This window comes from Mixophyes fleayi, chromosome 10 (genome assembly GCF_038048845.1).
Source record: "Mixophyes fleayi isolate aMixFle1 chromosome 10, aMixFle1.hap1, whole genome shotgun sequence".
Lineage (NCBI taxonomy): Eukaryota > Metazoa > Chordata > Amphibia > Anura > Limnodynastidae > Mixophyes > Mixophyes fleayi.
In genome coordinates this window covers 33,954,381-34,026,469 of record NC_134411.1, presented here as the reverse complement: position 1 = coordinate 34,026,469, position 72,089 = coordinate 33,954,381, and the positions used below count along the sequence as shown (strand labels likewise).

Genomic DNA, 72,089 nt, shown 5'->3' with positions numbered 1-72,089 from the left:
TATGTATGCCTAGATAAGATAGGGAGTCTTTAACCCACACAAAAGGAAATTTCTTTTGTAAGCTTGAAAGGGAAGATTGTGGTATATTAATGGGAAGGGCTTCAGATTTTGTAACATTCAATTTATAGTATGATGCTTCGCTAAACCTGTCTAGGATGTGCTTCAAAGTTATCAATGAGGTCTCCGGGCTGGTTACAAACAGTAGGACATCATCAGCAAATAGGCATACCTTCTGTCTATGTGGATGGATGTCAATACCTGGGAAGTTATCTGCCTGCCGGATTGTGAGGGCCAGGGGTTCTATAGCCAAGACGTACATTAAAGGGGAAAGAGGGCACCCCTGCCTCGTGCCATTAGTGATGGGGAATGAGGATGATAGGAAGCCGTTACTGAAGATTTTAGCGGAGGGGTCTTGATAAAGGGCTAATATGGAGTGAAGAACTCTTCCCTGTATACCAAACTTACACAAGACCTCCTTCATGTACTTCCAGTGAAGTCTGTCAAAGGCCTTTTCTGCGTCTAAAGAGAGCAAAATGACTTCCTCCGAGGATCCAGAGAGGAGGTCCACGACATTTAATATGCGTCGAGTGTTATCCGAGGCCTGGCGGCCTACTACAAAGCCTACCTGGTCCGGGTGTATCAGTTGTGGTAAGAGGGGATTCAGGCGATCGGCGAGCAATCTAGCGTAAATTTTCAGGTCTGTGTTAAGCAATGCTATTGGTCTATAATTCTTACAGTCTGAGTGGTCCTTGCCCGGTTTTGGTATAGTAATAATCTGTGCTTCCAACATCTCTGTTGGAAAGCCCCCACCCTCCGAAACACTATTATACAGGTTAGTAAGGAGAGGGGAAACTTCGGTCCCGAAGGCACTATAGAATGCATTAATGAAACCATCCGGGCCGGGAGCCTTATCTTTTGGAAGGGATTTAATGATTCTCTCAACTTCTCCCTGGGTCCACGGGAGATTAAGCAATTGTAAGCTATCGGCGTCTAACAAGGGAAGGTCTAAGTGTTGGAGGAATGCGGAAATGGAGGCCTCAGATGGTTTAAAAACATTATCATCGTCCTGGAGGTTATAAAGTTTAGAGTAGAATTTGGCAAACTGGTTAGCTATGGCCGCTGGGTTATATATCTTGTTGCCTCTAGGACCGTGCAATACTTTAACACGATTTCTAGCTTGCTTGCCTCTTAATTTTCGGGCTAGGAGACGACTGGCCCTATTACCCATTGTGTAGAATTTTTGCCTCAACTTGAGTAAGGAGGATTTCATGCGAGTAATGAAAATATTATTCAGCTGTTTCCTCACCTCATTTATTTCTTTTTGTAAGGTTTTAGATGGGCGTGTTTGGTTTTGGAGCTCTAATCTCGCTAGGTCAGACTCAAGTGTTCGTTGGCGTAGGAGGTATTGCCTCTTTAAACGGGCCCCAATTTGAATAGCAGCACCTCTAACTACTGCCTTCAGGGCACACCAATGTGTTGAAAGGGAAGTGTCAGCTGGGTCGTTTAACTGAATGTATTGTGACAATGACTCCGAGAGAGCAGTCCTAGCCTCCAGTGAAGTGAATAGGTAGGCCGGCATACGCCAAGGTCTTGGAGGAGCTCTGGCAATACATAGGCTCCAGGACCATTCCATCGGGGCATGATCAGACCACGTAATAGGGAGGATATTGATGGAGTCAGTATGCTGGAGTGTCCACTTATCCGACAAAATCATGTCTATTCTAGAGTAGGTGTTGTGGGCCATTGAGTGAAAGGTATATTCTCGAGCACCCGGACACTGCGCCCGCCAAACATCGTAAAGGTCATATTCCGCTAGTAGCTTACGGAAAGCAGTAGAGGGGCCAAGGGTAGGGTCAGGACCGGATGACCTCTGGGGCCTGGATTTATCAACCTTCGGGTCCAAAGTCAGATTAAAGTCTCCCAATAACACCAAGTGGCCCTTTCGGACTTTTTGTACCTCCTCACACAAGGCCTTCAAGAAGGGGATTTGACGGGAGTTTGGCGCATATAATGAAACTATAGTTATTGGCTTGTCCTCTAGGAGGCCTGTCAGGATGATGTACCTCCCCGACTTATCTTCTAGTTTTGAATGGAGTTGGAAGTGTACACGGGCGCTAAAAAGGACAGCAACTCCATTTCTTTTAAAAGGGCCATTTGCAAAGTAACCTAACGGATATCTCGAGTCCCTCAACTGCGGTGGGGCATGGGAGGAGAAATGGGTTTCTTGGAGGGCCACAACATCTGCTTTTTGTTTATGGAATGTGGTGAGCGCTAGGCGCCGTTTGTTAGGGGAGTTAAGACCTTTAGTGTTTAAGGTATAGAACTTAACCATATTCTAAAGGGTCATGGTGATACGATAGAGAGAGCGAGAGTAAGTATTGCGCTAGAAATTTAGTTCTGGAGTGACTGGGAGGAAGAAGGGGAGGATTAAAAGGGAGGGAAAAAGGGGAACAAGGGAAATAGTGGGATGGACTGACCCGAGGAACTGGGTCAGAGTATTTGCCACATGGGTAAGAGTGTGGCAAATTGTTTAACATGTGGGGGGTAGTTGGAGCACATTCCCACCCGCGGAACACCCAAATATATAAAACAACAACCAATAACAAACAAAAAACAACTTAAGAATAAAGAACAGCAAGAGGAATTATACATAGCATTGTAGCATTACGACAGCCTCAAAGATAGGTTTAGCACAAACTCTATGGGGTACAACCACCTCAGGGCCCCCATGGAAGCAGTCCACTGCTGACCCATCCCCCCCGCGAGAGGACCAGCCTCCCGCGAGCGGGCGGGCCACTACCAGGGGTAACTGACCCTGGGCACAGAACTAAGCTTCTACCTCCACGGGCACCCCGGCAGCCACACCCTAGACTCACGAAACTCGAGAAAGCATATCTATGTTAAACGGAATTGCTGATATTACTTATAGTTATACTTATCAAATCAGGATTAGGTCCCATGAGGTTTCAACATAGAAGATAGGAATACAACTCAGTCTCTGGAAACTTGGGACCATTCAGCCTGTGGAGGGGGCCTGGCTGCAGAAGATCCAGACGGTGTGGGGATACGCCACTCCTTCAGCAGCTTGATGCCTGCCTCCACGGAGGAGATGACATAAGTAGAGTCTTCGTAGCGAACCAGCAATTTCACGGGGAAGCCCCATCTGTAGGTGATGTTGTTGGCCCTCAGGGCAGACGTGATTGATTGTAGACTTCGTCTTTGGTTGATGGTGGTAAGTGAGAGGTCCTGGAAAAGCTGAAGATCTCCGAGGGATGCCTCGTTGCTCGGATCCCGACCCGCTCTAAGGATCGCCTCTTTGACATGGTAGAAGTGGACCCTGAGCAAAGTGTCTCTTGGGACATTCCCTGGAGCAGTGCGTGGACGCGGGAGACGGTGTATACGATCTATCAAAAAGTCATTAGCGTCCAATGATGGAAGAAGTCTGCTGAATAGGGAAACAGCATAGCTCTGAAGATCAGGATTTGCAATAGATTCCGGTATGCCCCTTATCTTAATGTTATTTCTGCGAGAGCGATCCTCCAGATCTGCGACCTTTTCTCTCAGAGACAGGACTTCGCTTTGTAGAGAGTTATGCGAAGAGCTAAGAGCGTTGTGTGAGGAATAGAGGTCGTTATGCGAGGAGACCAGTTCTCCCATCTTCGTCTCCAGATGGTCTGTTCGATCTCCTAGTTCTGACACATCAGTTTTCAGACCACCGATCGCTGCTTTAACCTCAGAGGTCAGGTCCGCCCTTAGTGCAGTCAGCATCTGATGTAAGGCACGAACTGTTAGAGGTGCGTCTTGAGCTGTATCAAGGCCCTGGTCAGGCAGCGAAGCGCCCAGGGCGGAGGCTGGCGGCTCTGGTGTCTGTCGTGACGGAGACGAGCCTTTTGGTGTAGAAGGCGAGGTCGTTGTTGATTTCGGTTTTGGTTGGAATTTGATCGGAGGAGCCAAAGCAGTAGTAGTAGGTTTAAGCTTTTTAGGAGGCATGATTGCCTAGGAGCAGCTTCAGGACCTCAAGATCTGTAGATAGATTTTGCGTAGATAGAATTTCAAAAGGGTACTCCGCGGGTGGGAAGGCGCTGTAACACTTCAAAATGCTTCCATTGGACTGCACAACCCTGACAGGGTCACAGGGGGGGACATCTCTTAGCAAGGAAACTTCACTAGCCGGCTTGAGTTGTGCTCTGTCTGCAACCAGAGGGGGGAGATGGACTTAAGTGGCTGTCCTATTGCCTCAGGCTTTGCCAGGCACTCCTTGGTGGTGTAGGAGAGAAGGGGGTGGGGAGACAGTTATCTGGTGAGTGCTTTAGCCCTCTGCAGCCGCTGGCCGGAAGTACACCCCTCCGCCGACCGGAAGTTAGGGTCCCGGAGCTCTGGAGAGCTGACAGTGGCCCCCAGGGTTGGGGAAGGCTCCCCGAGTCTGCCGCAGCCCGCCCCCACTCACCGCTTAATAACTCTGGCCAAGTTGGACAGGAACAGCCTGTCTCCGCTGCCGCTGCCGATACCGGAAGTGCGGAGGCACGGGCACTTCCGGTTTTCGCGGGTCCTCGATCTGGAGGCTCTGGTGGCTCAGGTAAGTGTAGGGGGGTGCCAGGCGGCTGGGGAGGGACTCCAGATGCAGGCAACAGCTCGTGCAGGATCCAGCCAGGCGGTGATGATCGCGCCAATCCCCGCTCGCCGCGCTGGGCAGCGGGAGTCAGATAGGGGAGATTCTGTGATGGCAGTTGGGCTCCAGTGAGCCTCTGGGGTTCGGTGGTACTGCCCAGTGTATTTTTGGGGGCCCAAAACTGCTGCAAAGCCAGCGGATTGTGAGGCCAAGGGAGAGCTCTGGAAGTTCCTGTCCTTCCAGTATGGCAGCCAAGCCACACCCCTCTAATCTTATTTGTTTTGTTACATTTATTCATATTGTTTTTATTTTTGTAAAGGTTTTACCCACAAAAATATATAACTATTTTTTAACTATTTTTATATTGTATTCACTTTAGTTATTTTTTAGTGATTGTCAGTATTTTGTTATTAAATTTTATTTTTTAATAATCGAGTATATATGTTTATGTAATCAATGAACTAGAAATATGCTTTAAATAGTTTCAGTTTGGGTTATGTACAGCAGATATATTTTTGTCTACAGTTAACTTGATCTCTTTTTAACAAACTCGATTGAAAGAGGTATAATTGACTATTAGTCTATTAGTTTTTAGCAAGCTTCAAATAAAAATAATATAAAGTATCTATCAAACATGTTAATAAAAATGATTATATACACACTCATTTTGTAAACAGATAAATTCATTTTATTAGCCATCAACTTCTAATTGAATTCTTAATGCCTGCCTTGTTCTCTTCTGTATTTATTAATCGATTATTAACCACTATTGGGAAATAATAAGGCTTATAAATATGTATGTTCCCACATGCCACTGAAGAAACACGTGGTGTTAAATGTGTTTGGTTTGTGGATACCGTTTGTAACGCAGGTGGCATGCAAGGAGGACCAGTTTTTGGTCATTGCTATCAGGTTACCGTCCTCCGTTCATCACACTCCATATTGGCTGTTATATGCTGTAATTTTAATATAAAATTGTAAGTGATTCAGCCAGGAAGGTACAGGATAAAGAGTGCTGGTTCACAAAGACAAGCTCAATAATCTTCCATTGTACTGTACACAGGAAGCTGATTATATAGGCCTGAACCTCTGGTAATAATAATTTTCAGGTGCTGGCAACTCATTACAAGCAGCCGTGCATTAGGCCATTCTTTGGTACAGGTCTGTACAAATGAAGTGGTAATGAAAATGATGCAGTAGGTTGTTAACTGAGCCTGTGGCTCATTGTACAGAGTACTGCCGCACCATGTTATCAATTATTTTAAATGGTGGCCCCTACGTGCTAACAGTGACGCTTTCAGGGCATAGGAGACTTATAGACAGAGAGCAGAGTAAGTCATGGACTAAACAATGACGGGACCTGACAATTAGTAAATATATCATTTTATATTAACTGCACAGTTAGATGGTTCTTTAAACATAAGATTTTTGTATGATATGTGCAACACAACTAATATACATGCATACATACGAGGTATGTCTATTAAATAACGAGACTGTGATTCCACCTAGTAAACAAAGCAATAAGAAACGGTTATAACTGCATACGTAGTAACCTTGAACATGTCTGAACCTGCATGACAAGCTGCAACACTCTATGACGGTCAGTTGATTGTGAGTCTCCATTTAGTTTGGTTGTGTTTTCTGTAGAGTGCCGAAAAAATGCTAAGGTTAAAAGTTGAACAACGTGTCAATTTGAAATTTTTAGTAAAATTGCACAAAACACCAGCAGAATGTCACAGATCCAAACCTGTTTCATAAAGTAATCACCTGGATCTTCCAGTACGATCCTGAAACCAAAAGACAGTCAATGCACTGGAAAACACCGTCATCACCAAGAATGAAAAAAGCTTGTCAAAGCAACTCAAAGGTCAAAGCAATGCTCATTGTTTTTTTCGATATCAAGGGTGTAATTTTGGAAGAATGGGTTTTAGAAGGCACAATAGTTAATCAGCATTATTATAAGGAAGTTTTGCAAAAGCTGAGAGAAAGAGTCAGAAAGAAACGGCTGCAACTGTGGAAAAATGGTTTCTTTCTTCACCAGGACAATGCGCTGCTCACACAGCACTTTCTGTGAAGCAGTTTTTGACCGACAAACACATTACTACACTTGAGCATCCTCCATATTCGCCCGATTTAGCACCTTGCGATTTTTATCTTTTCCCAAAAGTTAAATCAGTGCTTAAAGGGACACATTTTGAGTCAGATGATGCTGTAAAGAAGAAAACGGCAGATATGTTGAAACAAGTTACAGAAATTGATTTGCTCCATGACTTCCATCAGTGGAAAACAAGACTACAGCGATGTATTAGTGCAAATGGGGAGTATATTGAACGAGACAAACATTACATTTGTAATACCAATAAATAAAGGTGAGTTGTTTAATCAGTCTCGTTATTTAATAGATATACCTCGTATATATGTATAAAATTTGGTGTGTCGCACATATCGTACAAGAGCCCTGGGGTTAAAGAATCTATTACAATCCACTGCACAGTCGATTCCTTGTTTAGGCTGTGTGGAAGTTTTGCAGAAGGGGGGTGGATAGTTCAGATGTACAGTATGACTTTACTCCCAAGGTATTTTGTATGAGAGAAGGAAGTGTGCGTTTCACCTGACCTCCCCCCTCCAAAAATAGACTTGAGTTGAATAATCTGATGGACTGATGAGGGTTTATGATACAGGGTAGGATACTGTTGATTCTGCAGTTCCGGACTTGGTGCCGGTGTCCTTGGTATTATACACTTGTAATGGTTTAGACACACATACACTTATTGTATAAGCTACAGGATTGCAATGCCCCCTCATCTGAGAGAGACAAGTTGATACCTTTGAAGTGTACCTTGTGCCTACACACAGTGATACAAATGTAACAGGGATTGATGAACGGGAGCTACATAGTTGGCAACATTCTAAAATAGTTTCGGCAGTAATAAGACCTGAAACTGACTCTATGTTGCTACAAAATGACGAGCAGGTTTGTTGTGTGGAAGTTATTGTTTGGGTGGGTGGGTGGGTGGGTGGAGAGGAGGAATAATCCCCTCAACCCAAGCACTAATAGTGTATTTCAGTCACGTGTTTGGATAGCAAGCTCTTTGGTTAACCCTGTGCTTCCTCCCTGCCTTATCATGTGCCTGGCTTGGATAAGATTGCATGGAAACCCTCCTGGCAATATTTGGATAGTCATTTGTTTTGCCTGCTGGACTCGGAGACATTGCCATGGAAACACACGTTTTATCAGTTTGTGTTTTCAGACTTATTTTCCTGGCTGGGAATTCGCAAGAACAAACCTTAACCCACTCTGAGAGTCTGGGAATAAATAAATACATGACTCAGAGTAGAGCTTGGGGCCAAATTCATAATCCAAATCCCCCCACCACCTCCTCTTACAGTGTCACCTCCTGTATTACCGTCTATAGCGATAACCTGTAGTATATTCCTAATAGAACCTGGGAACAGTGTTTAAAAGCAGACATGTGTATCTCTTGATAATGTCACATCAGCCCCCCAAAAGCTTTCCGGTTATAATTCTTCTAGTATCATCATCATCACCATTTATTTATATAGCGCCACTGATTCCGCAGCACTGTACAGAGAGCTCGCTCACATCAGTCCCTGCCCCATTGGGGCTTACAGTCTAAATTCCCTGACATACACACACAGACAGACAAGGATCAATTTGTTAGCAGCCAATTAACCTACTAGTATGTTTTTGGAGTGTGGGAGGAAACCCGAACACCCGAAGGAAACCCACGCAAACAAGGGGAGAACATACAAACTCCACACAGATAAGGTCATGGTTGGGAATTGAACTTATGACTCCAGTGCTGTAAGGCAGAAGTGCTAACCACTGAGCCACCATGCTACCCATATCATGGAATGCAATCAGCTTGCATGTTGACACAAGATAACACATAGCAAGGAGGGAGACTCAATTTCTTTTAGTTGTGGGAATTAGGATAAGCATTGCACACAATAGCTCATTTTAGAAACGCTCTAATGTGTTCAAAAAGTATGTTATCCAAATTACAGCGCGCTTTAAACTTTGCTGCTCACCAATGCAAACCTGCATCTCCTACCGAGTATCAAAGGAAGGTGGGTTTCTGGTAGTTGCCCTAGTTGGTTTAATCAGGGCATAGATGGATGGTCTAGTCTTCATAATCATAAGTGAGCTCTTGTAATTGCATTCAATTGATCAAGCATCAGATGAGTGGGCAAAAGTCTACCACTAAAATTTCAGACAGGTGGAATCAAACCTGCAGCAATATTGTGATATGATGTAGGGCGAACCGTACTTTCAGCTTCTCCTTTAGTGTCAAAACAGCTGTGGTTATCAAGAAATGCATTTAGAATGTGCTGACTTCCTGCTGCCATATGTCTGTGAAAGACCAGCTCACATCCCTAGGTAGTGAACTTGAGAATTAAACAAGTCAAACTGTCAGCAGCGATATATGATATCAGGGAAAGATATTTTCACTTCATTGAAACCTCTTTCTTCTTAGCCAACAAAAATCTGAGATTGCAAAAATTTTACCAAACTTGGTTCCCAATCAGTGCACAATATTTCCTTAAAAATACTAACGATACACCTATATTGGTATTTACCTTCCTTTTGTACCCTCACTAAGTAATTAAAAGCAATTATTAGTTATAAAGTACATATCTCTGTATCTCAATAATCCTGCTTTTCACAAGATAGGATATTTTTCTGGTTTTTTTTTTCACAAAATGGCTAACAAATTAAGGTCATGTCCATTGTTTAACAGGGTAGTGGCTTGGTAGCTTGAGTCAGTCGACTAGGGGCACGATGTGTTTTTTCCCACTTTTTACATTTGGAATGTTGGCATGTCCGCAGTTAATAATGGTCATTTGAGGCCATTTGTGTTGTCCTAAGCATCGTTATGTCATAAATCACGCATGTGTTCATTCCTCTGGCCTAAAATGTTTTGAAAAAACAGAAGTTTTAAACAATTAAGTGAAATGCACTTAAAACATCGGTCATTTGACATGAACTTGGCTCAGCCCAGTAAAGTCAGTCTATGGTTTAATTAGATAACCCATTGCAGTAAAACTGTATTTAGAACCAACTGTCTCTAACCTTTTTATTCCAGATTTCTATGGAGTTTAAAATCTAGTTAAATAATTCCGAATGAAAAGTTTTCATAGCAAAACCTATGACCGTCCTGGGAAAACTGGGGTAGGCTGAAACCCTGCACTTAGCGTTTACCGGAAGACACCAAAACGTTGGTATTTACACGAAAATATAATCTTATTTAATGAGTTTTATTGAAATGATTAATCTGACATTTACATCCAATTTTCAGTTTCTTTTTTTTAATGCACTTTTCCGAAAATATAAAACAAAAAGTTAATTTACCCTACAACTTTCTAGTCACAATATAATCAACATTTAAAGATGTATTATCCTTATGACAAAGCCTGAAGACACTGCATCAATTAGATGGATAGCTCCATATTTAACTATTAAACTTGCTTTCTCTGAATGTCTTGGTGCCAAATAGTTTTTAAGAACCTTTACCCTTTTAAAAAATGTGCCTGTTTTTTATATATATACTCATGTAAAAATGGATTTGTTTTAAGGAGTTCTAGTGCTTTCCCAGGATATAAATAATACATTGCTTTGAAGAATTAGAGTTTTGAAAGGACAAAACATTAATTTAGACTGAAGTCGGGGAATCTCTCTGTATAAGAAAAAAATGATAGTCTTCTAAAATATGTTTCAGATATGCATAAGAGTTATTTAAACTATCTTTCAAAACATCCTCAAACCTAATTTTGTAAATCAATAATTTTTCTTGAAATTATTAAACTTTTCCCAGTGCTTAAATGGCAGCTGTTATAATGTAAATAACTATGGATATCCACAGTTTTTTAAATGTATAGGTAGCAACCTTTTTATTCAAAATTATATATAAAAATTATATTTTACTATCATCATATTTATGTGTGAAGTCCCAGTCCTTTTCATTAGTAAGCAACTTAAAAGCCTCAAAATCTTCAGTTCCTTTCCAATCTATATGTATGTCATCAATATAACACTTATAAATTCACATACAGGCTATCAGGATTGTCATTCTAAATATAATCTTGTTCCCAGCTGAGCAAAAACAGACTAGCATAGCTGGGGACAAAACCTGTACCCATTGCAGTGCCACATAATTGCAGATAGAATTGTTTTTCAAAAAATAAAAGAATTGGGATCCAAAGCAATTTTTATTCAGTTTAGGGTAAATATCTGTGACTTGCTAATATAAATTCCTTGCATGTTGCTAGGGGTATATCCCTGGCATTGGTAGCAAATGAGTGGTAAAAAGCATTTGCACGCACACGATCACACGCCACTCATCGTTAAATCTTGCGTGTTTTATATGATGTTAGTGAGTAATTAGTAATGTTATTGTGTAAGTAAATTACATTATTTTACATATATATACATTTAAATATATGTCTAAAACAAAATTCAACTGACTTTTAATTATCATAGGGACATCAACGATTTGTTTTTGCAGGAAGAAAGGTCTATGTGACTTATTGTATGGAAAGAGAGGATATTGATACCTTGTTTAGACCGATAAGTCAGTATCTATGGAGAATCAGCATACAGCTGTATTAAATAGATTTCTTTTCCTCTCTGTTTTTTCAGAACCTTCTGTGTAACAGGTTTCCTACTAAGAGATTCAACATATATACGTATATACATATACACCTAATTCATGACCAGATGGAAGCTCGTTTACGTATCTTGTGTGCTATAGCTCTACACATGCCAAGAAACTGACACTACGCCAATAAAAACAATTGTATGCAATTCATGTCTGAATGCCAATGACACTTATGACTTGAGAGGTAGAATGGAGGAGGGAAGGGGGCGGACGTAGGCACTGCACAGAAAGTTGGTTCCAACACAGATGCGGATGATTCGGGTCCTGTCCTTGTCCTGTGTTTGTCGTAAGTGCGCTTATTTTCAGACATATCTTTTTCACCCACCACAGGGCAGGTGTAAACGCTGACTGGTTGCAATAACTGACACGGCATCGTCTTTGATTTAAAAACTACACGTATGTGTGCCACTAGCTACCACAGAACATGTGTATGCAACTAAGATATATTATAAAAACACATTGTATGTACAGTACTCATTGAAAGCATCTTTATTTATGTAATTAATGTAAACAAAAAGTATATATATTTGAAAATGAATATTTATAGAAATGATTATACTGACAACAGTTGTTATTTTATTTTCCGATCAAATAAAAGTTTAATGCATTCTCATGTGACCCCGTATTGTACGTACACATGTGTGTATACTGCAGTTTGCTCTGTGCGACTACGTACAACAAGTAATGTTTAGGCAGAGCTACTTACACCCAGATTCAAATCAGAACGTATCTTGATATAGGCTTGGATTTTAATACGGTCATAACCACTCACAAGTTACGCGCTCTTTATAAAACGCAGCTTACGTGCAAATTGTGTTCATTCATGAATCAAACCTGATATGTTTAACTTTGATTTGACAATTGATGTAGATTTAAACCTTGAAACTGATGCAAGACTGGGAAATATATTGCTCTGGAAATTGAAGCATTTTAGGGACAAATCATGGACAGAGCAGGTGATAGAGACGTCTTTTTTTCCTCCTTTAAAGGGCAGGAATCCTTACACCGCATTATAACATTTATTGGGATGCCGGAGAATTTAGCATTATAGGGATATATCTGCACAAATAGGTCAATTGAAGGTAGGATGTCAGCTGATCACATGACACTCTCGCCCAATCCTGGGAAGTCTTCTTCGCCCAAGTTTATCAAACTATTGCCCAGATGCCCGACTGAACTACAATTAACTATGTAATACAACTGGAAGATTCCTTCTCCTGTAACCGGAAAAGACACTCTGTTTAAATGCTGACGTCATGACGCAAGCCAGATTTGAAGTATCTCCCTGTTTAAGATACATCACTGTAGGAATATTCCTGACAGAGCAGGGTAGAGTTACAGCACAGTTGAGCTGTTTGTGCTGAGCTGTCTAATTAGCTTCTCCCTTCAGCTGCTGTACTAAGTCGTGTACAGTCGTTGTGTGAGGCTGTCTGAACAACTGGCTCATTGTAGACCTATCCATATTTTGTGAATATCCTTTAGCAACAAGTCCCACTTTGTCCTGCTCACTATCTCACTAGTTCCAGCAGTAGACATCCCAGCACCTGTCTATTAGCCTATAAAAACCGCACATGCAGCCTGAGTGTGGTGTCCATGTATTCCAGGCTACTGAAGGAAGCTAATTAAGAAAAAGGGAGCAAATGTAATGTCTGCACTGGGGTGGAAGGACGGCTCGGCCAAACGTAGATTCGGCAAAACACTAAGTCAATGCGAAGGGCTAATGGCAAAACCACGACGGCACTCACAAGCCGCTTGGGCATTTTTAATTTTTGTTGATGTGCACCGATGATTACACATTTAAATGGGAACACACGGACATCACAGAGGTCAAAAACTGTTACAATAAGTGACCACAACAGGGTGCAACACACCTAATATATATGTGTGTGTGTGTGTATATATATATATATATATATATATATATATATATATATATATATATAACCCCCAAAATCTTTGTATTGCAGTATTAGTATTTACTATGTATATTATTTATTATTTAGTATAGTATTGTATAGTATTTTCAATGTCTACTCACACAGTACTTAACTGTCTTATTTGGTTTGGCCAATGCTACTTTAAATCCCAGTTAATGCAAAAAAAACCAAAACATTTTCAGATATGATCATGAAGGTAAGTAAAATGTCTTCAATATTAACTATTCTTTTTCTAAAGAAAAATAATAATAATAAAATAATAAAATACACACATATATATACATATATATGCCAACAGCTTTCCAGGCTACGCGTTTGAAAGATCCTGTAACCTCAAAGATTTTCTTTGAGAAATTGCATTCAGCACTGTGACATATATAATCTAGATATAGTTTAATTGAATACCTCTGGCACACTTGCTAATGTACTATTGTACTATGAGAAGATTATGTTACGTCGGCAGGAGAGCTCTTGTAAAACAAAGATGGATTAAAGGGAAGAAAAGCAATGGCACCTCTACTCAATGATGTGATCTGCAAGCGGATTTAATAGCACCAATACAGAAACAAAATAAAAGGCCTATAAGAATAACATGTTACACATTTATGCCTTAAAATGTACCATAGGCAAATGCAAAGGGAAACTAAGCATTTAGGGGTAGATTTTTTTTGAACCTCAGTGATATTGGGGAATGGATGTAGCTGGTGGCTGGTCGTATGTACTTGTTCTCCTGCAGCTCAAATAGTTCCTTGTGGATAAAAGTCTTAATGTATCAATGGGCGGATTCTCTGTGGTTTGACGTCATTATTTAAAAAGGCAATTTTATTAAACGCAGAAGCCCCTCGGTTTTGCCTTCAATAAATTTGACGTTTTAAATAATCTCTGCTCATTTTTTATTACGGTAAGGAATCTCTGCTCATTTTTACTCGCACCTCTATGGGGTGTAAGGAAAAATGAGCAGATATTCCTTACCATAATGGCAATGAAAAGAGTCAGTAACTGGCGGTGTGAACACATTGACACTTGACTGCAGGCAGAGAAGTGAGAGAGATTGAGTGACAGCCCCACCACGTGAGACTGTCAGCTCTGATGCCAAGTGACTGCTTACGTAACTATGTAACCTGTGCTGGAAAGTAGTATATGAGCGATGTAAGCGAAAACCTACTTATAAAGGGTACCGTCAGGGCTGGTGCCACCATTCGGCAGCTGCCTAGGGCGCCAGGCTCTGGGGGGGGCAACACGGAGGCTGAGTACCCAAACTAACAACGTCTCTGAATTACACATTGTTAGATAGGCTGTGCAGGTGGTGCGATTGCTGCGATCACCCGCCTGCTATTTCCCAATGCCGCCGGGTGTCCCTAGGTGTAATGAAAGGGGGGCTCCCACAAGGCTTCTCTGCATCCCTCCGGCGCCGGGCTCCTGCCAGCGTTATGACGCTGCCAGCGGAGTGGAGCCGAGAGGCTCCAGGAAGAAAAGAAGAAAGAAGAAGCGGAAAAGAAGAAAAGGTAATTACATTAAAACGGAGGGAGGGGGGGGGGGATGGAGCAAATAGGGGCCAGAAAATGTGGTAAAAGGGGCTACAGAAAATTGAAGGGAGAGGGAGCTACAGAAACTGCTGGGCAGGGGGACACGTGTGAAAAAAAGCTATAGGGCAGCTGGGGATATGTCAGTATGTAACAGGTAATGTCAAATTGTTATTTTTTTTGCTTTGTTCAGAAACCTAAGGTAGGTAGGCTCAAGATTTGCCTAAGACGCCGAGAAACCTTGCACCGGCCTTGGGCACCATTCATTTTAAAGGACCACCAAACCTCAAAGCTAAAACTTCCAGATATGACACTAATATGCGTAGTCCAATTTTACTCTAACACGAGCCTTCAGCATTGTTAAAAAGCTAAAGGTTAACAGAGTATTATATCCTCACTCCATTATCGAATGCTGAAGCCCCTCCCTCATCTTAAGGACGGTGCCCCAATGAGACATGATACGGCTCAAAGAGTTAAAATTTCAGGCAGTGAACCTTTGCTTTTATGTATGAATCAAGACTGCAAGTCTGTTAGTCATACTGCTGACTCAGAGAAGAACCTCATACTGTAACCCTACTGCACTTTCAACATACCCCTTCCAAAAATAGGATTAAAAACATGAAACACTTATATTTCTCAACTTCAGCTGGAAGGTGGGTCGGGAGAAATCCGGCAGGATAACATTTTTCATTTGGAATAAATATTTAAATTCAACAATGAATCTGCCTCTGTGGTTAGGAGGAACTGAGCCTTGATTCTGGGACTTGAAAAAGAGCCTGATTTTTGACATTGTTCGATATAAAGGGTATTTTCCATATATCTATAGCACAAACCTGTAAGTCTGCGTACCTCTAAGGCAGTGTGTATATCCTTATTTTTTATAATCATCTACAGATCCACTTTACTCTCCTCTCATGTGATGACGCTGGTGTACGCATGCCAAAAAATGTGTTTGCAATTAGGAGCAACTGTAGGAAAGCATTTTATGTACAGTGCGCATTGAGAACATCCTATATCTGTATTTTATGGAAAGAAAAAACTCATGACAATAATTGAATCATTTTTTGCAACATGTTACAAAAAATATTGCAACATGTATTGTACATATCCTGAAGTGTGTTGTGTCTGGCTGCCTACAGCAAGTGCCGTATACTTATACCCGTATTCAATAGGAGACGTTTCTTCAAATGCGCTTGTAGCTGTGTACGGACGTACGGGTGCTCAAATGGCTGCATTCTTTTATAAATGCAAAATATGTTTGTTTTTGGCGTTCCTTAATGAATCGGACCCCCTGCCTCTGCCCCAATTTCACTTGGTCTGGACTGTTAATAAATTGCTCCGTCTTTACTGCATATGACTGGCCGGAGTTTCTGAAGTATTGGTACTTTTTGTTCATTGTTCTGTATGGTTTCACCCTGTATAGTCTACTGTTAGTACTGTGTGCGGCGCTGCGGATACCTTGTGGCGTCTAACAAATAAATGATAATAATAATAATAATAATAATAAATTATGTGTCTGTGGAAGAGTTAAATATCCCTGTAGGGTGAATAAAAGATAATGCGGGGGTCACACGCTTGTTTAGTTGCTTGTTATTTTGTTTCCAGCTGTTGCTGGGAGTTTGGGACAGTGTGCATAGAAATTTCCAATGATCAGTTGGAGTCCTTGCAGTTATTTTATCGGGGGGGAAGGGGGGGGGAACACTTTCGTGTCTACTGGAAACTTGTCTTTTGGAAAATGAAGAGATATCTGGGAGCGAGCTCTGGACGTCTGACATTGCAACATTCTGCCAGTTATCTTTAATGGTGCAGAGAAATGATTCACGCAGTAATGTCTACCGGCCAAAGTGTCCACAGCTGCAGGTACAAAGTCAGATATAGAGAAGCAAATAGAATTTGTTAAAGGACCAATCAGTTAAAAAAATTCTCAGATTGATGAAAAGACCTTTCCACCAGATGTATTCATTTTCCTACTGCATATGGCTGAAAAACTACATTTAGGTCTCATACTGACTGATACTGAGAGTTATATAGTGGAAGGAGCAGGGTCCCCCAGCAGCACAGAGTATATCAGGAGATGAGTGATGTGTTGCAATGTTAACAGTAGTGCAGATTATTTCAGGATAAAATTGCACCGATATTCTGAAAGGCAGTAACCTGTACACTCCTATGATTCATTTAGGGAGTTCAGAGCTGCATGTGACAGGGGCAGTGACATGATGTGAGGAGGGGAATGGAGGCAGCAGGAAGCCACAGACTGAGAGTTATATAGTGGAAGGAGCAAGGTCACCCAGCAGCACAGAGTATATCAGTAGATGAGTGATGTGTTAGTGAGGACAGGGCTGCATGTGACGGGGCAGTGACATAATGTGAGGAGTGGAATGGAGGCAGCAGGACCCACAGACTGAGAGTTATATAGTGGAAGGAGCAGGGTCCCCTAGCAGCACAGAGTATATCAGGAGATGAGTGATGTGTTAGTGAGGACAGGGCTGCATGTGACAGGGACAGTGACATGATGTGAGGAGGGGAATGGAGGCAGCAGGAAGCCACAGACTGAGAGTTATATAGTGTAAGAAGCAGGGTCCCCCAGCAGCACAGAGTATATCAGGAGATGAGTGATGTGTTAGTGAGGACAGGGCTACATGTGACAGGGGCAGTGACATGATGTGAGGAGGGGAATGGAGGCAGCAGGAAGCCACAGACTGAGAGTTATATAGTGGAAGGAGCAAGGTCACCCAGCAGCACAGATTATATCAGGAGATGAGTGATGTGTTAGTGAGGACAGGGCTGCATGTGACAGGAGCAGTGACATGATGTGAGGAGGAGAATGGAGGCAGCAGGAAGCCACAGACTGAGAGTTATATAGTGTAAGAAGCAGGGTCCCCCAGCAGCACAGAGTATATCAGGAGATGAGTGATGTGTTAGTGAGGACAGGGCTGTATGGGACAGGGGCAGTGACATGATGTGAGGAAGGGAATGGAGGCAGCAGGAGTAGTGATGTATAGCTGCTGTCACATTGATGCAGGAAGCCACAGACTGAGAGTTATATAGTGGATGGAGCAGGGTCCTCAGCAGCACAGAGTAGTGATGTGTGGCTGCTAACACACTGATGTGGGAAACTTGCAAAGTTAAACACTATTCTATATGAAATGAAGTTCATGCACCACATTTTTTTTTATTAGCAAAAATATTACTTTCTAAAACTAGTCAGTAATGAAGTTAGTGCCGATTGTTTTTTTTAAGTCTATGTCATGAATGTGACCCTGTTGCACCTGTGGACCTTAGTGTTAGTTCTGTGTAGTGTTCTGTGCACGGTGTTCCTGCTATAAACAGACAGACATCTGCTGTGTAATGAGACGTGGGCTGCTGGTTAGGAGTTACCCTTGTTATTTAATAACAGGTTCTGATCCAGGATAACGCGAAGGGTTAAGCGGAGCCTCTTGGATGATGAGGTACAGCCAGTGCTCGCTGCGATGTGTAAACATGTTCTTGGCAGGATAAGAGTTGGGTTTTGAAACCGGTCTGCCCGGCACTGCTTCAGACACACACACAAATCCATCTTCTGCCTTCTGCAAATCCAATTACCAAATACAGTCAGTCAGCTGGCGCTCTTCAACAGCTACCGAGGGGACGGAGCTCGGCCTGCTGTATGCACCAACGTAACACCGGCCTTTCATCTTACAGAGGGAGGGCCTGAGTCGTTAAGGAACGTATCCGCCGGTTGTGTGCGTATTGTTTGCAAAAATCACACTGCGCATGTGCAACAGATCGCTGCGCAACAGAACGCAGCCACGTCCAAGTCAGCTTCGTGTGCAAACGACATTTACTACAGCCTACGATATCATGGGAGGGAACGGGCGGAATCACGTAGACAATGTACAGTAAAGGACGTTTCCGTACGGCCGCGGCCAATCCAAACTTGGGTGCACACAAAAGTATGCTGGTTTTCTTGCTCCAGCCAGAGATCCAGTCTAAGTCCCAAATACCAGTTATGACGGCTGAGTATGAATGTTAAACATGTGTTTGCAATCAGGAAATGTCTGTTATGTACAATGCACATTAAAAACACTGTAATAAATCTTTTATTTTTTTATGTGTAATCATAAATGACTATAATGCTGACAAGTAACATTAATTGAATATATGTTATTTTTTTCCTGTGCGTTTTTTTGAGATTTTACATTTCATGTAAGTATTATACGTTTCCTGCAGTGCCTGATCTAGTACAGCAGAGGAAACCTACACCCGTAGTCATCACTATACGTATCTATAGATCTGTTCCTTGTCAGTCAACTTTAAGAGTATGTAGAGCTTAGTTACGTGCAGTTTAAAACATACTTCCCAACTCTCCTGGAATGTCCAGGAGACTCCTGAAACTCGGGTCAGTCTCCCGGACTCCCGGGAGAGCAGGCAAGTCTCCTGCAATTCCCTGGCCAAAATAATGCGTTTCGTGGTGAATCACGTCATTTTTGCCCCACTCCCCATGACAAAACGTCATTGTTGATGCTGGGGGCGAGGCCAAAATGACGCAATTGGCCGCCCCGCCCCCTTCCGCACTCTAATCATGCCCCTCTCCCGGACTGCACTGCTTGAAAGTAGGCAAGTATGATTTAAAACAAACGCTTGCCACACAAATATCAACTTTAAATTTCAGTGTACAAATAAGCTATCAAGTATTTGTGTGCTACATGAAAAAACAGTCAGTATTTAACTTATGTGTAAAACAGAATGCTAATTTGCACCCCTTGTATTGTAACATGGTTTTGTCCAGGAGACTGAAATAAGAAGTTTCTCAAGTTAAGATCCTTCTGTTATCACCTTCTTAGCATGTTGATAACACGTTAATATAATTTTTTTTAAAAATGAGAATGAAGGATTATAAATATCTTTAAAACATTTTTTTTTCATTTTCAGTGGAACTTCCACCCTGAGTCCAGCTGGCTCGTGCATGCGCAGATTTGCAAAGAACGGCCCATGAAAGAGGTAAAGTTAACTCTTACCGCTCCAGTATTGCAGCGATACTCAGCTGCCCAGCCTACACAGATATATACTGTGTCTTAGCTTCCATTCCACGGCTGTTTTTGGCCACTGTAATAGTGATCGCCCGGTACTTCAAGAGTCTCCCAGATGTTCTAGGAGAATCGTACGGTGATAGCACAGATGATGCACCAGAAGGTATGTCAGGGTCCACCACACTACCAGCTGTGGATGTCAGGTGGCCGGGTACCACCAACACTCTTTCATAACACTTACTACACAGTCAGCACTTCTGCTGAAGGTCAAGACAATCAGAAGTAAGGGACCTTACCTGTATGCAGCCTTTATAGACCCCTCACACCTACCAAGGTGTCCACAAGCAAAGCTTGGATTTGTATTTCTCTGTTAGTGCTTCAAAGGTTCTTTTTTGTTTGTTTGTTTATTGACTTCAGCATTGTCCCTCAAAATTCTAACTTCTCCAACCCATTGACTTCAGCTTCGTCCCTCAGGATTCCACCGTATCCAACCCACTGACTTCAGCTTTGTCCCTCACGATTCTACCTTCTACAACCCATCAGCTTCAGCTTTGCTCCTCAGAATTCCATCTTTTCCAACCCATCAACTTCATCCTAGTCCCTCAAGATTCTACCTTCATACAGGTGATCCTATAATGAGGGAAGGTTCAGGGCTGTCTCAGTCACCAAGTTAAAGAAGGCAAAATGCTTATTTCCAAACCAAAATCCAAAAATTGGGTAGATCCATGTTTATCAATTCCAGTCCAGCCCTCCTACCACCTATCCTAATAACTGTCCCAGTGCTCAGATGGTGACCACAGAAATAATCTTCTGGAGGAGGGAGGTTCATGGATCCTTCTAGTTTGGGGATTCCCGTTATAAACAACAAAAAAAAGTATGAAATATTCCTGTAAAACTAAACTTTTATTTGCAACAATTAAAATAATTCCTAGATGGTTCTAAACGATATCTGTACCCAAGATCATATAAAAGTATCTCACATGTATAAAGGTAGAGGCTTAGTTGTATTAAAAATAACTAAGCACTAGATATATTGCAAACTAAGCATCCCAGTTTAGCACAAAGAAGAATGAGATAGAATAGACCCTGATGTCCAGTTTTCAAACATAACACTACAAAACACCTAGGTAAATGAGGGACACCAAGCATATTGAAAGCAAGGGCTTCCACACAGATGTGCCTCATGCCTTAATTAAGGTCATGTGTATGTGTAACAATGCTGGAATGCCCCGAGTGTTTATATTTTGGAAAGTTTGGCTGTAATAGATCTCAGTGACTTCGAAAGAGGGGTGATTATTGGGGCGAATTTGGAAAGATCTGCTGTGACCAAGACAGCTTAACTTGTTAATGTTTCACCAGCTGTCTAAGGTGACATTAGCATTGAACTTCCAAGGGAAATATTTAATTAGTAATATTCAACCGAGAGGAAGAACATGTTACAGAATCATGATATTGGTACATTAATGTATAGTGTAAAGCACAACATAACAGCAACTGCAGATCAATTGACAATTTTTAGCCTGCAGCGCGAGCAGACAATTTCATCAAACTAGATACGATGAGAACCACACAGAGCGGGATACCAATTGCAGTGCATGAATCTTCCATCACACCTGGAAATTCACATTTGTAAGTTCAGTGGTGGAAAGAACACATGGACTATAGTGGAAGAAGTGTTATGAACCCCACAATCAGCGATAACCCCAATAAAGAACCTATGGTGCGGGATATTTTTCACTATTAGCAGTCGCCTTTCCCAGAACCACAGTGTTCACTGGTACTCGGATGCCCCTTGGACTTGATCCCAGTAGAGTATAGTTGTTGAAGGTGAGGTGAGGTTGAATTAGAGAAACTCACAGCTCTGGAGCCACACGTAGAGAAAACAAGACTGACAGGACACAATAGAGAAAAGTCAATTGGCAGGCCGGGTCAGAGGGCAGAGGGCAAGGTCAATAAACAGGCAAAGAGTTCAAGGGCAGGCAGAGATCTAACAGCAAGGTCCAGTAAACGAAGCCAAGATCACACACACTATATCCAGAAGCAGAAGGTTTATTAATCTATATAGGACAAAGATACGGGAACTTTGATACCAGCTTGTCTCGCCTAACGGCAGCTCAGTGGGCAGAAACCTGCAAACCTGGTGAAAACCGGTGATTCTCTAGACTTCGCGCCTCTTTTACTGCCAGCGCTAATCCAGGTGGGCGGAAGTGAATCCACTATATCTGCTACAATTGTGACACCTACTTCCCTTAAAGTAACAAAGCACAGCTTCTAACTTTTCATAACATGCAGTGGCGCACGCAGGGGGGGTTTCTGAGTCTCTAGAAACCCCCCCTGCGCTAACTAAGTTGCCACTGTCCTATACAGCAGCCGCGGCGCTGTCAAAGAAGCGTCCGCGGCGGTGCTGTATTGTATACAGCACCGCGGCGGACGCTACTTTGACAGCGCCGCGGCTGCTGTATAGTACAGTGCTGCTATGTGGGGCACTTTGTTAGCGGAGGGGAGGGGTTTCTGGAGACCCAGAAACCCCCCCTGCATGCGCCCCTGCTTCTTAGACAGCGCCGCGGCTGCTGTATAGGACAGCGCTGGCTAAACGGAGCTGCTGCGCATGCACAGCAGCTCTCTCTCGTGTTTTTTTTTTTTGGTTTTTTTTCCGGTCGGCGGGGAGAAACCCCCCCCCCCCCCCCGACAATCCTCCGTGCGCCCCTGACATGAGTCTCAATTCAGAGGGTGAATGACTACACCGTCAAGAAGCCTGCTGAAAACGAGGCCTTGGCAAGTTATTCATTACACATGCTGAGCCCCATGTAAACCGAAAGGCAATACAGTGTACAGATATAAACCGTCAGGAGTGGCAAACACTTTTATTTTTTGCTCACACGGATTTTGCCAGTAACTTTATTTGTAAGGTCCAGGGTAGTCATGAACTGAACGTGAGCCAGTTTCTCAATTAGATAATGGACTCTGGGTATTAGATACGCATCAAACTTTCAATGCTCATTAAACTTCCCTAAAGTCATCGCAGAACCGCACCATCTCTTCTGGTTTGGGTACTAAAACGATGGGACTTGACCACTGACCGTGAAACTCCTCAGTAACTCTCAATTCAGACATTTTTGACACTTCTGTCTGTATTGCTTCTATTCTTGCTTCTGATAATCTGTAGGAATGTACCGATCCCACTATTTTAGTATCCGACTGAATCCCCAAAAATGGGTTCTGCTGAATCTAAAACCAAATCTAAATCCTGCTAAAAACGTACAAAGAGTTAAATAAATGACTATACCAGCTATAGAAATTAACTAGAGGTAAGAAATAAAGTAGGTATAGTTACATACACAGTTGTACCTAATTCTGCTGTCTGTTTGATTAAAGCTATAAGGAAGAATAACATCAACTATTAATTTCTGTAATTAAAAATAGGACCATTGTGGCAATATAAGGGTTAATGTGCCGCATTTTTGAAGGTTAGAGGGCAGCCCCAAATGTATTGGGTTGCCCATCCTTGCTGTAAGGAGATCCAGAAAACATGCAGGGCATAAGAGAGATGGTTTGAAGACCTCTCACCTAATCTGAACACACAAGAATATAAAACTGAAGATCCACAAATAGAATAAAAGGATTTATTCTTAATACCCACTTGACAGGATAGGCTTAATGCTAGTAAAAAAAATGTCAAACAAATGCATTATTACCAGAATTCGGAGCTCACTCTTGGCTTGTAAAAAGTGTTTGTGTTAAATGCATGTGTATACAATGGAGAAAGAAACCACACACAAGCGAAACGCTACTGCAATGCTACTAACCGTAGTAGTGAGTATACTTATCATACACTCATTACTAACTTTTGCTTGCCTACTTTGGGCAAGTTCTTTCCGGGAGAGGGGCATGGTGGGAGGGGGCGAGGCATGGCCAAATGCATCATTTTGGCCCCGCCTCCCATGTTGAAGATGTTGTTTTGCCAAAATGACACGATTCACCGCAAATCGCGTCACTTTGGGACGGCAGTAGCGGGATGCAGGAGATTTGCCTGCTCTCCTGGGAGTCCGTGACACTGACCCAAATTTTGGGAATCTCCCGGACATTCCGGGAGAGTTGGCAAGTATGATTTATATGCATTATAATTGTCTTAACAAGCTAGTAAATTGCAAGTGATTCATGCCAGAGGGTACAAGGCCATACTAGAAAAAAGAAGGTGAACATCCACTGTAAATGTAATCTGGTTGGACTAACATAGAGAGAAATGCTTATTATTAAGTGAGGTGTTTATACAGCATTTCCCAGCATCCTTTATGGTGCGGGGGGAGGGGGGGGGTAAATAAATCTTTCCTTTCAAGAAGAAATAAATGAACACAATGTTTGTCATGGTCATAGTTTAAACCATGTGCTGATTGTATAATCTTCACACTGACGTCACATGTCCCGCTGTTTAGAATGTTATATATACACACTTGTCATTGTGATTCAGGGGGCAAACAGCAAGTTCATTGATAGAAAAGTCATTCTAGGTAGGATTGCGCCCTCTACTGGAAAAAGTTCAGAATTGCGATCAGTTTCTGTTAATGTTTGCTAATCATCATCATCTTCATTTATTTATATAGCGCCAGCAAATTCCGTAGCGCTTTGCAATTGGGAACAAACATTAATAAAACAATACTGGGTAATACTGGGTAATACATACAGACAGAGAGGTAAGAGAACCCTGCTCGCGAGCTTACAATCTATAGGACAATGGGAGTTAGAAACACAAGGGCATGTGCTACATCATATTGCACACTGGACCAGCTAGAATGCAAAGGTAAAAGTATTTAGTGGGCTGCGTGATCAGTCACACAGCAATGTTGGTCAGAGGGTTGTTGTCTTGTGTTAGCTGTGTAGAGGGTGGTAATAAGGTAACCTAAGGAGATTAAGATGGGGGTTGAGGAATATTATAAGCTTGTCTGAAGAGGTGGGTTTTCAGAGAACGCTTGAAGGTTTGAAGACTAGAGGAAAGTCTTGTGGTGCGAAGGAGGGAATTCCACAAAGTGGGTGCAGCCCGAAAAAAGTCCTGTAACCGGGAATGGGAGGATATGATGAGAGTGGAAGGGAGACGCAGATCTTGTGCAGAACGGAGGTGTCGAGTTGGGAGATATTTTGAGACAAGTGAGGAGATGTATGTTGGTGCAATTTTGTTGACGGCCTTGTATGTTAGTAGAAGAATAGTTCATAAAATACATTATAAGTTCGTTTTATGCTATAAAGAAGTCTCATTTCGTGAGAATAAGTAACTGCTTGGGCTGAAGTAATGTGTTGGACGTAGGTGCTAGAGATGGGGGCAGGAAGGAAGTACCAAAATATTTTTGTTAAAGAACTTTTCAATTGGCTTTTGCACAGTGTTAGGAAGTCTGCTTGTATTGTTCACCGTGAGTTAAAGTGGACATTGTTGGTCTTCTATTCCCCAAATCAACTTAAGGGTGATAATTCTCTTTCACTAAACAATTGTCTGGCTTAGTATAAAAGGATATATAAGTGACATTACTGAGGATATGACATTATTGGGGAGTGGACAGTTCCCGCAAAGAGGTAGTTGACACATAGAATTAGATTTAACAGAAAGGCCGCTGTTGCTGTGTGAAGCCCCTTATCACAGAGCTAGAACCGCCACCAAGTTCCAACTGAATCAAATTTATTCTGCTAGTTATCGGACATTAGTATGTGTGCCCAACATGGCCACTCTCCCACCCCCGGCAGAAGTCCATTTAACTATAAAACAAGTAAGACATTGGTACCCTCCCGTCCCGCTGCCATTGTGCCGATTTCCTGTGACATCGATCTGCGCGGTGCTGAATAAAAATAGTATTAATATTCTTAAGAAAATGGTTATGTATTGTTAAATAGTTGCTATTTTTAAAAAAAAAAGATTTCTTGTGGCTACATTAACAATTATAAGATGCCAAAAGTATATTTAAGATGACACAAGAGTGGAGAAACCGAACCTACCCCTTCTTCAGGACACGAGAGGTGTTCCTGCTATGAGACAAGGGAGCGCCTTGGTTCAGGTGGCATCTTGTAGGGGGCAGCAATTGTGATTTAAATTAGTTTTTTTATTAAAACAAAAACATAAAATAAAAAACTCTGCAACCAGCTGGTCTCCGGCTGACCCACCCAGCTTCCTGTCACAGCCGTCGCACTCCGTAAGAGGCGAGTGGATGGGCAGAACTCCGCTCCCCTGTGCTGGATGATGACTGTGCACTGGTGAAAGCAGAAAGAGGTCTCCCTTGCCAGTACTTCTGTGAATGGAGTGTGGGAGGAAACAGGAGCACCCGGAGGAAACCCACGCAAACACGGGGAGAACATACAAACTCCTCACAGATAAGGCCATGGTTGGGAATCGAACTCATGACTCCGGTGCTGTGAGGCAGAAGTGCTAACCACTAAGCCACCGTGCTGCCCGCACGCACGGTGGCTTAGTGGTTAGCACTAAGATAACCACCTAGCACACAGTTACTCCGAGCTGGCGGATAAACCACGAGAGTGTTAATGCAGCACGAAAACAAAAGTCCTCTCCAGGATCGGAATAAGAAGAAGCTTCAGGTAATATTAATGGTGAAGGACGGTCACGGTCGCCAGGAACTGAATGCCTTAGGATTTCTACAACCACTAAGTCACGTTTCAAATCTCCACCATCCACCATTTCTCCTCGTTCCGACCACACCGCTCTACCGTTAGCTGCACAAAAACGCTGCAGTCTTATTGGCGGCTGATAACGCTTCTGCCTGACAGCAGCCGCGCCCACTTTCCGCACCAGCAGTTACAATTGTCATTCCGCTACCGTATGCATAAAGTTTTCCCCAATATCCCCAAGTTCTTTTGGAATGGGCCATTTTTTGTGTCCCCTCAATATACAGCGCTGCGTAATACATCACCGCTTTATAAACAAAGGATAATAAGTGGTATCACAGCCCCCTGTGCGACAACTGTGACAATAATATACAAGTAGCACAATTCCTTGCAAAAATCCATCCAATTGCAGCACTGAACACTAACACTGTCATCATAGTTGTTACATCAGCTAATGTTTGTGTCCTAAGAGACAACACCTGCAGAGATGGGAGAACAAAATGGAGACCAAGGGCGGAACAGACAGTCCCTAAATCTGCACAGCACTGTCGACTTAGCACCAAACTAAACAACATTACTCCGCAGGAGGTCGGGCATTGCTCGGTTGTCTAAACTAAAGCTCACATGAATCAAGTTGTCTTATCACATATATATGCTTGGCCCCATATATTCACTGAAAGACACTTGTTTGAAATTGGAATTATCCTTTAAATACATAATTGGGAGTTAATAATTACCGTAGCACCCTCAGGCCTGAATTTTGGGGCACCCTGGCTTAGCAGCTATATCTCCCGTGAACGTTTATCAAATATAATCCAAAAGTGGCATTAATAAATTTAAAATATACTGTCAAATATGTACTTATATTCGGATAGTAGTGATTCCACAGTCATAAAATAGAGCCTTATATTTGGAGAATAGTGATGTCATCATTCCTGTTTGTATAGCAGCGATACCGCTTATATAAAATACATTATATTATATTTGAGCGGTGTCCTATGATTGGTTTAGAAAGTGTTCTGTGTTGCAGTGTGTACCGGTGATGGTAAAACCCACCTAGTGTTTATCAGGTACATCTCACACAGCCAACTGGGTTTGATTGAAATTGAAACTTGTGCATTATAAAGGATTAATGTATGTCTACTGTATAATAAAAATGACATGGTGCTCTTCTGTCACGTCTCATAGCCTATATTTTACAGTACGGACTTATTATTGTCACGTTACCAGAGAGACTTCAACTGGATCCTGATAGTTCAGCCGAGATTGACGTTACTTCAGCGAGGGGCGCGGAGTCTAACAAGTGAAAGGTGTTCACCAGAGATTCCCGCAAGGGAATATGGGCTTTTGCGGCTTCCACTTGCAGGTCGCGGTCCCCTGGAGAAGTTCTCTGCGAACACAGCAGACGGAGCGTAGAATCAGGTAGAAGTAGCGCTGTCACTTGATAGCGGTGTTTAGGCGGGAGGTTTGGCAGCGTTGTCACTCGAGAGAGGAAATATAACTGGGATGTTCAGCGAAGTAGTCACTAGGGAGCTGGTTAGCAGGAAAAGATAGTGTCGCCACTTGGAAGTGCTTTACCGGAATGCTAGCAGCGTAGTCACCTGGAGGTGAGTTCCCCGGAGAGACGTAGCTTGGAAGCTTGAGGGAATAGCAAAAGCACAGGAGCTGTTTCCAATCTTAAAGTCAGGGATTGACTGAAAGAACCAGCATTGAGTTCTGGTCAGAGGAAGTAGATATAGTGCAGTTCCAATTGGACAGCCAATAGAGGGCAGTGAGAACACATAAAACAGTTAGACGGTTCTGCGCATGCGCAGAACCACTGAGCGCTGAACGGAAGACGGGGAGAGACAGCGCTGGAGAGCTGCAGCAGCGTGGAGCAGGTAAGTGAAAGAAATAGCGGGTCTTGGTGGGGATGGCCTCTGTAGTTAGTGGGTACACCCGCCGGCTCCCGGGGAGGCAGCGGGAGTCCGGCGTGTGACAATTATATTGCCCCCTTCCATTAAAAAAAGTCTAGGTCTGCCCCTTATCCCCTTTTTGCCAAATATTCTGCCAACTAAATCTTTTCGAGCCCTAGATGTAGGTGGCACAGAGGTAGTTCCGCACTGGGGCCTTGGGAATAGGTACTGAAATTATTTAAACTGGTTGGAGGGTCTCAAGTACAATCGTTATTTTTGGGCTGGTACGATTTGGGTTCGACCGGCATGGCCAAAGTTTGATGTTTGAGTTCACAGCGAAAACATAAGACATTAAAAAATAAACTAAACAATGTTGCCTGTTTGAACTTGAATAGCTACCTTCAACAATATTTTTAATGTTTTTGTAATTTGAACAGATTGCAGTACTGTGATCGAGTTCGCTGTTCACGCGTTCACCATTACAAATGCTAAACAATATAGTCATTTAAGCTGTAACCAGCCTGAACTTACTTGAAGCTTGCTTGCTTTTTTGTTACAAAACTGCTAAAATTTATACCCTTCTTAAAGGTTAGCTCCACCCAAAACTAAAAATATAAGTTTTGGTGGAGTGCAAAAAGTTGAAATAAATCTCGCACTTGTACTTCACTACAATATTAGGCAATAGGAGAGGGACATAGACACCTGTTGTACTTGTTTAAAACACGCTGAGCAAGAAATAGGAAATTCGGTTTTAGCAATGGGTCATTACTCCCATCTGGAGCCGTGACGGACCCAGAAAATAGAGTGTAGCAGGTAAGTACACATCTGGGCTATATTGTAACTGTTCAAACTCCACCAATTTTAGTTTTAGGCTTTGGTTGGAGTTTTAATACTCATTCTTAATCATAAACTGACATTATATTTGAGCTTGATAATAGTGTACATTTAAAAACCATGGACTGTTTTGGGGGAATAAATATTTCCAGGGATTAAGCTCCAAATCTGCGCCTATCCTTGAAAAATCAGTGATTCACCAAAGGTTTTGCCCCAAGAGCTTTCAATCTTGGTATGTATACAAATCAAAGAACTTGAGTTGCAGCTGTCATTGGACTAATCTGTGTAAAAGTAAAGTATAGGCAGGGGACCTGAGGTGCATTCATGGGTTCACCGTCAGTAAATTTACCAGGAGTCAGTAAAAAATTACTTTTCTGCCTGTAAGTGGAAAAAGAAATAATGCATCCCGGTGCCATCTCTTCCACAGGTAAATGACGCACCCGGCCATCCACATGATGTAAAAAAAAACATGATTCATCAGACCAGACCACCTTCTTCTATTGTTCCATGGTCCAGTTCAGGTGCTCAAGTGCCCATTGTAGGTGCTTTCGGTGGTGGACAGAGGTCAGCATGGGCACTCTGACCGGTCTGCAGCTACACAGCCCCATACACAGCAAGCAGTGATGCTCTCTGTGTTCTGACACATTTCTATCATAGCCGGCATTAACTTTTTCAAGAATTTGTGCTACAGTAGCTCTTCTGTGGGATTGGACCAGATGGGATAGCCTTCACTCCCAATGTGCATTAATGACCCTGTTGCCAGTTCACTGGTTGTCCTTCCATGGACCACTTTTGGTAGGTACTAACCACTGCATACCAGAACACCCCACAAGACCTGCCGATTTGGAGGTGCTCTGACCCAGTCATCTAACCATCACAATTTGGCCCTTGTCAACGTCGCTCAGATCCTTACGCTTGCCCATTTTCCTGCTTCCAACACATCAACTTCAAGAACTGACTGTTCACTTGCTGCCTAGTATATCCCATACCTTGACAGGTGCCATTGCAATGAGGTAATCAATGTTATTCACTTCACTTGTCAGGAAAACCATGCAAACACGGGGAGAACATACAAACTCCACACAGATAAGGCCATGGTTGGGAATTGAACCCATGACCCCAGCATACGTTTATTCTAACATGCACAAGTGGTTTATCTAAAATTTGTGAAATTCCTATTTCTAATCCCTCCAGCATGCTGATATTGTGTAGACGTTTCATATTGCATGAACCCTCAATACAGCTGAATGGCCCTCAGTAGTACTAAGTTAGGACATAGTTTTATTATAGGGATAGTTTGGGGGGTACTCCTAGCTCTGCTCATCCAGCCTCGCACACAGCGCAGCGCGGCCTGCAGTACCCAGTAGCGGCCACACGGTGGCGGCCGCAGGTCAGGGAGGGGGGAGGTTGGCTCAGTCCCTCCCGGCCGCACAATGACTGACACGGACCAAAGTTATCCCGGAATAAGGACAGCACGCATGTGCACGGACCCGGATGTGAAAGGCTTATCCCGGAGCCTTCCCAGCTGCAGCCGAGCCAGTCCAGGCGGTACCGGACCGAGCCGGGCCAGAAGGGGGCGAAGACCTAGCAGGACAGCCCCAATTAGGGTCACCCCCCCCCCCTCTGCCAGGACCCCCAGGATGAGCCGCCCCCTGAGATGTCAGTCTGGGAATCACACCCTCCTCTAACCCGTGCCAAGACCCCCCCCCCCTCTACATATATATATAATCATTATAATAAATTCCATAATATATGTAACCAGTTCTACTCCCTGCTTATTATAACCAGACCCAATAGATAGATACTGTCCAGAAGAGGTCTATTATATAGAGGCTGTGGGTTCTAGAGCTCACTGCTGTACAACTGGAATATAATGAATTATTGTTATTTTTATTGTAGTTCTAATTTATTGCAGCAGTGGAAACAAACCTATCGATTATAGATGTGTTCTATAGAAACCTATAGATTATAGATGTGTTCTATAGAAACCTATAGATTATAGATGTGTTCTATAGATTATAGATGTGTTCTATAGAAACCTATAGATTATAGATGTGTTCTAAAGAAACATAGATTATAGATGTGTTCTATAGAAACCTATAGATTATAGATGTGTTCTAAAGAAACAGATTATAGATGTGTTCTATAGAAACCTATAGATTATAGATGTGTTCTATAGAAACCTATAGATTATAGATGTGTTCTATAGAAACCTATAGATTATAGATGTGTTCTAAAGAAACCTATAGATTATACATGTGTTCTATAGAAAACTATAGATTATAGATGTGTTCTATAGAAATCTATAGATTATAGATGTGCTCTATAGAAATTATAGATGTGTCCTATAGAAACCTATTTCCAAGCCCTGCCCTGGTGGCCCACTTGCATCTTGATGAGAAATTCAATGTATTATTACCGACTTGGATATTAATATTTGAGTTGGTCATAGAGCCAAGGAGCATTTACTTTGAAGTATTGGAGCCTTAGAGAAGCCCAGAGTAATGGTCTCCAGTGTCGTGGTGCCCCCGGGTTATGTTGTTTAGGATACCCTCATTAGGACACAATCACTGTACAGACTATCTCGCTCGTCTGGTTCTCCAATCTTCTGGGTATGGATTTCCGGGGGAAAAAGTATGAACGAGGCAGCAACTGGTCGGATCCGGAGGTGGTGGAGCTTCTTCAGCTTTGGGGCAATGAGTCAGTGCAAATGGAACTGGAGAGCTGCCTGAGGAACCAGCACGTCTTTAACCGGATTGCCGATGTGTTGAGGGAGAAGGGGATCCACCGGACCGGGGACCAGTGCCGTGAGAAGATAAAGAAAATGAAGTTGGAATATCGGAGGTTGAAGGATAATAGCAAGACGTTGCGCGGTGGTAGAGCCTGGAAGTTTTATGAAGTGATGGACAGGGTGTTGACCCACCGGCCAACTCTCTCGTACGGAACCATGGGTCCTGGTGGGGTAATGGGGCAGCCTGTTTTGCAGAGTCCTATTTCGGATGGGTTCCATACTCATTTCCCTCAATACAGCCACGCTCAGCACCCAGAACTGATGGAGATCAAGTGTGAGGAGGTCCAGTCTGATGAGCAGTGCCTGACGCCCGAGCCCCCTTCTATGACCTACATACACGATTCTGGTGCGGAACAAGAGGATGAAGAGCAGACGATGATGGACAGAGGGGCCCCGGACTCTCCTATATCCAGGGTGGAGGTCACCGGTGAGGTCAGCGTGTCTCCCTCAGGTAGGACGATATTATGAAAACATTCTTAAGAACTCTTACAGGATAAGTCCACCCAAAATTAAGGAATAAGTTGAGTGAGTGTCAAAAATTCAACTGAATGAGTTCCAACCACCAATGTCCCTGATGGCTCTAATGGTCTCTCTCCTCTTATTGTTCTGGCCTATTTCAAGTAGGGCAAGGGGGTGTTGATCTCACCACCCCCCTTTCATGAACTTTTAAAGTTTCCAGGGAGAGACATCAACACCCTCTTTCAATTTCAAAATGTCTGAGCAGTACATGTACAGAGGGATATGCTGAGTGCCCCTTAGAGCCATTGGGCACCCGGTAAATCTGGTAAATGGTGCATTCAATGTAAGTATGCTTCCACTATGCCCAAAACTAAATTGTTGTTTTGGGTAGAGTTCTTCCTTAAAATATAGTAACCAATTGCCAACCTCTCTTCCTTCTGCTCTCCTACTTGAACGACAACTGCTTACCCCACCCACTACAGCATCTCTCCTACAGCGACCTCTCTCTGTTTCCTCCCACAACACAGACCTCCCACCCTCCGTCCTACTACAACACCGACCTCTCTGTCCCCCTCCCACTACACCCACCTTTCTCTACCAACCCTCCACTTTGTAACTACACAGATATCTCACTGCGGCTACGCCGATCTCTCACTGCGGCTAAACCGATTTCACTACGGCTACACTGACCTCTCCTCCCATCTCCCCCCTAATCACCCAACTTCCTCCCCACTACACCAACCTCTCTCTCTCCCCCACCTCCCCACTACAATGACCTCTTCCACCTTCCCCCCAATCACCCCACTACACCAGCCTCTCTCTCTCCCCCTCCCGCCTCCTCACTACAGTGACCTCCTCCACCCCCCCAGTGACCCCATCCCTCTTCCCACTACACCAACCTCCACTCCCCCTACTCCTACCACTCTACAGACCCCATTGCCTTAATACACAAACCTCTGATTCCTCACCGATTCTTAGTACACCGATGTCTTCTGCTATTGAGGTGAAGTTGAGTTCATCCTGCAGATGCAGAGTAGTCGGTTTCCGTTGCTGTTTCCTTGGGATGTCTGAGGGTGTCCTCTCTTCCCTGGGGTGAGTGTGAGTGGACCGGGCTGCAGGTCTTTGCATGCATCCTGTTACATAAACTCCCCAGCATGCCTTGCAGGATGCACTGGCCAACAACCGGTTAAAGGACACTTTTGGCTGACAGTAAAAGAAATGCCTTGTACATTTACTAGTGCGCAAAGTCCTGCAGTCATTAAGTTCTTAGTGGAGAGCAGCTGCCTGATTAGCAGGACCTGTGTACGACAGTCTTAGCAGACGCCATTGGACGGGTCGGTCGCGTTCTCTTCAGTGTAAACACGTCCTCTGAGAGCCATTGATTCCACCCGAGAACGGAACCAACACACAACACAGTCAGTCTTTCTAATATACAAATAGTACGGCAGAAATACGATTGTGCACATTCCTTAACTTTTACTTATTGTACATTTACAACTTAATAACTTAATTTTTTTTTTGTTTGTTTGTTTTTTTTGTAATGTATCTTGACTTGTACGGGTAAGTATAAAACTAAACAATTGTTGTCTTAGATATATGTATATTTCAAGCCTGTGTAGATCACAAGCTCTATCATGATTGCCAAGCAGTCATTTACAATTAAATGAAATAAAATTTTATAGAATTTTTTAAACCAACATTTCTATATAATTCCAATGTTCTCTACAGAACTGCCGTTCCGTATATATTATAGCGGTAGAGAACAATACTTAACTTTGAATTAACTTTTGTTTGGTACAATATTCATTAACTTTTATGCTGGTTTATATGATGCATTCTGTTAGCATTAATTTTTCCTATTATTGTTTAACTTTTCATGTTACTGCATTTTAAAGGGAATCTGTTAATACTAAATAAATATCTGTTTTGTGGCACACCAGGCTGGTTGAAGCAGCAATTCCTTTAATAGTATGTGCATCTTTCAAAAGTTATGCACAGACCGACTAATGTTTCTTACAATGGAGTGTAGTTCTTTAATGCAGCCTGAAGAGGGCACTGTTACTGTTTCAGTCCATTGAGTTTTTGAATGCCAGTAGTACTATAAACCTCAATAAAGCGGATGAAATAAGCAGAAAATTATGGGCATCATACCAAGTAATAAATGTAATCCTAAGTGGACTTCCAGCTGCTGTGGTTGAGTGGCAGGACATGCTAGGATTTGTAGTTCCACAGCACCTCGGAGACACAGGTTGTCCAATTTCCTCACATTTTTCCCAGTTTTAACATGCACAAGGTCTCACAATATGTCCTATCTTCCACCTTCCAGGCTTTAGCGAATCCAACATGGCGGGCTCCTCGGGACAGGGCGGGCGCCAGAGCTTTTGGAGGAAGAGGAGGGTACGTGAGCCGCTGGATGAGCTGATCTCCCAGATGCTGATAGCTCAGAGGGCCTCGGAAGAACGTTTCCTCCAGATGGAGGAGCGGAGGATGGAACAGGAGCAGGAAGCGGAGGACCGGAGGCTGCGCTTGGAAGAACGAAGGCTGCAGCTTGACCGTCAGCACGAGCTGCGCATGTTTACTGTTTTTGCCCAGATGTTGGGCATGATACGCCATGGGGGAGGAGAGACCGTGCCTGTGCCCTCGACCGATGCTAGTTATTCCCAAGAACGGGATGTTCTGGGGAGAGGCAGAACCAGCAAGGTGCAGGAGGCGGAGCTGGGAGAGGTGTATACCTGCAGCCAGTACAGCAGTCCGTATCTCTCCACCCGTGGGAATATACTCTGTGGCTTCCGTGGCTCCTCCGAGGAGGGGTATAGAGCTTATCATGAGGACAAGTATGATGAAGACAAGAACCCCAATGTGAGTTTGATCTTTCCTTTGTGTTATCTTTATGTCTGCTCTTCAGTGCATTATAACTGATGGCTCGTTCACACGCCCGCTCTGAGAAATTGGGTAAACTGCAGTAGACACCTTTAGCGATGGATTTCCGTGCGCTTTTCATGTCTGACGTATTTACTAACGCAACCTACTCTACTGCTAGTAAAACAATGTGAAAGTGAATTTTAATGAATGCTGTAATGGGAACGAGCCCTATGAAGCCACAGGGCCAAACTTGGTTTTAATGCAGCTTTTAGGTGTTAGCAGCAGAAAGGTGCGATAGCAGCTGATAGGTGTGAATGAGGCCTCAGTGTAACATCTGGTGTCCTGAAGGGTGGGAGTATTTCTGCTTTAAACAATCATCAGTATGTAATAATTCTAAGGAGAGGGGTATAACAATACAATATCTATATTAAAACGGGTACTGTGTTTCTAAAGAAAGACATTGTAGAGTCATTTTACGCAGCTTAATTTAACACTCCTATTTTCAGAGGTTAAATAAAGTTATAGACCTCCATCCACATGGAGGAATCAGCTGCAGCACCTTACCCATCCGCTGCAGCACCTTACCCATCCGCTGCAGCACCTTACCCATCCGCTGCAGCCACTGACCCATCCGCTGCAGCCACTGACCCATCCGCTGCAGCACCTTACCCATCCGCTGCAGCCACTGACCCTTCAGCTGCAGCACCTTTACCCATCCGCTGCAGCCACTGACCCATCCGCTGCAGCCACTGACCCATCAGCTGCAGCACCTTACCCATCCGCTGCAGCCACTGACCCTTCAGCTGCAGCACCTTTACCCATCCGCTGCAGCCACTGACCCATCCGCTGCAGCCACTGACCCATCAGCTGCAGCACCTTACCCATCCGCTGCAGCCACTGACCCTTCAGCTGCAGCACCTTACCCATCCGCTGCAGCCACTGACCCATCAGTTGCAGCCACTGACCCATCAGCTGCAGCACCTTACCCATCCGCTGCAGCACCTTACCCATCCGCTGCAGCACCTTACCCATCCGCTGCAGCCACTGACCCTTCAGCTGCAGCACCTTACCCATCCGCTGCAGCCACTGACCCTTCAGCTGCAGCCACTGACCCTTCAGCTGCAGCACCTTACCCATCCGCTGCAGCCACTGACCCTTCAGCTGCAGCCACTGACCCTTCAGCTGCAGCCACTGACCCTTCAGCTGTAGCCACTGACCCTTCAGCTGCAGCACCTTACCCATCCGCTGCAGCCACTGACCCTTCAGCTGCAGCACCTTACCCATCCGCTGCTGCCACTGACCCTTCAGCTGCAGCCACTGACCCTTCAGCTGCAGCACCTTACCCATCCGCTGCAGCCACTGACTCTTCAGCTGCAGCACCATACCCTTCCACTGCAGCCACTGACCCATCAGTTGCAGTACCTTACCCATCAGCTGCAGCCACTGACCCATCAGTTGCAGTACCTTACCCATCAGCTGCAGCCACTGACCCATCAGTTGCAGCCACTGACCCATCAGTTGCAGCACCTTATCTATCAGCTGCAGCCAACATTCGGCAGTTGCTGACATTTACAAATAAAGTTTCTTTAATCTTGTTTTCTTGTCATTTGTTCCGTCTGTGTTAATCTCCAGGGTATCGTCAACTTTGGCACCAGTGAAAACAAACTTTGCTTTGACTTGATGTCCAAGCGGGTAAGTTCTGATGATGAAATGGTTCTCTCGGAGAGTAATGTGTTTGCCATAGAGGTAGACTTATCAAGCCTTCTAAAAAGGAAAAGTGGAGGTGTTGCCCATAGCAACCAATCGGATTCTAGCTATCATTTATCTAGTACAGTCTAGAAAATGATAGTTAGAATCTGAATGGTTGCTATGGGCAACATCTCCACTGTTCCTTTTAAGAAGGGTTTGATAAATCTACCCCGGAATGTTTATGTAACACTGGGGGGCAGGTGCCAAAACATTCTAAAATAGTGACAGAATGCCGACATGTTTGTGTTTCCACAGCTGACACAGAGTGACATGAATGTCATTGAGCCCCCGCTGTTGCAGTATCCAGACTGGAAAGGACACAGCTTGTGAGTACTTCACCTCTTCTTTACTGAAGAGTTTATTGACCCTTTTAAAGAGCAAGTCAAGCTGGTATTTTACATTAATGTATATGAAATAATGTGTATTACTGAGCTGTATAATATACATTAAATTACTGAAGCTCTTAACCGAATAAGTCCTCCTCTGTGCAGCAGGCTGCTCTGTTAGGTGGGAGGTGTATATTGATAGGAGGAAGGTAAGTAGGCAGAGAGGGAGTGACAGCTTTGCAGACTTGCTGTGCAGAAATGCACTGCGTGGAGTGGTTGGTTCATACTTAGGGGCGGGGACAGCCACGTTGCAGCGGCTCAAGTGCCTGCCGAATCAGCTTTAGACTTGTATGAGAGACCATCAGGACACTAAGGATGTGGGAGGAGCTTCATCTGTGAAGTGGGCGGAGAGATAATTCTTTACTTTTTGACAGAACTGCCATGGAAAGTTTGAGCAGCGTATTTTGCCTTCATGGTTCTATTCTAAAAATATAAGTTTGAGGAACGTTATACCTACAAATACAGTGCACTGCATGCTGTGTCTCCTCTAAGGGGTCCTTACAAACTCTTCTTTCTCATTCATGTATTTGGTATTTGCCAGGGGGTTGCAGGCAAGTCTTAATACCCTGTCACCACCACACCCCTGAGCAAATAGGAGAATTAGAGTTTTGCAGATTACGGTACCTGTTAGATACACCCTGTTAGAAAGTGCCTCTAACCAACATTTTTAGCTAGGGCATGGTCGCCCCTATCAAGGTGTCTGATTTGCAATATAGACTGTGCTGGCCTTTTACATTTAATTGTTTAAGTTAAAAAACCCCCTTGAGAGGTTCTAATGTATTCCTCATCTTCTGAACGTGTCAGGGTGTATGACTATAGTGTGACAGTGTGGTTATAAAACCCAAGGGCCTGATCTTAAATTAAGAAGTTTCTTTTTTCAGTCTCCTGGACAAAACCATGTTACAATGCAAGGGGTGCAAATTAGTATTCTGTTTTGCACATAAGTTAAATACTGACTGTTTTTTCATGTAGCACACAAATACTTGATAGCTTATTTGTACACTGAAATTTAAAGTTGATATTTGTGTGCTACATGAAAAAACAGTCAGTATTTAACTTATGTGCAAAACAGAATACTAATTTGCACCCCTTGCATTGTAACATGGTTTTGTCCAGGAGACTGAAATAAGAAGTTTCTCAAGTTAAGATCCTTAATAAATCGGGCCCCGGGTCCATTCAGACGTCTTTGACGTTTTGGTTTGTACACACCCTCCTGCTGCTTTCACTCAAGACATTGCTGTATCGTTCTTGCTTCTCTGTGTTTTTCAGCCAAGTTTTTTTTTTTCTATTATCGGTTATTTATTTGCGTTCTCCTTGAAGGCAGCAAGAGCTAGTCTTTGGATATAATTGCTTCCCATCCTGGGAAGACGACAGAGCCTATTGCACAGTAATAAAAATAAATAATTGATTATATAAAAGCGTGACTGGGAAGCACAGAAGGACGATGATGCAATGTATTTGGTCAAAGTTATTGGTGAGAAGGTACAAGTCAGAACATAACTATTTGAAGGGGGACGATCCCTTTAGCTCGCCCTCGGAGCATGGAAATCGCTGCAAGCTTTTAGTTGAAGTCGTGTTTGGTCTCCTTAGTGCTAAAAGCAATGTTTCACCCTGTGCATACTGATTGGGAAAAAACAAAAACTCCTTCTTTTCTATTTCAGTTTAAGGGAAGAAGTTTCCCGTTTCCTAACGTATTACTGTAAGGCACCAGAACCTTTAAATCCAGAAAATGTAAGTAATGCATTTATTTTTCAGAGGGTATCAGGGAAGTCTTCTCTTGTGTCTTAATAGGGAGGGTCCTGTGTTGTCCTGAACCACTCACTGTTCCGGGGGTTATATACAAGAGAGCCGGGGGGTAAGTGTATTAAACTGCAATTCTAGCAAATCTCCGATATTCGACGACTTTGCCGGGCAAATTTGAAATTGCAATGTGTTTAAAAGCAAGTTTTACAATTAAACACATTGCCGTTTTAAATTTGCCTGGCAAAGTCGCAGGATATCTACGATTTGCTAGAACTGCAGATTATTCCATTTACCCCGGGTGTTACATTTTCTGTTTATCTGCTTATTTGCGTTGTGCGCTATGTAATAAACAACTGCATTCCTCCGTGCAGGGCTTAACTAGGAGGGAGTCCCATAGGCAAACCTAGGGGGGTTTCCTAGTGCCTGGAAACTTCCTGCAAGCCTGGGGCACTGTATAATTGAGGTGGCTGAACCCTGTCACCGCTTCACACGGCTCTGCTTGAAAAGGGAGAGCTGCGTGCACCTAACAGTAGTGCATGCAGCATTGCCCATGTGTATTATGGGGATAGGGAGAGTTGGAGAGCAGCCAAGTACTGTCTAAAATTATAGCCACGCCCCCATGCATGCTGGTCACGCCCACTGGCGGCGTGGTGTGGAAACCACTCTACAAATTCTGTGTTTGCCCCTGAGCCCGTAATATACTATGGTCTTTCCTGGGCCAGGTTCCAGCTCTCCTCATCTCACGGAGGAGTTTGGTGCATAGGGCACAGGGTGTAACAGGAGATATAACTGGCGCACTGATACATTGTGTGTTTTCTCAGGTGGTTATATTAAATGGCTGCGGCTCCCTGTTCTCGTCTCTGGCCGCGGTTCTGTGCGATCCTGGAGGTAAGCTGACGGCCAATAACCGTTCGTTTCATTGAGGGTCAGATTGTTTTTGTATGTTGTTTTTTTTTCATCCGGTTCGGTCTCCACATTACACTCATCTCCGCTGTTATACTGAACGCTGGATGATAGATTTGTGTCATTGTCCCGTCGCTCACAGAGCAGCTTCTCATTGTGTTTTGCATTTGCAGATGCGATTTTGATCGCCACCCCGTTCTACGGAGGAATCACACAAAGTATATTCCTGTACAGCGGCATTAAGCTGGTCTACGTGCACTTAGAGAGCAAGGTGAGGGCTGATTATGATCTGCTGGAGGGCTAGGCTTATTGTTATAAGGATCCGCTGTGTGCTGAGTGTGTAAGGTGGGACGGCACTGTGATCCGCTGTACGCTGAGTGTGTAAGGTAGGACGGCACTATGATCCGCTGTACGCTGAGTGTGTAAGGTAGGATGGCACTATGATCCGCTGTACGCTGAGTGTGTAAGGTAGGACGGCACTATGATCCACTGTACGCTGAGTGTGTAAGGTGGGATGGCACTATGATCCACTGTACGCTGAGTGTGTAAGGTAGGACGGCACTATGATCCACTGTACGCTGAGTGTGTAAGGTGGGATGGCACTATGATCCACTGTACGCTGAGTGTGTAAGGTAGGACGGCACTATGATCCGCTGTACGCTGAGTGTGTAATGTAGGACGGCACTATGATCCACTGTACGCTGAGTGTGTCAGGTGGGATGGCACTATGATCCACTGTACGCTGAGTGTGTAAGGTAGGAAGGCACTATGATCTGCAGTACTCTGAGTGTGTAAGGTGGGACGGCACTATGATCTGCAGTACGCTGAGTGTAAGGTGGGACGGCACTATGATCCACTGTACGCTGAGTGTGTCATTTGGGACGGCACTATGATACGCTGTACACCGAGTGTGTAAGGTAGGACGGCACTATGATCTGCAGTACGATGAGTGTGTAAGGTGGGATGGCACTATGATCCACTGTACGCTGAGTGTGTCAGGTAGGACGGCACTATGATTCGCTGTACGCGGAGTATGTCAGGTGGGATGGCACTATGATCCACTGTACGCTGAGTGTGTCAGGTGGGACGGCACTATGATCCACTGTACGCTGAGTGTGTCAGGTGCGACGGCACTATGATCCGCTGTACGCTGAGTGTGTGAGGTAGGACGGCACTATGATTCGCTGTACGCTGAGTGTGGCAGGTGGGACGGCACTATGATACGCTGTATGCTGAGTGTGGCAGGTGGACGGCACTATGATTCGCTGTACGCTGAGTGTGGCAGGTGGGACGGCACTATGATACGCTGTACGCTGAGTGTGGTAGGTGGGACGGCACTATGATACGCTGTACGCTGAGTGTGGCAGGTGGGACGGCGCTATGATCCGCTGTACGCTGAGTGTGGCAGGTGGACGGCACTATGATCCGCTGTACGCTGAGTGTGGCAGGTGGACGGCACTATGATCCGCTGTACGCTGAGTGTGGCAGGTGGGACGGCACTATGATACGCTGTACGCTGAGTGTGGCAGGTGGGACGGCACTATGATACGCTGTACGCTGAGTGTGGCAGGTGGGACGGCACTATGATCCGCTGTACGCTGAGTGTGGCAGGTGGGGCGGCACTATGATCCGCTGTACGCTGAGTGTGGCAGGTGGACGGCACTATGATCCACTGTACGCTGAGTGTGTAAGGTGGGACGGCACTATGATTCGCTGTACGCGGAGTATGTCAGGTGGGATGGCACTATGATCCACTGTACGCTGAGTGTGTCAGGTGGGACGGCACTATGATCCACTGTACGCTGAGTGTGTCAGGTGCGACGGCACTATGATCCACTGTACGCTGAGTGTGGCAGGTGGGACGGCACTATGATCCGCTGTACGCTGAGTGTGTGAGGTAGGACGGCACTATGATTCGCTGTACGCTGAGTGTGGCAGGTGGGACGGCACTATGATACGCTGTATGCTGAGTGTGGCAGGTGGACGGCACTATGATTCGCTGTACGCTGAGTGTGGCAGGTGGGACGGCACTATGATACGCTGTACGCTGAGTGTGGTAGGTGGGACGGCGCTATGATCCGCTGTACGCTGAGTGTGGCAGGTGGACGGCACTATGATCCGCTGTACGCTGAGTGTGGCAGGTGGACGGCACTATGATCCGCTGTACGCTGAGTGTGTGAGGTAGGACGGCACTATGATTCGCTGTACGCTGAGTGTGGCAGGTGGGACGGCACTATGATACGCTGTATGCTGAGTGTGGCAGGTGGACGGCACTATGATTCGCTGTACGCTGAGTGTGGCAGGTGGGACGGCACTATGATACGCTGTACGCTGAGTGTGGTAGGTGGGACGGCACTATGATACGCTGTACGCTGAGTGTGGCAGGTGGGACGGCGCTATGATCCGCTGTACGCTGAGTGTGGCAGGTGGACGGCACTATGATCCGCTGTACGCTGAGTGTGGCAGGTGGACGGCACTATGATCCGCTGTACGCTGAGTGTGGCAGGTGGGACGGCACTATGATACGCTGTACGCTGAGTGTGGCAGGTGGGACGGCACTATGATCCGCTGTACGCTGAGTGTGGCAGGTGGACGGCACTATGATCCGCTGTACGCTGAGTGTGGCAGGTGGGACGGCACTATGATACGCTGTACGCTGAGTGTTGTAGGTGGGACGGCGCTATGATCCGCTGTATGCTGAGTGTGGCAGGTAGGACGGCACTATGATCCGCTGTACGCTGAGTGTGGCAGGTGGGACGGCACTATGATCCACTGTGCGCTGAGTGTGTAAGGTAGGACGGCACTATGATCCACTGTGCGCTGAGTGTGTAAGGTAGGACGGCACTATGATCCACTGTGCGCTGAGTGTGGCAGGTGGGACGGCACTATGATCCACTGTGCGCTGAGTGTGACAGGTGGGACGGCACTATGATCCGCTGTACGCTGAGTGTGGCAGGTGGGGCGGCACTATGATCCGCTGTACGCTGAGTGTGGCAGGTGGGACGGCACTATGATCCACTGTGCGCTGAGTGTGGCAGGTGGGACGGCACTATGATCCGCTGTACGCTGTGTGGCAGGTGGGACGGCACTATGATACGCTGTACGCTGAGTGTGACAGGTGGGACGGCACTATGATCCGCTGTACGCTGAGTGTGACAGGTGGGACGGCACTATGATCCACTGTGCGCTGAGTGTGGCAGGTGGGACGGCACTATGATCCGCTGTACGCTGAGTGTGGCAGGTGGGGCGGCACTATGATCCACTGTGCGCTGAGTGTGGCAGGTGGGACGGCACTATGATACGCTGTACGCTGAGTGTGGCAGGTGGGGCGGCACTATGATCCGCTGTACGCTGAGTGTGGCAGGTGGGACGGCACTATGATACGCTGTATGCTGAGTGTGGCAGGTGGGACGGCACTATGATACGCTGTACGCTGAGTGTGGCAGGTGGGGCGGCACTATGATCCGCTGTACGCTGAGTGTGGCAGGTGGGACGGCACTATGATCCGCTGTACGCTGAGTGTGGCAGGTGGGGCGGCACTATGATCCGCTGTACGCTGAGTGTGGCAGGTGGGACGGCACTATGATCCGCTGTACGCTGAGTGTGGCAGGTGGGGCGGCACTATGATACGCTGTACGCTGAGTGTGGCAGGTGGGGCGGCACTATGATCTGCAGTACGCTGAGTGTGGCAGGCGGATTGCAGCGGGGATACACTGTGTGTGTAAGGAGAGGAAGATGTGATGCTAGTGAGAATTAAATGTGTCTCCTCTGTCTGGTTCTCAGATAACTCCCCCAGGAAACCGTCCTTTTCAACTAACTGTCCCGAAAATGGAGTCGGCCCTACAAACCGCCAGAGAGGAGGTGAGTCTGGTTGATGGCCCTGATACCTGTTCCCAGTGCTGTATTCTACATATCCCAGGGTACAGCGCCCTCTGCTGGTTGCATTGAAGCTAAACGCTGTCATGTGTGTTGTCTTTTCTTCCAGGGCACCAATGTGAAGGCTCTTATCCTGATAAATCCTCACAACCCCCTTGGAGACATTTACTCTGCTTCCGAAATGATGGAATTTTTGGAATTTTCCAAACGGTAAAGTGAAGTCTGTGTTATGTGTCAGATTGTCCTGTACGTGTCACATTTAAGTGTTTAGTAACTCAGTTTGTTAATATTCCTTCTAACCAGAGTGATCTGGAAACGAGAGTTCAGAGAGCGCCACCTTGTGGCTATAATAAGAATTCTGTTTTCAGCGTAAGGGGTGGAATTTCGTTTTCTAACACTTTATTTCTGTTCTATGTGTGATGATAACACGTCAGTGATTTGTTGTCTTCTTGTCTCTCAGGCACTCCCTGCACGTCATCGTGGATGAGATTTACATGCTGTCTGTCTTTGATGAATCTGCGACATTCCAGAGTGTTTTGAGCCTCGATAAGTAAGATTATGTTTTATATCACTCCCTGTAAGATAGTCTTAGTGTCTGTCACCCCTCCCACCCTCAATGTCTCACATGTCACACCCCTCGGTGTCACACCCCCTCGGTGTCACACCCCCTCGGTATCTCAGCCCCTCGGTGTCTCGCCCTCCCAGTGTCTCGCCCTCCCAGTGTCTCGCCCTCCCAGTGTCTCGCCCTCCCAGTGTCTCGCCCTCCCAGTGTCTCACCCCTCAGTGTCTCAGTCTACCATGTTCTGCCCCCTATACCCCTGTGCTGTATGCTCCATTATAGTCACATCACATTGCTCCTCTCTGTGTGTTCTTAGGCTTCCTGACCCACAGAGGACTCACATCATGTGGGGAATCAGTAAGGTGAGTAATTAGCGCATTATGTCACTCGGGAGCAGATAAATGTTGGTCTTTCAGATGTAGCTGTTGTCTGCGCTTGGTGGAGGCAGCCATCTTGTGAGCTGAGCCAGTCGACATGAGAACACCGCCTACCTATTGACAGATAACTTGTGAAATGGTTGAGGCATGAGGTGCTTTTCTGCCTCGTGTCTCAGTGAGGTCACTGGATCCCAGTGAATAGATAGGCTTCACACTCACGGATATTGGATCAACTCACAAAATGGCCGCCTCCATGGTGTCTAAGTTACAGGTTTGCTTTAATCCGTGTGTGGGAGGCACCGAGGACGTGTGTATTAGTATGTGATACAGATTGTGTGAGACTAGCGATAAGATGTTGATCTAACATGTAACATGACTGGTGACCCTGTTCTATGAGGGGGAAGAAACATGAATATAGGGAGGTGAATCCTTATTTTCCAAGCACAGTACTTGATTTTCGACACTGGGTTATGTATTCATAGCCTAGTGTGATATAAAGTCTTCACTGCATTTGGCTCCGTACTTGGAAGCTTCGGGGCCACGTTTGTGGTCACACGTGTTGGGCGCTATTCACAAGGTCCCCGGACATGAGTGTACCAGGCACCTTGTTGGGCTTACAGGGGAGATTTCAGGAAGACGATAGGTTGGGAAGGTCTGGGAGGGCGGACATCCGCTTATGGTTTATGAACATATGAAGTTATGAGGCATCCAGACATTTGTATCAATCTCTGCTAATAAGTCTCGTTCCCCAGCGAGCTCTCATTGCGTAATCCTTCTCTGTAGGATTTTGCTGTCTCGGGAATCCGCTTTGGGACGTTGTACTCTCAGAATCAGGATGTCTGCAATGGTGTCGCCTCTCTCTGTTACTTCCATGGGGTCTGTGGCCCTGTTCAATACCAACTAGCTCAGCTGCTGCGTGACAGGGGTGAGATCATGTCATACATGTAATGAGATAAAATTCCATTTATTGATTGTCACTCTATACAGTTATCCCAGTATGTACTGTTACTGTGTACGTCCTCCGGGGAGGAGCTGTGTGTACTGTGTGCGTCCCCTGAGCTGTGTGTACTGTGTGCGTCCCCTGAGCTGTGTGTACTGTGTGCGTCCCCTGAGCTGTGTGCGTCCCCTGAGCTGTGTGCGTCCCGTGTGCGTCCCCTGAGCTGTGTGTACCGTGTACGTCCCCCGGGGAGGAGCTGTGTGTACGTCCCCAGGGGAGGAGCTGTGTGTACTGTGTGCGTCCCCTGAGCTGTGTGTACTGTGTACGTCCCCCGGGGAGGAGCTGTGTGTACTGTGTACGTCCCCCGGGGAGGAGCTATGTGTACGTCCCCAGGGGAGGAGCTGTGTGTACTGTGTGCGTCCCCTGAGCTGTGTGTACTGTGTACGTCCCCCGGGGAGGAGCTGTGTGTACTGTGTACGTCCCCCGGGGAGGAGCTGTGTGTACTGTGTACGTCCCCCGGGGAGGAGCTGTGTGTACTGTGTATGTCCCCCGGGGAGGAGCTGTGTGTACTATGTACGTCCCCCGGGGAGGAGCTGTGTGTACTGTGTACGTCCCCCGGGGAGGAGCTGTGTGTACCGTGTACGTCCTCCGGGGAGGAGCTGTGTGTACGTCCCCGGGGAGGAGCTGTGTGTACGTCCCCCGGGGAGGAGCTGTGTGTACTATGTACGTCCCCGGGGAGGAGCTGTGTGTACTGTGTACGTCCCCCGGGGAGGAGCTGTGTGTACTATGTATGTCCCCCGGGGAGGAGCTGTATGTACTGTGTACGTCCCCGGGGAGGAGCTGTGTGTACTATGTACGTCCCCGGGGAGGAGCTGTGTGTACTGTGTACGTCCCCCGGGGAGGAGCTGTGTGTACTGTGTACGTCCCCGGGGAGGAGCTGTGTGTACTATGTACGTCCCCGGGGAGGAGCTGTGTGTACCGTGTACGTCCCCCGGGGAGGAGCAGTGTGTACTGTGTACGTCCCCCGGGGAGGAGCTGTGTGTACCGTGTACGTCCCCCAGGGAGGACCTGTGTGTACAGTATATAAGATATTGCAGAAGTTCAGACTTTCCCCTCTTTATTGCTTAGACTGGATTAACCAAGTTTACTTGCGGGTGAATCACGCTCGCTTGCGGGCTGCCCATGCGTACGTGGCGGGCGAGCTGCGCTCTCTGGGGGTTCCTTTTCTCAACTGCAGCGCTGGATTCTTCATTTGGATCGACTTCCGCAAGGTCAGAGGCTGAAAGCAGCAACAGTTATATATATTTCTATACAGCATATTTGTGGCTCACAGGCCAACTGTACATACAAGGATTTATCACTTTGGGTGTACATGGATTATAATGTGTAAAACTTATACAGGGAGCCAACGCGCCTAAAAATATTACTTTTCTATTGAATTAGCTGCTTTAAAAGACCCTTTGGGTTCCTGGAATTGGCTGACTGGCTCTTGAATGCTCCGTCTAAACACTGTGGATGGTGTTAGAAGTGGGATTATGCTTTGTACTGCATAGAATATAAGTAACTAGTGAAATTATAAAGGTACAGAAAAGTAAATTTGTGCAAAACCAGGACTTAATTAAGTGACATCCACACCCAATGCACATCACCGACATAGACAATCCGCTAGATAATCTCAGTATTTAATATCACATTATCACTGGATAGTGTTCATATTATCTGGCTCACTTGTATTGGCTCAGAATGAAGAAGGTTTATACTCCAGAGATATCCATGCTACGAAATTAGATGTTTTGGCAATTGGTTATAAATCTTCAGTAGCACTTTCTCATTTTATTATGGTAAAAAGTTAACAAAAAACGTTTATTTTATTTATTTAAACTGAACAAAAAAAACATTTTTTATTTTTATTACTTTCAAACAGATTAACAAACTTTTGTCTCCTGCTTTGCACAATAAAAAAAGGTAAATACATAATTTTTTTGACACACAGACGCAAAGTCTGACATTCATTAAAGAATATAACCGCCCAAAGTGTATAAAGTGGTATATGGTGGGGTTCAGTAAAGTACGTTACCCGGCGTACGCCTGTGATCGCCCATAGTGGGCACATGACGCTCTACCCCTCTAACCACTTGTGTGTTTCACACAACACAGATCGATGTCAACGTCTCCCCGCTAAACTTCCCTTTGGCATGAATTAGAGGTTGTCAGGGGAGGGGCATCAACAACCGCTGGGCCTGGCAGTGGTTAGAGTACAGGGCATGTAATGTTACAGGCATTGGGACCCTAGCTGATCTGGCAAAACGACACAAAAAAAATCAAAGCATGAGTTATTTATAACCCACTGAGCTCTTTCCGGTGCTGTACTATAAGTTTTATATAGAGTTATATTTTAATCCCATATGTTTTTTTTTATTTATGTTCTACTAAATCTGAGAATATTCTTCATTGCTTTCTAAACTGAGTATTAATTGCTGCACTTTTTTCAGAGTATTATAACATCCTATAGACACAGTTTTACCCAGGAAACCGTATCTCGCGTTGTTTATCTGTTTCATCCTCTATGTTTTATGATTATTATTTATATGTACAGTATTGTTGAAAATGTTAAGTTGAATTAAATTCATATATTTTATTTTGTCTTATCGGTTATCACCATAAATAAAAATACAATTTATGAAAATATAGATTCAAGTCAGGACGCCATAACCGCTTGTATTGTTTAGCAGAAACGTCCGCCAGTGCGGTTCGCTGCACGCGCTGTCTACCTCCGCTTACCGCGGTCAATGTTGTTTCCCGCAGTACCTGAGGGCTCCCACCTTCGAGGAGGAGATTATACTCTGGAGACATTTTCTGGATAACAAGGTGCTGCTGTCCTGCGGGAAAGCCTTTGAATGTGCCGAGCCCGGCTGGTTCAGAATTATATTCTCAGACAAGACCCATCGGTTGCAGCTAGGTAAGTCCGGTCTTATCTCATCATCATCATCATCATCTATTTATTTATATAGCACCACTAATTCCGCAGCGCTGTACAGAGAACTCACTCACATCAGTCCCTGCCCCATTGGAGCTTACAGTCTAAATTCCCTAACGCACACACACACACACACACACACACACACACACACACACACACACACACACACACACACACACACACACACACACACACACACACACACACACATACACACATACACACACATACATATACAGACCAAGAGAGACTAAGGGCAATTTAATAGTAGCCAATTAACCTACCAGTATGTTTTTGGCGTGTGGGAGGAAACCGGAGCACCCAGAGGAAACCCACGCAAACACGGGGAGAACATACAAACTCCACACAGATAAAGCCATGGTCAGGAATTGAACTCATGTTCTGTGAGGCAGAAGTGCTAACCACTAGGCCACCGTGCTGCCCAACATCTCATGTCCTATGTCTGTACCTTCCTAGCACAGCATTCAGGTGACAATGTGGAAGAAAATTATATTATTGATCCGTGTGTGAGAATTCCAGGCAGTATTATAAAGTAATGATGATGATACTTAAAGTAGATACAGTATTTAAAATGGGGTAAAAAGAAAACAGTAATAAAATAAACACTGCAGAAAGATAGAATAAGTGATGGGTATAGTGTGAAAAATGAAAACATGACAGGATCCACCCATTGGACGAATTGGATCGGCCAATAAGAGAAACTCAAGAGGGCGGAACTCGGTATTCCAGAGCTGTGGATGCAATGAGGTCAGGGAAAGGGGGAGAGGTCACTTATTTTTCCTAAATGTAATCATACCATTCACTAAAAGAAAATATACTATAAACTTTTTTTTGGGCATCTTCTATGCGCCCCTAAAAAAATACCTACGGGAGCGAGGTATGTTTTTCTAGATGATTATATTTGGAGGGGGGGTTGGCCCTTGAGAGGCTCTGTGATGACTGTATGGAGTCAGAAAGGGAGATTTGGACAGTTTGTCCCCTAAAATTACAATAAATAAAAATACAGTTTGGTATCTATTTATGCAGTAGTTATTTTCCCTTTTCCTTATGTAAGAAAGAAAATAGGCTACTAATAGAAAGACATCTCTCCAAAGAGAGCAATATCAAATTAAGAGCAGTATTGAGCCGGCCTCTGTGCGGATAACACTCCCAGCTATTGTTCTCTGCTATCAGTTGTTTCGTGCAGTGTCTGCGACTATGCAGTACACAGTACATATGTTCCCTTTCTGATAAGCCCCTGATATTTTAAGATAAATATTCATTAGTGTTTTAACTAACAATAAAATATTCAGCTTTGGTTGGAGTTTTCTATCTATACCCCAATCCCCATACTTACCTTTGGTCTGGCGTTAAGTCTCCGTGGCCTGCCGTTGTCCCTTCGTGGTTGGTGGATAAAACGCTGCCATGCGGAAGTGTGCAGGAGCGAGGGGAGCAGCAGCAGGCACGTCACGGAGATCAGGGGACTCGTCAGAGGAACTGAACGCCAGACCTCAGGTAAGTCGCCTTTGGGACACGGGTTTGACTTACCATTAGACATTTGCTTATGAAACTGTCCTCTGACAACCCATAGCTATGATTGTGTCCTCCCAGGAATGCAGCGGATCCGCAAAGTGCTGGAATTGAGGGAGAAGGAGATGCAGGTGGAGCGTAACCACGTAGAGGAAGACGGGAAAGCGGACAGCACGGATGAGGTCATCTATGTGTCCAGCCACCACGAGCCGTCCAGCTCCAACCTGGGGGATCTCATAGTCCAACTGCAGGACCAGATGCGCTCGTCGGATTGGCTGCAGCGGAACACGGCGGAGAACTTCGCCCAGCAGAACCCGGAGGTTTTCCAAGTCTACAGCAAGTATATCGGGAAGCCGTGAGCAGAACGTGGGGGGCTCCACTATATGTTCTGTACCTCCTCTGTTTCCTAAAAGCACAAGGTGTCACTCAGCAATTGTCACTCCTGTCCCTACTTTTACACTGATGTCCTGGTGGGCTGGGCCCCGCTGGAGATGAATTAATTTCCATTAACGTCGCAGAGTTCTGCCGCTGCTCAGCATTCGATATCCAAGATGGCTGCTCCCAGGCTATACACTGTGATGGGGCAACTTTTACAACACTACCATGGGAAGACTGATGACTGGAGAGTGAAGCAGGCCAGCATTGGATCAGGGCATCTGCGACGGTGCAGATTTTTTTTTTTTTAATAGGGTCATATAACTGGAATTATAACAATCAAATTAAAGTACAGACATTTTAAAGCTTCTGAAGCAGTTTATCAGGGCAGTGAATTCAGAAAATTGATTAAGCAGAATACAGCAGAGACTTTATATCATGGTAATTAATCCCCGTTGAAATGGAATCTTTGAGGTGGTCGGCGGCTCTTCCTTCCCAGGTGCATTCTGGGATTTCACTAATCATGTTCTGCACTCACTTGGTTTTATTGTTTTTACTCATTCCTGGGAAGGGGTTGTCTAGAGTTCTGGTTTTGTACAATTCTCCCCTCCCCTCCCCCCCCCCCTCCAACCTCTCTGATCTGGCTCCCCCTCCCCCATGTAGCAAATAGGTGGGTTCCCCTCCTGCTTCCTTAACCGTGGACGGGGGGAAATCTTTAACTGTACAGATGGTGACCTCGGTCCATCCAGGCCGCCTCAATAGAGCGGAGAGCCGTAGTAACTCACAGTCACTATTCATTTATTTAGTGTTTTGCTACTTTTTTAACATACGCACCCCTAGGGCACAGAGGCCTCCAAGAAAGCCCCGCAAAGCTTCTATTCTGCTCAGGTGAGGTCTGGAAGGACTGAGTCTGACTGCACCGGACTCTGCAACCTCCAAATAACGAGGGGTCCCACCGTATGGGAGGACAGGTCAGAGGAGGGGTCCCACCGTATGGGAGGACAGGTCAGAGGAGGGGTCCCACCATATGGGAGGACAGGTCCCCCAGTATGAGAGGACAGGTCAGAGGAGGGGTCCCACATTATGGGAGGACAGGTCAGAGGAGGGGTCTCACAGTATGGGGCGACAGGTTAGAGGAGGGGTCCCACAGTATGGGAGGACAGGTTAGAGGAGGGGTCTCACAGTATGAGAGGACAGGTCAGAGGAGGGGTCTCACAGTATGGGAGGACAGGTCAGAGGAGGGGTCTCACAGTATGGGGGGACAGGTCAGAGGAGGGGTCTCACAGTATGGGGGGACAGGTCAGAGGAGGGGTCCCACAGTATGGGAGGACAGGTCAGAGGAGGGGTCTCACAGTATGGGAGGACAGGTCAGAGGAGGGGTCTCACAGTATGGGGGGACAGGTCAGAGGACGGGTCCCACAGTATGAGAGGACAGGTCAGAGGAGGGGTCTCACAGTATGGGGGGACAGGTCAGAGGAGGGGTCCCACAGTATGGGAGGACAGGTCAGAGGAGGGGTCTCACAGTATGGGAGGACAGGTCAGAGGAGGGGTCTCACAGTATGGGGGGACAGGTCAGAGGACGGGTCCCACAGTATGGGGGGACAGGTCAGAGGACGGGTCCCACAGTATGGGAGGACAGGTCAGAGGAGGGGTCTCACAGTATGAGAGGACAGGTCAGAGGAGGGGAATGGCTACAAGCAGACTCTTCAGAGGCGTTATGTTACCCAACCTGGGACATATATGCCGCGTACAATACACTTCTGTATACGTCTAACATACTCGCTGGCTTTATGCATGCCAGATCTTAGGGATATCCCTGTTTGATCACAAATGTGTGTTGTTGTTTTTTAACTCTAGCTCAACAGGTTTTAAATTTCAGCACAAAAGGTCTCGTGTATAATGTACTCGTATTTTCCTTTTATTATTTATATGTTCTCTGTCTGTAAATGTTCTGTTAAACATACAGACATCACGTATGACGCAGGGAAAACCTCTCTGCAGTTTTGCACTTATTAACCTGATTGGCGGAATTGTTGACTTTGTCAATTCTAGTTTGCAGTAACAGGTGGAACAGTGAAGCAACCAACCTCCCACCCTTTACTATCTAACAATCCCTCGTTGAGCACTCCGACATTATGTCACCCCCCCCCCCCCCCTCTGCCACCATGTATTATTTTGCCAGTGCCTTAAAGTGTATAATTCCAGGGTAAATTAAATGAATGCAAGGAAAGCATACCGTGACAAAAGCTATAAAGTGGCATGGGACGAGTAGGAGAAGTGGGCGAGTGTCTTTGCCCTCTCTCGTTAAATATGTACTGTTCAATTACTGTACATGACTGAGCTGGACGTGATCCTGCGTGCTAATGCTGCACTCCCGTTAATAGCGCTGCTTGATTGACATTCTACAAAGGGGGTGTGGTCTGCATGGACCAATAGGAAGCTGCAAGCTCCATGCTTGCAACTCCGTATTGGTCCACGCGACCACAGCAGACCCCGCCCATAGTGTCACACAGCCCCAAATTTCTTACAGGGCTCTGAAACAAATGACAGCACCCCCATTTACAATGGCTGTATGAGGAGGGCAGGGGATAGGGTCTTTTTCCAGCCCATCTGGGATGCAGCTTTACGTCCTCAAAACACTACCTGTTTAGGGGTCCCACAGCAGCTGTTTTATAAAGTGTAATGACCCTTACAGGCCACCGAACCTCATATGCAAGTTTTATTATATAAAAGTACTTTACAGAACTAATGACATTCAGAAATAAGTGTAAACGTTTCAAGTGCTTTTCAGAAACCATGATAAAGCTTTTGCAACATCCCTGTTTTATTAAATCTGTTGAAGACAGTGAACCTCTTTGACACATCACATGACTGATATAAGATAACAGCAGCTTGCAGAAGCAATCATGAACGCAAGTCCTGTCAAGGTACGGAAACCTTTACATATATATTTGTGAATGTTATTATATAAGATAACATATTTTATTTTTAGCGATCCTTTATAGTCGATGTAAAATTCTCAGTGTACAGGAATCCGGTTTTTTTGTATTTTTTTCAAATATAAATCTGTACACGACAATAGTGACAGATTTCTGTGCTTCTAGCGTTTCACTTGTAGGGATTTTCTACTTTTGTGGTTTAACTGAAACGGTTCCTTCCGGAGAACGATACAAAGGTGTTTCCTGTCTAGTGACACGACCCAATTATAATACAATTTATAATACACCTACTATACATTTCTGTGCAAAATCACTTTATAATGGGTGAGTTATGATATCACAGCTCGCTGGTAATAACCTTATTATGCAGTTTTACCCCCTCACTATACAACTGTTGTGAAGACCTCCAGGTGTGTTATTTTTTGTAACTGACAGTTTTGTGTATTGTGTTTGACGTATTGAGCAGCCACGAATCACTCGGTGAATGCATTATATATAAAAGTGTTTTGCTTCACAGTGATTCAAAAGCCATCCCCTGTTTTGCTTCCTTGGTCCCTCTTTCCAACAACATTGCACTTAGTCTATAACAGGCTCTAAAATCTAAGACCTGCCTTTTGGGAGAGGTCCTTTACCAGATTGTCTCCCCCCCCCCGATTGACAACACAGCAGATTTGGTACCTAAATTCTCTTTCCCCTGTTGTTGCCGCCGGGAGAGAATCCGGTGAAACGAGTTAAGTATTCCAGAACTGCGTCAGTCCTTAATATAGGACTCTCACTGTTCTGCTATTTGCCTGGTGAGTTAAACCATTTTTTGGGGGGTAGACATATTTTTTTAACTTTTGAACACCTTTAATTTCCAGTAGTGTTTTGCTCCTGCTTAATCTCCTGTTGCTTCCTTTTAAGTCCCATTTTTATGTCTCAATCTGCAGTATAATATACGTTGTCTATATAATTGAGTTAGCGATGGCGATAGAATTATGGGGTTTACATCATCTAGACCAAAACTTGCTTTAAATTGCATTTAGAACTTTTTTTTTTTAGCACAAATGTACTTCAATCAATATCCCCCTCACTAGTTTGCCTTGTGAGACAGGTTCCTGGCGCCGTTATGTATGTATATTGTAAATACTATCACTGCTCTTTGCAACAAAGCAACTCACCTTTGAGGTTGGTCTAATGTAAAAAGTATATTTTATAAGTCGTATGCGTTGTACATGTCAGTATTACAGCACCATGAAATCCTTTACAATCTTTTAAATCCTGTATTAGCTAAGTTCTAACATCTGGCTTTTCATAAGTGACTTCTTGCTAGTCCTGTAAGTGATTGAACACAGGAAGCCTGGGATGCGTAGGAGAAAAATATATAATTCTTTCCACAGAACAAATTCTTATCCGGTATCTTCCTGAAACTCCTAAAGATGTTCAGTAATGTTACTACTTTCTGTCTCCAGTAAATGTCTATTTTAGGATCCGCTTCTGGAAATATTTAAACAAGAGATGATTGACAGGGAAGTAGTTCACTCTTAACCTTTATAGCTCTACGGGATACACCTACCACAGAGCCTGTAATCGCATTGTCTAGCGGTCCAAGCTCTTTTGCAATGTATTAAAGCACTTATTAATGAAACTTTTACAATGAAACTTAAAGTTGTTTTTTTTTATTTATGTTGCATAAAATTTCCAAAATCTGGGTGAGTAACAAAATTTTGTAACCAGGGTGAGTATAAAAAGTCCTGGTAGTGTGAACTCGTTTCTGTGGGCATCATCATAATACTGATTTAAAGGGGTTTATCTTTACGCCTTTATATCACTGGTTAATACTTGTCTCTCTGCAAAATCATTGTTTCACCTGTCTCTGTAACTTAAACATTATTATTTGAGCATAGATGCCCTGGAATATGACACATCTTCATTGGGGATACAGTACTGTCTTAAGATCGGACTTGGTTGTAAACAAAGAATCTGAAGGGATTTAAAGGTTTCAGTGAACAAAAAGTTGTCTGGGGTGGAAAACCTCCTTGGACTTCTAAGTATGGATCCAAGATGAACGGTTGTATGTAACTTGCACGTGTTTATTTTGACTGTAAAGATGTCTACACATGGTTGTAGCCTGATCTATTCATTATGAGTCCTAAAATCAGAAATAAAAAGAGGATTTGTGCACCCTGCTTGTTGTATTGGTTCATTAGAGACACTTCTCAGGCCAGGGAGCAAAAGAAGGAATCGTCTTTAGTGGCAGTAAAGTCACTTTTTCATTAATGACCTTTTCTGTTATATAAAAAAAAAGGTTTATAATCTGGTTATAGGGCATATTTACTAATAATGTTTGAGAGTATCGTTCACAACGTTCTTTCTTCACCTCTTATGATTGGGCCCTAACGTATTGTTGGGGGGATCAGGACCTCTAGTCTTGCAGCGCTCACTACTAGCGTTAGAACGCCGTGGTGGTCAGAAGCTACATCTGGCCTCCTTTGTGTTTCGTTTCACATTATTTTAGTGAAGATTAGGGCTAATGAAACATACTGACTGCACCCAGTGATATTTGGTCTTTTGGCTCAACCACTGGATAACCAGATAAGTGGCAGATTTGGCCGTACACTGTGACTTATTCAGCCACGGATCTCGTGGTTCACTGATCAGGGCAAATGAGCAGATGGCAAGAAACGTCTTTGTTTTGGTTGGCCGGGTAACAGCACACCTTGTCCTTTATCCTGTCCGTTCTGTTCCGTTCTGATTGGTTCACTTTGTGATTGGCCGTACACACTGCGACTAAGTTGTCTGACGTCTTCTGTGGGTGTGTGGCCACTCTCCAGCCTTGTGGAAATAACAACAGGGGGACTGTACGTGTAATTAATACATTTCCCAGTAATGATGACATCGCACTTCTTCATATAAACATGATTAAAAGGGACCTTTAACAAAGATGAAATTTAAATCTCCGCTGAAGGAATGTCAGTCTCTGGCTGTGTCCATGAGGTTTTTTTTCACATTACAGGTGAAGAGGCTTCTGATCTCTCAGTCTTACACATTCACCTGTCAGGTAAATGACTGGGAAGACCACCAGCAATAATGACCAAGCAGAAGCCCCCAGCCAATAGGAGTACCCAAAACTAGTCCTGTTACTCTGCATCTCCTCCCAGTGCTGCCACGTAAAGATGGTCCAGCCCACAGCGAAGAAAAGGCCTGCGAGCAAACAGAGAACGTGTGTTGTAGCTTTATAAGGAAAATCTATTCATTACAAATAGCAACTGTTCATATATTTGCTAAATTGTGCTGCACAAATGAAAACATCTTTTTATTTTTGCACAAGTTTTCGTATATTCGTCCATTGAATACTTTACGTCTCTTAAGGGGGAATTTCAGTTGGCCGCGTTACTGTAAAAAGTAGCGTATACTGTGCACTATTACCGTTATTACAGTAATAGTGCTCTTAAGTACCGTTATTACGGTAGTTTCAACGCTGGGTTAAATTTACCGTAATAACAGTAATAGAGTTTTTGCGGCGGTTCTTCGGGGGGAATTGAATTCGCTCCTTAATGTCACATTATCAGTGACTTATAATTGGCTCTGCCCCATGCAGTGTCCTTGTGTGCTTAGGTGCCAGAGTCCAGCAGGTGTTCTTTGCTCCTGTTGGCTCAATCAAGCAAAGTCCTGGAAAAAATTACATTTATTAATACATGCTAAACTAAATTTGCTTTTTAAAAAAAAGTGTTAGATAGCCCACCTACATCCAACATCTTTTTTGTATAACGCAACTGTTTTTGTTGACTACATATATCGGGCGGCGTTGGGCAATTTTCCTGGTTATGGCAGCTAATGGCCTCTTCACGCTGCGCCATTGGGCGGGACAGGGTGGCGACCGCTTTTCTGTGTTATAAAATGTGTTTCTGGGATTGCTGACCACGTCGCAATTTGTGTGGGGGGGGGGGGACAGATACTGAACTGTCTGATAGTGAAAGTGGACAGAATGAAATGCTAGAGGAAGGAGATCAAGGGTAAATGTTATTAAACCTAAGAAGGAAAAGTTCCGGTGTTGCCCATAGCAACCAATCAGATTATAGCTATCATTTATCTTGTACATTCTAGAACTTGATAGCTAGAATCTGGTTGGTTGCTATGGGCAACACCTCCACTTTTCCATTTTAGAAGGTTTGATAAATCCCTAAGAAATAAGTTAAATATATTGACATCTATTCATATCTTAAGAACATTTTTAACAAAAAGTTTATTTACAGTCAATTTACCACAATCGCTGTTTAGCCATCCCCGCTTCTCCTGGTCTGTGGTGTAAATAAATGATTTGTAGTCCTTAGTCAGCCATTTTGTTGTAGGATTTAGGGGATTACTGCACCTGTAATAGACTTTCCTTAGTGGATAACAGATTCCCTTTCGCTCACCTGTGGGTAGAAGCACGGCCACCAGTAGGCCCCCAGGACTTGGCACCGGGCTGGTATTCTGGGAATGTTGTGGTTGCCTCCAACAAAACAAGAAAACCAGGCAGACACAGAAACTGGCAGCCGCCATGACAAAGGAGATTCCGATGAAGAACAGTTGGGGACCTTCGGGTAGAAAAAAAATCTATTTCATATATACAGATAGCTAGGGGTTATGGGATAATTTCTCCAATTATTGAATAGAACTCTAAAACTCATCTTTATCCCTATAGGTTTGTAAACTCTGAATTAATTTAAACATTTTGAAATTACATGTACAGTATGGGAAGCAATTTGCTGTTGCACACCTTACTTCCCGGTGGTGATGCTAAACCTACTAGGAGATTCTTTAGGAACCAATCAGATTCTAGCTGTCATTTTGTAGAATGCACTAAATAAATGACAGCTAGAATCTGATTGGTTGCTATAGGCAACATCTCCACTTTTTCAAACCCGCAGTTTAGTAAATATACCCCTGAGACTTTCAGATTAAAATATTGACTTGTGACTTTTACTGAATATATTGCAGTTTCCTTCGAGCTGTTTTCTGTCTTTGTATTATCGGAATTGTTTGTTTTCAATGTCCTCTGATATAACACAGATCTGCTGTGCGCAGGACCGTGTCGTATACCAGAGTAATGACAATACACAGACCCTGCCTGCTCGGATAAAGAAATGTCTTTCTGTGTACTGTAGTTTATCATAGTTACAGCAAAGCATAAAAAAATGAAGTCTAAGTCTGGTGGGAGCCCCCTTTAATCAGCCGCCACCGCACAATCAAGTAAGTGTAAAATTACAAAAAATACAATCTCTGCACACAAAAAAAAGAGGGACTATCGTGGAATTTACTGGGATATGTCACAACGTTGCATATTTGTTACCGGGATTAATAAGAAATGTAGAGTGCTGGTAAGATCCTGGGGCCTGATTCATTAAGGATCTTAACTTGAGAAACTTCTTATTTCAGTCTCCTGGACAAAACCACAATGCAAGGGGTGCAAATTAGTATTCTGTTTTGCACATAAGTTAAATACTGACTGTTTTGTCATGTAGCACACAAATACTTGATAGCTTATTTGTACATTGAAATTTAAAGTTGATTTTTGTGTGCTACATGACAAAACAGTCAGTATTTAATTTATGTGCAAAACAGAATACTAATTTGCACCCCTTGCATTGTAACATGCTTTTGTCCAGGAGACTGAAATAAGAAGTTTCTCAAGTTAAGATCCTTAATGAATCAGGCCCTGGGTCTCTGCATTTCTCATGATTTGAGCTGAAACTTTAATATAACATAGAGAGATCTCGAGAAGCCATACTTCTAAAGCATTATCCTAAGTGCCAAACGTTTAAGCTCCGCACCCTTGTCATTTATTGTTAAATAGATCATTAAATAACCTAAATATATTCTGCACGTTTTATGACTAGGCAGAAATTAAAAAAACGTGCAAAGGCAAAACACCCCCCTGCCCCATTAATTGCCGTCACAAGTGTTTAAAAATCGATAGTAAGTGCGTGTGTCTTAACGCCAAAGGATTCGCAGTCTGAGGGACCTGTTTACCAAACTGGGATAAGCCAAAAATCCGGAGAGAACAGCTGTGGCTATCGCAGATCAGTTTATGGAGCGGTTAATACAGGAGAAGTCAGAATGTTGGGGGAGGGGGGGTCTTCGCCAGATTTCTTTGAGGGGCGTAATATAATTGCAGCGGTACTGCATTATGTATGACTGTGATTTGCAGCGATACGTAATGAGCGTTACCACGGCATGATAATAAGGATTTAGGGGCATATTTAATAAAGCACGATAGTGCTTTTAACGGGTCATTAAGGTCCCACAGTGTCCTCCGCAAATTTATTAAGGGGGCATTGCAGCAGATATCATGGATATCTGCTGCTTTGCATTCCTCTTCGTTTTTGGGAGCAGTCACCATTCAACAGAATGGTGACTGCTCCTGGCCGCAATCTAACAAGTCCCGAAAAACCATTTTTTTCGGGAACTTGTCATGTTAATGTACGCCAGCTGCAGCTGGCGTACATCATCCGAATTGAAGAAATCTAATGCTGTCAGCTCTGCTCCGAAGAGCAGAGCTGGACAGCGCATGTGTGGAGGGATGACATGATCCCTCCCTGTCACTCAGCGCTCTCTCTCTGCAACTATCGTTGCAGAGACAGAGAGGGGATCTGTGTGCGCATGTCCAGTTCTTGGAACTGGACATGCGCACTTGAAGAGTGAAGAGAAGACCCGAAGACAGCGCTTCCGAAGAGGGGGGTAAGTATGATTTTTTTTATCACTGAAACAGCAGTTTTTCGGAACTGCTGTTTCTGTGCAGGGCTGTACATAAATGTGAGAAGTAGTTCAATCCTTATCATTGCGATAAGGATTGAAAACTACTTTTCACTTTATGTGAATATTGATAGATGTGCCCCTTAGTAGGTTATACAGTTACCTCTGCTGCTCAGTGATAGGGTCGTCTGGTTGCTGCTCCCAGTCTCCGGCGATATATAACTCTCCCACAGTCCTTCATGGTTGTACCACTGAGACGTCATGGTCGAAACCATCAAGGATAATGTACCCAGTAAGCCCAGCACGCCTTGTAAAATATGAGCCACGGACTGTCTCCAGAAGCTGCTGCCCATCGTCGTAGCCACAATAATCTCCCAGAACACGATGTAAAACCTGTCGCCTCTGGAGACTTTAATTCTTTACAAAAGCACCAGTGAGATGATATTCAGGGGGTATTAATCCACCTTTCCAGTAAATGAAGCTGTTAGAGGAAAGTCCCTTCAGTTCTTGTATGAAGGGGAAAATCCAGTTTTTGGGAGTAAACGATTCCTTCTGTTTGGGAGTTCCAGGATCTTCTCTCGTCGTTCGGATACACAGAGGAAATCTGCCAAAAAAAACCCAGCAACAAAACAAAACCGAAAGTTCTGATCTTTCTCATTAGAGCATTAAGCTGTCCGTGTGCATGTAACATATATGTTCTGGGTGATACAAGCACTGTAACGTCAGCCACCAACCTGAAGAGTGAAACATCATTTTCTGGTCCCTCCAGACTGAGTACAGCAAACCACAGCAGGAAATACATTCATTTATGATCCGGTGACTAGGGGAGTGTATACCTCTCTGTAGTACAGAGGAAAAAAGTTTTTTTTTATACTTAAAGACACAGTCGGACATAACACACAGCTTACTATGGAAACATAGCACGTAATATTAATAGGAAACAAGTATCAAAATCATTTGTAGTAATATAGTTGTGTGGCCCACTGTCTGTCTGTGGGGGGTGCATGCACTCAGCCACCGATCTATGGAGACCCTCACAACCTTGGTCCTTGTCCCAGGATACAGTGGATAGTTAATCGGAAAGTTGAGTATGGAGCTGATACAGACATAGTAGCGCAGTACAATTACTGCTGACAAACAACCGGGGTACCAGACTATCTCTGTGATAAAATAAAGAATCACCTTTATTACATTTGTTCCTCCTGCACAATTCTTAGTTGCATAATGACCGTTATATCAGATGATATTATTTGTCCGCAGAGCTGACAATCTCACTGGTATTTTATCAGGGTCTTTTATCTCGCCCTGATCTCTCCTCTCTACAGGGTCTATCTCCCCTGTTAGCTTAGCTGTTCCACATTATGCGCCGCTCGTACTTACAGGAGAACGGTCTCTCACTCGTGCTCCTCTAAGAATGTCTCTTAGAGCCGACACCCAGCCTACTGCACTCTCTGCTAACTGACAGCGCCTCTGATCTCCCACCGCTGCGCGATTTAAAGGCTGCATTACCCCCTCCAAGCCCTGGGGCACTGTATAATTGAGGGGGCTGGACCTTGCCCCCGATTCACACGGCTCTGCTTGAAAAGGGAGAGCTGTGTGCACCTAACAGTAGTGCATGCAGCATTGCCCATGTATATTATGGGGGAAGAGTTGGAGAGCAGCCAAGCACTGCCTAATATTATAGCCACGCCCCCATGCATACTGGTCACGCCCACTGGCGGCGTGGTGTGGAAACCTCCTCTACAAATCCTGCGTTTGCCCCTGAAGGGGGCCTATTAATGAAGCCCTAAAACACGGAGAAATAGGTTTTTTTTCGCAGGATTTCGTCATTTTTAAGTAAAATGTTAATTTAATAAAAATCTAACTGCATTAGGCAAATTGCCGCATTAAACCGCAGTCCCCATAATACTCCATAAAACAATTTTTTAATATTTATTATTTTTTATTGTTTTGATATAACAATCAGAATTGTTTTTTTATATATAATAAATATTTGTTATTTCCCATATCTAGGAGCTGTAGTGTTTTCATTCATCCATATTCAGTTTAGTAATTAGAACATTTATCTATTCACATGATTTGGGTTGGCGCTTCTATATTGTTTGCTTTTAAAATTAATTTCAGTTTGTCGCTCTCCCTGCCCCAATTTTGCCTCTGCCCTAGGCTACAGCCTAGGCAGCCTATTGGATAATCAGGCCCTCCGTGCAAAGAAAAGACATTTGTGGAATTGCAATTGAAGAAATGTCATACAGTAAACAGTTGAGTACAGCTTATAATTACTCGTTATGTATAACATGGGCACAGTAAATGCAACGTGTGACTCGACATTTTGTACATACCTTGTGTTGCGGTCCTGTATATTCTTCCTTATTCGATACAAACATACTGGGTATAATATATTTTCTATATTATCATTATTTTGATGATGAGCTCATTGGGCAGCACGATGGCTCAGTGGTTAGCACTTCTGCTATTGCCTTATCTGTGTAGAGTTTGTATGTTCTCCCCGTGTTTGCGTGGGTTTCCTCCGGGTGCTCCGGTTTCCTCCCACATTCCAAAAACATACTGGTAGGTTAATTGGCTACTATCAAATTGACCCTAGTCTGTGTGTGTGTGTATTTTAGGGAATTTAGACTGTAAGCTCCAATGGGCCAGGGACTGATGTGAGTGAGTTCTCTGTACAGCGCTGCGGAATTAGTGGCGCTATAAAAATAAATGGTGATGATGATGGTAGACTTTGCTCTATCCAATACAGTGTGTAAGATAAAATTAGGGTGACCACCACCCCTCTGAGACCTGGCGCCTTTATCGCCTTATGATAAAGATGTACTTTGGTAATAACAAGAGCAGAAAGCAATTCTGTGTCCTAGGAATTTTAACATTAACGACGTCTGTTAACAATCACCAGCTGTGCGTTGCTTTAGCTTAAACAAACTAACAGTAAATCAGTTATGTTTTTTATGTTATTAACCGGAGATTGTGTAACATATTCTCAGACTTGCACAATATTAAAAACAGAAGCGATGTCAGGATCCGGGATGTAAAACATCTGTCCTGCGAGTTCAGTCTCTATAGGTCCTCTCTCCAGTCTCCTCTTTTTTTTTTTTTAGTAAAATCTTTCTAGGCTGTTGTTCCCGTGAGGACCCCAACCTGTTCCCCGGCTGCCAAAGAATCCTCCGCTCTGCAAGATGCAAGTTAAATAAGTTTATTTTTATCCTCCTTACATCAGTGTTCATAACAGAACTCCAATACTCTAAGTTGAACAGAGACTTTATCTAGTGGCTTCTGTAGACTAAACTCACCCTCTGCCACACACACACATGTATCAGGGGCAAACGCAGGATTTGAAGTGGGGGTTTCCACACCACGCCACTAGTGGGCGTGACCAGCATGCATGGGGGCGTGGCTATAATTTTAGACAGTGCTTGGCTACTCTCCAACTCTTCCTATCCCCATAATATACATGGGCAATGCTGCGTGTACTACTGTTAGGTGCACGCAGCTCTCCCTTTTCAAGCAGAGCCTTGTGAAGCAGGGGCAGGGTCCAGCCAGCCACCTCAATTATACAGTGCCCCAGGCTTGGAGGGGGGTTTCCAGGCACTAGGAACCCCCCCCCCCCTTCCCCTTGCTCTTGTACCGCATGAGCGCTCTTGTGGTTATCCGCCATCTCGGAGAAGCTGTGTGTCTTGTATGTTGGCATCATTCCCTCTGCTGGGCACAGCCCGGACAATTGTTCTACGTAGTTGCAGAAACTTGGTGGCCAGTGCTGCAACCAAGGAGGCCACCGGGATCACCGGAGGAGGAACAGAGATGGCACCAGCAATGTCGGTTGACCTATCTGGTTCCAGCAGTTGTAGTATTTCAGTAGATATTTAAAACAACCCTGTCCTTGGTGTGATGACTCATTGGTATTGCTCTGTAATTTCCTTCTGCCTTCACAAACGTTTAAGCGGTTTCTACTTGTGAGAAGAAGGTTATGTGGGAGGTTGGCAAAGAGCCGATATAAACTGACGTTTTAATTTCTTACCACTGGAAGGATATAGGACCAAATTTTATATCGTGCCTTCTGAGTTGGAGCCCCCATCTTACCAGAGCGTCTTTATATCAAGGCTGGTAGAACGTCATCTATCGGCCACCACAACCTCTGGGCACAAACGAGCAGAGGCCACAGAAACAAGCACAATGTTAAACTCTTCAGTTGGCACAAGATGTTTAACCATCTACCGAACATTACCAGGATCCTGCTGCCATCGTGTGGACAAAACCCAAACTTCGGCTTATTGAAGCCTTACATTGTCTTCAAGTCTAGTAGGTGTTTAATAGAGGCACACGCAGGATATTTTGTCTGTTACCTGAATGGCCAACATCACAACAACCTAACGGTGGAGATCCAGACACAACAGGACGGAAATGATAACTGAACCGTGGACAAACCGGACTTTCTAAATACCCATTATCATCAATATGTAAGTTAAAGCTTCAACCATTTGTGGCAATTCCCCTGACAGCCAAGAAGATGACAACATACTAGATACTTATCTCTGGCAACCAAACGGAAAATGGAAAAGTATTTAAGTAAATTACAGTCTAAAGCAGCCAAATTTTCAACCTCTGTATTACTGGAGTATCTAGTCTATATCTAGTATCTCTGACCAATCTAACACCCATTTAACTTCACAGAAAATGCGTAAATCTACAAGAAACCCCCACAACGACCAAAATGAAGCCATATGAAAGCACTGCAGTCCTATTAACACCGGATTAGCCCGTCTACGTCCGCAAGCGTAACTTCTAGGCGAAGCTCAACACAGAATCTTGACTGTTGAAGACGACCTTCAGTCCGTCATTCCTACCATAGAGGCGCGGTCAAAACGAATCAACTCACTGGCTGACAAATCCGCAGCAGGCGCAGTCATCGGAGAGACCCTGAATTAAAACCCTTGAATTTCGCCAACAGGTAGCCATGGACCGGAAAGGCGACATTGTCAACGAAAGGGAACGTAGGATCCGCCATGGCAAACAAAAAGAACCAAAATGGCCATGACCGGTGATTATAAGAATCGTGATCTACGTGGATAAGGTCAAAGTATTCGATCACAAAAGAAAAATCACCGACCTCAACGACAATGTAGACAGACTGCTCTGCTTCCAAGGCTTCTCCAACCAAGTTGCCAGAAAACACAATGAATATGCAACTATCTGCAAAGTATTACTTGAAAACAAGATATAATAGGACAATATTATTATCAATATGGATATTGGGAGGAGAATATCCATATAAATATATATACAGGTTTATTAGTGCAGTTGTTAAGTTCTTCTACCGACAAAATGAAGAAACACCGACACTCACTTCCGCTCTTTGTGGCGTAGTCAGAGATTTTGGAAAGAGTTTCGGGAACGATACGGGAGCTGTACTATCCAGAAGTACGTACACATTGGGCCGTTTCTGGATATTTGGCGGATCAAACATGGATTCCAAAAACAGATTATTATTAGTGGAAGGTGCAGGACGAGAAGCTAATCTACAACAATGGGTGCAAAACACCCCAACGCCAATAGAAATGGCAGCGCTCCGGAGTTCAGGAAGGGTTTGGTGGAAACAACACATAACAAGAACCCCGGACACCACCTGTGTATCAGTGCTGAGTAATATCTATACGGAATGTAGCTGCAGTGGCGACAGTCACAATGTCTACACCATAAGGTCGACACATTCACAAGGTCGACACAGTTAAAAGGTCGACGTAAAATGTAGACAGGGTTGTAAAGTCGTCCGTTAAAATGTCGACATAATGCACTATATTTGAAACGACAATACATGTATAAAAAAAAAAGCATGCAAACAGGTACTAGCAAAATCATGGGGACAAGAAGAGTGGGGTCCTCCCAAATTTACCAATACCTGGGCTGGTGGCACTACAACAGGGAACCCCGATCTCTCTTCACAATGTTACTGGTACTATTTTTTTTTATATATATATTACGACAAATCAAACTGCAGCGTTGTGCAGTTAGGGGCGGAGCTGTCGATGACGTGCTGACGTTTTATTGGTTATGATTATTGATTATTCTCAATTTCTCATTTTCATTTAATTTTACTATTTTAGCCATTTCTGCATTGAAGTTGTGTATGTCATTATTTGTTACTGTTTTTATATAATTGAGCGCAGGTCTTTTTGTTTTGCATATTGATATTTTATATATTTTAAAACAGATCACGGGCCTGATTCATTAAGGATCTTAACTTAAGAAACTTCTTATTTCAGTCTCTGGGACAAAACCATGTTACAATGCAAGGGGTGCAAATTAGTATTCTGTTTTGCACATAAGTTAAATACTGACTGTTTTTTCATGTAGCACACAAATATCAACTTTAAATTTCAGTGTACAAATAAGCTATCAAGTATTTGTGTGCTCCATGAAAAAACAGTCAGTATTTAACTTATGTGCAAAACAGAACACTAATTTGCACCCCTTGCATTGTAACATGGTTTTGTCCAGGAGACTGAAATAAGAAGTTTCTCAAGTTAAGATCCTTAATGATTTAGGCCCCAGGTTACTAAAATAGGAGACAGACATGGAAATTTTGAGAGTAGAGAACATTTACAGCATAAAAATGATCTACGCAACAAAGTGCATTTCAGGAGTTAAAATAACAGTATTGGGAGAAAATCTGTGACATTTTTGGTACGTGCAACAAATTTCTATCACTTGTGCAGAATGTTTATACAATTATATAGGACTCAGCTCTCCCTTAGAGTGATTAGACATCTATGTATAATGTCTTTCTGTATTTTAGATGGCTGGTTTTATAAATGTCCCCCCTATAGCATCGCACCTGTTACCTGGTACACCAGTCTTATTACTTCTTACACCCCCTCTGCACCGTTACCAATCAATCCTTCATTTGCAGGGAGTAGCGTCCCAACGCCTTTCAGAGCAACGTACAATTAGCGCATTAATTTCATTTAACAAATGCAAATCCCTCTGGTGTCGTTACAGAGGATCAGATCACCCGCTGCTTCCTTATTAAGCCTATTACAACCCAATCCCTGTCTAATATAGAAGCAGACTGGAGATACGTTTTCATCCGTACCCATAAAATGGTTTAATATATGATGAGAGAGTCCCTCTTTTTGTACCAGCTTCTATACCTCTTATGCTTTGTTGTCCCTACTTAAATCTATAGATATTTATGACTCACTTGACTGCTATATTCGACTGCTATATTCAGCATAATTATACCACGTCTTTAAAAATCTTAGGAGTTTTGTTGATCTCTAGGTTTGTGTCCGGAGGTCTGTGGGGGTGAACAAGTTCTTTTGTGTGTAAGGAAAGCACAACTAATGCGCTTGTGTGTCTTGAGTGTGTTTAGAGTCCTTTGGATATTTCAAATGTTGGGATTTAGGTGTTTTATATTATTAATGTTTATGTAGTTGAGTCTCTTTACTCAGAGTGGGACTGATTTGTCCAGGAACGCAAAGCGAATGCAAAATATCAGACGGACATTGCACGCACGTACGCCCGTATCCAAGAGCAAGAGGATCGAATGAAACGTTTACGTTTGAATACAGGTAAAAGTACACAGACAGAACACACTGCAGAATACACAAAATGCAATATATGTGCAATATAACGTCCTATCAGAACGCATGGAAGAACAATTATTAAACACATTAAAACCTGTTAATACTATAATCATTAATTAAAATACATTTATCCGGATGTTATCAATGCCCTCTGCACATGAAATTCAGTTTTACAGTTGCTCCTCATTGCAGACACTAACACTAAGGGCTAGATTTTCTAAACTGCGGGTTTGAAAAAGTGGAGATGTTGCCTATAGCAACCAATCACATTCTAGTTATCATTTATTTAGTGCATTCTACAAAATGAGCGCTAGAATCTGATTATTTGCTATAGGCAACATCTCTCCTTTTTCAAACCCGCAGTTTAGTAAATATACCTCTATATCTTTTACCATTATTGTTGTTTGCTCCTGTTACTACTTGGTGTTTTTTATGTTGTTTGGGACAATTTTTACCTTTTTTAAAATGACCATTTCTTTATTATATTTTCTTTTCCTTGTCACATAGACAATTACTTTCCTACAATTATCAATGTTTCAACGAGACATTTCCTACTGCATGGACCCTATACATGGAGCTTATCGCTGGTGTTCATATACTTAATCGTTATTCTTTCTCTACACCTTTTGTATATATATGTTTCTGGACAGATAGTATTATGTTCTTTAATATCTGGTGGTGTTATTAAAATATACACACATATTATACGTTCCTTCTCGCTATATTCACATTCACCTACTGCTTCTCGTTAACCTATTGACTGATGCATTAATTTAAGACTGAAAACTCAGATTTATTTTTTTTCTGCGAATTTCCTGTATCGCTTCTTCATGGCGGTTTGAGGGACAATGTGCGGCCTCCAACAACATAAAACTGTGGGGGATAAAAATGAATGCAACAAATTATTCAACAACTTAGTATGAAACATTTCCCAGATAATCAGCTATGTAGCCACAGGGTTTAATTAATTTAAACATCCCTTCTAAGAAGTGAGCTGGTTACTTACTAACAAAGGTACAGTTAAGAATTAGTACCAGGTAGAAAATATGTATAATTAGTAATTACCTGGGACCCACCCAATATACTGTATATAAAGGTCAGTGAGTATAACAGAAGACGCAGCTTCTCTACAGACAAGAGGACAAGTACTGAGGGGAGAATGACGGGGGTCCGGTCTGTACCACTTCTGTGTTGTCTCCTTGTCACCGTCCAGGGGGGGCCGCTGCAGGTAACGCTGATCTCCATCATCTGTCATTCTGTGTCTGCTGGGCGTCCTTGTAGGGTTATGTGCTGTATATTACGGTGTTATGGGACGGGGCAGGAGGGACAGATCCATGTCATTGCTCTGAACGCTATGGGGGGGGGAAATGTCTTACTGAGATTGAAGCAAAACTGAATGACTTCTAAAAGTGACTATATATAGACACTGCCTCTATCTTCCTGTGTGTGTGTATATATATATATATATATATATATGTGTGTGTGTATGTGCGTATATAATATATATGTGCGTGAGTGATTATGTTTGTGTGTATATATATATATATATATATATATATATATATGTGTGTGTATATATATATATATATATATATATATATGTGTGTGTATATATATATATATATATATATGTGTGTGTGTATATGTATATATATATATATGTGTGTGTGTGTATGTGTATATATATATATGTATGTATGTATATGTGTATATATATATATATATATATATATATATATATATATATATATATATATATATATATATATATATATATAAAAGCACTCGCAGTGACTGGTTGTTATATTTCAGCTACCACCGGGTCTCCAGGACTTTAAAGAATTACGAGGTGAGAAAAGTGGAACACAGTTATTTTTATGTTTTTGTCACTACTTGAACCTCTGTGTGCTCCTTCCTACTGTGTAGGGGATTCGTTTAGATCACAACAAATGTCACCATTAAATGTCCCCCTTGTATATGATCAGAAAGTGTTGGTATGGTATATACATACACCCCCACTTCAACAACTGTATAGATAGATGATAGATATGCGATAGATATTAATATATATATATATATATATATATATATATATATATATATATATATATATATATATATATACAGTGGTCGTAGTGGAAATTTAGAAGTGACGTTTCGGAAAATGTAATGGGAATGAATTATAACTTAAATTGATTTGTTGAGCACGGATTCATGAACTCTCCCCCATCTGTAGCAGCCAATCTGCAAGTTGGACCTTCTGAGGTGTCAGGGAATCTGCTGAGATCAGGCATCGGCAGTACAGCTCCCACCTGGCTGCAGGGATCTGTCCTCCACTGGTCTCACTGCTCTGTATTATGCTGTAGATTGCTGATGGACTTTTCTACAATTCTTTTGCATTGTTCTTTATGTATTTTGTGTGTTTGTCTACAACGTATAACGTGACTCGTCCATGATAATGCATTGTCTGCAGGCGCTTTATACAATATTCTAAATGTCAGAGACATTTAATGTGCTTTATCCTTTCTATATAGCACCAGAGCGCAGCATTAATACTCCGCCACATGAAGATGTCTTGAGTACCATAGAGAGGATGAACAAAGGTAACTGAAGTATTAACATCTGTGTCCCAAAAGCTTACAATCTCTATGGAGTTAATTAGTCATTCAAATATATTATAAATAATCTGCCTCTCCATCTGTTCTGCTAATATTCCGAATTATTTTTAGTGGGAGATATTTATAAATATTTCATTGCAGATGGATTTTTTACTTTTAACTAAATTTCTTTTTAATAATTTATGTGGCTTGAAGGACATGTACTGTCGGCTCTCAGCCAGTGCTGGGGATCTAGAGCCTCTCCGACAACTACCTTTTACAGTCTAGGGATGGTTTAACATATTTATTCTTATTTTTGGCTACAAGGAATATAAGCATTTGTCCATGGGCAGGAATCAACTAGACAATGTCACTGTTTATTGATTGCGATATTTGAAAATCTGCAGGTTATTACTTTTCTCTGATGCAATGTTTCGAATAAAAAGTGAAAATAGACCAATTCCTCCTGGTCCATCTAGCTACGTCCCCAGTCTCTACAGCCAAGCCCCCCAATCTGTACAACCACTCCCCCAATATCTACAGCCACCCCCCCCATCTGTACAACCACTCCCCCAATATCTACAGCCAAGCCCCCCAATCTGTACAACCACTCCCCCAATATCTATAGCCACCCCCCCCATCTGTACAACCACTACTCCAATCTCTACAGCCAACCCCCGCATCTGTACAACCACTCCCCAATCTTTACAGCCAACCCCTCCATCTGTACAACCACTACTATATCTACAGTCAACCCCCAATCTGATGGGCCACATCTATTTTACAAAGTGGAAATCAAGATGTTACCAGGGGTTTACAGGACTTTTTTGGAGTAAGAATGAACATTCCCCATGGCCCACTTAGCACAATTTTGAAGGGGGCTGCTACCCACTTCCACTCCATCACCAATCTGACAACATTTAGAGCCTACTTACTCACTGCTGTAATACTTTAATTACATCTGGTCTATGTCTTATAGGCCCACTGTATCTGTTCATGTAAGCAGGGGAGGGCTGGCAATTTTAGCCAGGGAGCCAGACTCGACTTAACAGCCAATTAGGAACATTTTAAAGGTTAAAAAAACGAAGGTGACCAAGCACAAGGTAGCCCACTTTGGGACCGGCTCGGCCCATGCATGTAAGCAAGTAGAGCCCACTACAACTGGACCTTATGGCATTTGCATGATCACTTTGGCTGCACCTATGGATGTAAACTAACCTGAGTAGGATCTCTAACCCTATCGCTGTCTTCTGTCTCTTACTCAGGGAGTCGGAAATTTCTGCGTCATGGAGACATCGCGGTGAAATCGGGGCGCAGCGCTATCGGCTGTCCGGCTGGGAACTGCTTCTGGCCGAAGTCTGCAGATGGTTTTGTTTATGTACCGTACACATTGGATTTCCAATACTGTGAGTGACCTTTACCATGATTAACAGGACTTTGTTTTTTTATGCATATTGCCTTAGAGAATGTTTTATGTGTTTATCCAGTATAATATACCTGCTTCTCATAATGATACATCAGTTGTATAAGACATAGAATAAAACAACCATAACCCTTTATTTGGCCGTGTTGCTCTCCAACAACATTACGTTTATGTAATAGCATTTACGTTTTCATTCTCTCCTTG

The 72,089-nt window shown here is 43.8% G+C and overlaps 2 protein-coding genes across 8 annotated transcripts in view; both read left to right on the top strand.

The window, feature by feature from the left end:
• Positions 1-11,514: 11,514 nt before the first annotated feature.
• On the top strand, positions 11,515-55,724 carry ACCS (1-aminocyclopropane-1-carboxylate synthase homolog (inactive)). Of its 7 annotated transcripts, XR_012679473.1 has the most exons (17): positions 30,510-32,332; positions 34,667-35,199; positions 36,835-36,894; positions 37,207-37,277; positions 38,999-39,068; positions 39,902-39,968; positions 40,157-40,254; positions 43,767-43,844; positions 43,969-44,069; positions 44,320-44,409; positions 44,735-44,780; positions 45,579-45,720; positions 46,861-47,003; positions 48,538-48,691; positions 50,324-51,656; positions 51,713-51,746; positions 51,815-55,724. XR_012679473.1 is itself a non-coding variant. In XM_075188364.1 (16 exons), exons 3-16 carry the CDS (start codon positions 34,684-34,686, stop codon positions 50,599-50,601), a joined length of 1,914 nt encoding a protein of 637 aa, XP_075044465.1. In that variant the 5' UTR covers positions 11,515-11,578; positions 19,664-19,732; positions 34,667-34,683; the 3' UTR covers positions 50,602-55,724. The 7 variants fall into 7 exon arrangements, 2 of the variants coding, with proteins under 2 accessions (XP_075044465.1, XP_075044463.1); XM_075188364.1 differs by lacking the exon at positions 30,510-32,332 and adding exons at positions 11,515-11,578; positions 19,664-19,732 and having other exon boundaries at positions 50,324-55,724; XR_012679472.1 differs by having other exon boundaries at positions 50,324-51,622; positions 51,679-55,724.
• A 13,926-nt stretch (positions 55,725-69,650) lies between these two features.
• Positions 69,651-72,089, top strand: part of LOC142103955 (astacin-like metalloendopeptidase) — a 12,192-nt gene continuing 9,753 nt past the window's right edge. The window contains exons 1-3 of the mRNA XM_075188358.1: positions 69,651-69,714; positions 70,400-70,468; positions 71,728-71,868. Of these exons, the coding sequence (XP_075044459.1) occupies positions 70,459-70,468; positions 71,728-71,868 (151 nt within the window). The 5' untranslated portion in view covers positions 69,651-69,714; positions 70,400-70,458. The remainder of the gene's footprint in view (positions 69,715-70,399; positions 70,469-71,727; positions 71,869-72,089) is intronic.

What these genes read in the sequence shown, in the direction of transcription:
- ACCS (XM_075188362.1), top strand. Translation starts at nt 31,705, where the DNA reads ATGGATTTCCGGGGGAAAAAGTATGAACGAGGCAGCAACTGGTCGGAT. An exon ending in GGTCAGCGTGTCTCCCTCAG is followed by an intron (nt 32,333 to 34,666) that starts GTAGGACGATAT and finishes TCCACCTTCCAG; the next exon opens with GCTTTAGCGAATCCAACATG. An exon ending in TTTTTGGAATTTTCCAAACG is followed by an intron (nt 44,070 to 44,319) that starts GTAAAGTGAAGT and finishes CTTGTCTCTCAG; the next exon opens with GCACTCCCTGCACGTCATCG.